Source organism: Gymnoscopelus braueri (genome assembly GCF_963280865.1).
Source record: "Gymnoscopelus braueri genome assembly, chromosome: 24".
In the NCBI taxonomy this organism is placed as follows: Eukaryota; Metazoa; Chordata; class Actinopteri; order Myctophiformes; family Myctophidae; genus Gymnoscopelus; species Gymnoscopelus braueri.
In genome coordinates this window covers 1269032-1329979 of record NC_137626.1, presented here as the reverse complement: position 1 = coordinate 1329979, position 60948 = coordinate 1269032, and the positions used below count along the sequence as shown (strand labels likewise).

Sequence of the window (60948 nt, the reverse complement as noted above, 5' to 3'; positions counted from 1 at the left end):
GTAGCCTATGTCAAACCAGCTTGGAGCATGTAGCCTATGTCAAACCAGCTTGTAGCATGTAGCCTATGTCAAACCAGCTTGTAGCATGTAGCTTATGTCAAACCAGCTTGTAGCATGTAGCTTATGTCAAACCAGCTTGTAGCATGTAGCTTATGTCAAACCAGCTTGTAGCATGTAGCTTATGTCAAACCAGCTTGGAGCATGTAGCCTATGTCAAACCAGCTTGTAGCATGTAGCTTATGTCAAACCAGCTTGTAGCATGTAGCCTATGTCAAACCAGCTTGTAGCCTATGTCAAACCAGCTTGCAATGACTGCACAAACACACGGTTATGGCGGAAAATGGCAAAGAAAGCTTAAGTTGATGTTCAGACTTTCCAGCCCTCATGGGAAGAAAATATGGTTCTGTTTAAACTTTATGTCTTGAAAATGTCTTTCAAAGATCAATAAGAAGGGGTGAGAGTCAATGATAATTACATATAAATGTCCTGATTGTTTTATAATGTTATTACAGCATAATTATGTATTCTATATGAGCAATCAATTTGAATTATTATTTTGATTTTTTATTTTGATGTGGCGTCATACTTATGCTTAATGTTGAGATGGCACATAGACGATCAAGAGAAAAAAACACATGACATTTGATGTGAAAAAGGCTGCCAACCCCTGCATTAGATCTATAGACCTCCGGTCATTATGCTGCCAACCCCTGCATTAGATCTATAGACCTCCTGTCATTATGTTGATGAACTGAACATTGTTGATCATTTTTTTCATAATTTCAACATATAAATATCTGCTTGGATCAGATTTCGGGCAGCGATGCTGTTCACAACACCGGGGGTCCCCCGGGGGTCCCTGGCTCACATGCGTGTGATGGAGAAGGGGGCTGCGTCTCTCCTCTTTCTGGCCCCCTGCGCTGCACTCTCGTTGGGGTGAGGTCTGGGAGTCAGCCTGGCGATGCCGTTCCTGATCCATGGGATGTACTTGGATACCTACAATTATAATATACCTACAATTATAATATACCTACAATTATAATATACCTACAATTATAATATACCTACAATTATAATATACCTACAAACAATTATAATATACCTACAAACAATTATAATATACCTACAATTATAATATACCTACAATTATAATATACCTACAATTATAATATACCTACAATTATAATATACCTACAATTATAATATACCTACAAACAATTATAATATACCTACAAACAATTATAATATACCTACAATTATAATATACCTACAATTATAATATACCTACAATTATAATAACAAATAAGACGCGCGAACGCGGGAAGCGAACGCAAAAAAATTAAAAAAAATATGAAAAAAAAGATATGTAAAAAAGTAACCAATAAAAAAATACAAAAAAAATACAAAAAAAATCTGCGTTAAAAGGAGCATCTTAGAAAAATACAAATTCCCCCCCAAAAAACTTGGAATGTTTTTGAACAATTCAACAAAGTGTTTGAAGTGCCTGTTTCACCCACTTCCGGGGGGCGGAGCCAAAATCCGAGCCCGAAGTATTTGTTCGTACACCCCCACTTAGGGGGGGTAGAAAAAGTTTCGGAGCGATTCGGGCACTTTTCATTTAACATGGGGTTTCAATGGGGAGTTTTTAGGAGCCTTCTCCGGGGCGTGGCTTCCGGGGGAAGGGGCGGGCTTAAACGCAACCTTGACAGGTGTGTTCAGTTTTCAAAGACCTTTCATTTGATGTATGGTACGTCTAAATTGGACATTTACTTATCTCAGAGGAGCTGCAGGCAGGCAGTGCACACAGACACACACACACACACACACACTCACAAGCCGAGCACGGTTTCATAGTAAGCTCCACTTGCGCGGCGCGCCTCCTTCCGCTGCGTTCGCAATAATAGTAATAATAATAACAGTAATAATAGTAATAATAAAATAAAAATAACTAGACAGGTCTCCGCCAGGTCAGGTAGGTTATTGTGGCCTCCTGGTGGCGCTATAACAGGCCAATGTGAAAATGGTGCCATTACTTTCTCGGCCTAGTGGGAATGTGCGTGCACATTTTCACGGAAATCGCAAGCTGTATTCATGATTTGAGACATTTTGTTCAAAACGGACCAATCCTTTAAACTTTGGAACCAACCTTAGCCAATCAGGATGGAATATGAAATATCGGACAGATCCGTCTTGATCACATGACTATAGAGATACTGTGTACCGATTTGCGTGATGTTTGGATAAAATCTGTAGGAGTAATATCCAAAAATGGGTTTTGCGCAAATTGGCCTCCTGGTGGCGCTATAACAGGCCCATGTGAAAAAGTTGGGGCAGAGGTTCTGAATTGGCATCCAGAGTGTGTGTGCACAGTTTCGCAGCGACCGGGCCAACGGTGCCGGAGATTAGCTGCTCGCAGACAGATGGACACACGGACGGACACTCTGACGGACGGACGGACCGCGGGTAAAACATACTCTCTCGGCATGCCTTACGGCCTGGCGGAGACAATCATTATAATAGTAATAATAATAATGATAATAATATTTATTGTGAAGCTCTCTAAAGTTTAGAGATATTATGTGTAAGTGTGCGATTGGATTGGAACTCCATCTTCCGGGGTAGACTTTTCTTCTTTTGTTTTGTCCGTATGGTGAGTCACACATTGAGGCCTTAGTTTTTTTGTTTTTTTTCATCAAAACGTGACATTGATATCTTTAGATGTCCTTTAAAGCCGTGAAGTGACTCACTTCATACGCAAAAAGAATAGAAAGAAACCCTGACAGAGGGAGTTACAAGTCTGCACGTGCATGTGTCCTGTATCATGCTTAGGGCCCCTGTGGAGTCTAAAGCGGCACTGCCTGCTGGTAGTTTCTACACACAGAGTGTAAACATATGGACATCGTCATGGCCCTGGTTTCTACACACAGAGAGTAAACATATGGACATCGTCATGGCCCTGGTTTCTACAGACCGTAAATGAAGCCTATTTTTCAGAGATTTCAAATCCGCCATCCTTCTATATCCGGTCCGAAAAATTTACTCGGAAATGAATGCTATTGGTTGGGACCAGCCCCTCCCACAGCATACCCTACTTTATCATACATTTTTAAATAAATGGGAGCATAATTGACCAAAACGCACGTCATGGTGACTGAAAGAAGACTTTAAACCAGCGACTGGAAGCATATAGTATTTATGACAATGTTTGTTAAAGGAGTAGTTCCCCCAAAAAATGACTTATTTTCCATCAATTACACACCCCATGAAGCATTGAATTCTTGGAGATTTTTAGTTTTTGTCAAATTCCTAGGCCAATAATTTGATGATAATAATAATGTATCTGGTAGGCGACACAAAGGAGGCTCTTTGAGTCTCCTACCAGAGAGACCAGCGGTTATCATAATCATTGGCTTAGGAATGTGATAAAAACAAAAAAATCTCCATGAATTCAATGCTTCATGGGGTGTGTAATTCAGTGTATATCAACCCTGGCAAACGTCCCAATTTTGGGCCGGGGCTACTGCTGAGGTGTGCCGCGCCGTTTGAAGAAGGTTTGAAAAAATATCATTGAAATTTTTTTTTTTTTTTACAATAATAATTATCAGGTGTGCAAACAGCTCCGAGGTGAAAAGGGTGACAACATGCTGTTTTTTTTTCGGGTCAGGTGTCACACTATTGCCCTATTTGGATTCAAAACGGCTAGTGGAAGCTGAAAAGCTACAAGTTTGCATGTCTGAATAATGCAAAAACAGAAATATTTGTTTGCATTTGCTTTTTTTCTCCCCCATATGATTTCATAATAAAAAAGTGCGTATCGTATCGAAGTTGTGTGCCCAATATCGTATCGTATTGTTTCATGAAATTAGTGTATCGGCACACCCCTTAGGGGCGGCCATAGCTGAGTGGTTAGTGAGCCCGCCTAGGGAACCAGAGGCCCTGGTTGCCCCAGGTTCGATTCCAGGCTATCCCAGCATATGCGCCGATGATATGAAATTTGTCCCTGAGCAAGACTCTTAACCCCAATTGCTCACAGGTTCTCATTGGAAACAAGACCGCAAGGACTTTCATGAACGACCTGTTAAAAGGAATTATCCTTATTATCCTTATCCCTAGTGTGTGTGTGTGTATATATATATACATATAATTATATATATATATATACCGTATATCTAGGTGTGCCCTGGGATCTTTTGGCTATGCCAGGTGTGCCTTGGCACAAAAAAGGTTGATATACACTGGTGTAATTGATAGAAAATAAGTAATTTTGGGGGTGAACTACTCCTTTAAGGTGTCTGTGTCGTTGCCGTCCTCTTACCTGTGTGTAAACGCCGTATTTGCCCTCTCGGGCGCAGCCCTCCCCCCAGCTCACCACGCCCGTCACAAAGTAGGTGTCCTTGTAGCGGGTGACGTGCGGCCCGCCGCTGTCGCCCTGGCACGCGTCTTTCTTCAGGTCCTTGTAGCCGGCGCAGAACATGCGCGAGGAGATGCGGAACTTGCTGGACTCCATGCAGACGGCCCGGTCCACGTAGGGCATGGTGAGGCGCTGCAGGATGGGCGACGGAGCCCGGCCCTCCCCGATGCGACCGAAGCCGCTCACCAGGCCGTCCGGCTCGCGCATCAACACCTGCAATGTGAGGACAACGTCAACACCTGCAATGTGAGGACAACGTCAACACCTGCAATGTGAGGACAACGTCAACACCTGCAATGTGAGGACAACGTCAACACCTGCAATGTGAGGACAACATCAACACCTGCAATGTGAGGACAACATCAACACCTGCAATGTGAGGACAACATCAACACCTGCAATGTGAGGACAACCCGCGTTCACAGCAAATTCTGATTTAGTTTCAGTCATTAGTCTTTTGAATACTGCCTCCCCCTGGTCAGCCGGGGCGCCTGATGGAGGGGAAAGGAACTGGTTGGAATAACGTGTTCCTCCCTTCCACGCACTACGTCCTACCGGGGAAACTCCCCCCTGTCAGGTGATAAGAAGCTACGTCCTACCGGAGAAACTCCCCCCGGTCAGGTGATAAGAAGCTACGTCCTACCGGAGAAACTCCCCCCGGTCAGGTGATAAGAAGCTACATCCTACCGGGGAAACTCCCCCTGTCAGGTGATAAGAAGCTACGTCCTACCGGGGGAAACTCCCCCCTGTCAGGTGATAAGAAGCTACGTCCTACCGGGGGAAACTCCCCCCCTGTCAGGTGATAAGAAGCTACGTCCTACCGGGGACACTCCCCCCTGTCAGGTGATAAGAAGCCACGTCCTACCGGGGAAACTCCCCCCGGTCAGGTGATAAGAAGCTACGTCCTACCGGGGAAACTCCCCCCTGTCAGGTGAAAAGAAGCTACGTCCTACCGGAGAAACTCCCCCCGGTCAGGTGATAAGAAGCTACGTCCTACCGGAGAAACTCCCCGAGGTCAGGTGATAAGAAGCTACATCCTACCGGGGAAACTCCCCCTGTCAGGTGATAAGAAGCTACGTCCTACCGGGGAAACTCCTCCCTGTCAGGTGATAAGAAGCTACGTCCTACCAGGGAAACTCCCCCCTGTCAGGTGATAAGAAGCTACGTCCTACCGGGGAAACTCCCCCCTGTCAGGTGATAAGAAGCTACGTCCTACCGGGGAAACTCCCCCCTGTCAGGTGATAAGAAGCTACGTCCTACCGGGGAAACTCCCCCCTGTCAGGTGATAGGAAGCTACGTCCTACCGGGGAAACTCCTCCCTGTCAGGTGATAAGAAGCTACGTCCTACCGGGGACACTCCCCCCTGTCAGGTGATAAGAAGCTACGTCCTACCGGGGACACTCCCCCCTGTCAGGTGATAAGAAGCTACGTCCTACCGGGGACACTCCCCCCTGTCAGGTGATAAGAAGCTACGTCCTACCGGGGAAACTCCTCCCTGTCAGGTGATAAGAAGCTACGTCCTACCGGGGACACTCCCCCCTGTCAGGTGATAAGAAGCTACGTCCTACCGGGGACACTCCCCCCTGTCAGGTGATAAGAAGCTACGTCCTACCGGGGAAACTCCCCCCTGTCAGGTGATAAGAAGCTACGTCCTACCGGGGAAACTCCCCCCTGTCAGGTGATAAGAAGCTACGTCCTACCGGAGAAACTCCCCCCGGTCAGGTGATAAGAAGCTACGTCCTACCGGAGAAACTCCCCCCGGTCAGGTGATAAGAAGCTACATCCTACCGGGGAAACTCCCCCTGTCAGGTGATAAGAAGCTACGTCCTACCGGGGGAAACTCCCCCCTGTCAGGTGATAAGAAGCTACGTCCTACCGGGGGAAACTCCCCCCCTGTCAGGTGATAAGAAGCTACGTCCTACCGGGGACACTCCCCCCTGTCAGGTGATAAGAAGCCACGTCCTACCGGGGAAACTCCCCCCGGTCAGGTGATAAGAAGCTACGTCCTACCGGGGAAACTCCCCCCTGTCAGGTGAAAAGAAGCTACGTCCTACCGGGGAAACTCCTCCCTGTCAGGTGATAAGAAGCTACGTCCTACCGGGGACACTCCCCCCTGTCAGGTGATAAGAAGCTACGTCCTACCGGGGACACTCCCCCCTGTCAGGTGATAAGAAGCTACGTCCTACCGGGGACACTCCCCCCTGTCAGGTGATAAGAAGCTACGTCCTACCGGGGAAACTCCTCCCTGTCAGGTGATAAGAAGCTACGTCCTACCGGGGACACTCCCCCCTGTCAGGTGATAAGAAGCTACGTCCTACCGGGGACACTCCCCCCTGTCAGGTGATAAGAAGCCACGTCCTACCGGGGAAACTCCCCCCGGTCAGGTGATAAGAAGCTACGTCCTACCGGGGAAACTCCCCCCTGTCAGGTGAAAAGAAGCTACGTCCTACCGGGGAAACTCCTCCCTGTCAGGTGATAAGAAGCTACGTCCTACCGGGGACACTCCCCCCTGTCAGGTGATAAGAAGCTACGTCCTACCGGGGACACTCCCCCCTGTCAGGTGATAAGAAGCTACGTCCTACCGGGGAAACTCCTCCCTGTCAGGTGATAAGAAGCTACGTCCTACCGGGGACACTCCCCCCTGTCAGGTGATAAGAAGCTACGTCCTACCGGGGAAACTCCCCCCTGTCAGGTGATAAGAAGCTACGTCCTACCGGGGAAACTCCCCCCTGTCAGGTGATAAGAAGCTACGTCCTACCGGGGAAACTCCCCCCTGTCAGGTGATAAGAAGCTACGTCCTACCGGGGAAACTCCCCCCTGTCAGGTGATAGGAAGCTACATCCTACCGGGGACACTCCCCCCTGTCAGGTGATAAGAAGCTACGTCCTACCGGGGAAACTCCCCCCTGTCAGGTGATAAGAAGCTACGTCCTACCGGGGAAACTCCCCCCTGTCAGGTGATAAGAAGCTACGTCCTACCGGGGAAACTCCCCCCTGTCAGGTGATAAGAAGCTACGTCCTACCGGGGAAACTCCCCCCTGTCAGGTGATAGGAAGCTACGTCCTACCGGGGAAACTCCCCCCTGTCAGGTGATAAGAAGCTACGTCCTACCGGGGAAACTCCCCCCTGTCAGGTGATAGGAAGCTACATCCTACCGGGGAAACTCCCCCCTGTCAGGTGATAGGAAGCTACGTCCTACCGGGGAAACTCCCCCCTGTCAGGTGATAAGAAGCTACGTCCTACCGGGGAAACTCCCCCCTGTCAGGTGATAGGAAGCTACGTCCTACCGGGGAAACTCCCCCCTGTCAGGTGATAAGAAGCTACGTCCTACCGGGGAAACTCCCCCCTGTCAGGTGATAAGAAGCTACGTCCTACCGGGGACACTCCCCCCTGTCAGGTGATAAGAAGCTACGTCCTACCGGGGACACTCCCCCCTGTCAGGTGATAAGAAGCTACGTCCTACCGGGGAAACTCCCCCCTGTCAGGTGATAAGAAGCTACGTCCTACCGGGGACACTCCTCCCTGTCAGGTGATAAGAAGCTACGTCCTACCGGGGACACTCCCCCCTGTCAGGTGATAAGAAGCTACGTCCTACCGGGGACACTCCCCCCTGTCAGGTGATAAGAAGCTACGTCCTACCGGGGACACTCCCCCCTGTCAGGTGATAAGAAGCTACGTCCTACCGGGGAAACTCCTCCCTGTCAGGTGATAAGAAGCTACGTCCTACCGGGGACACTCCCCCCTGTCAGGTGATAAGAAGCTACGTCCTACCGGGGACACTCCCCCCTGTCAGGTGATAAGAAGCTACGTCCTACTGGGGAAACTCCTCCCTGTCAGGTGATAAGAAGCTACGTCCTACCGGGGACACTCCCCCCTGTCAGGTGATAAGAAGCCACGTCCTACCGGGGAAACTCCCCCCGGTCAGGTGATAAGAAGCTACGTCCTACCGGGGAAACTCCCCCCTGTCAGGTGAAAAGAAGCTACGTCCTACCGGGGAAACTCCTCCCTGTCAGGTGATAAGAAGCTACGTCCTACCGGGGACACTCCCCCCTGTCAGGTGATAAGAAGCTACGTCCTACCGGGGACACTCCCCCCTGTCAGGTGATAAGAAGCTACGTCCTACCGGGGAAACTCCTCCCTGTCAGGTGATAAGAAGCTACGTCCTACCGGGGACACTCCCCCCTGTCAGGTGATAAGAAGCTACGTCCTACCGGGGAAACTCCCCCCTGTGAGGTGATAAGAAGCTACGTCCTACCGGGGAAACTCCCCCCATTCAGGTGATAAGAAGCTACGTCCTACCGGGGAAACTCCCCCCTGTCAGGTGATAAGAAGCTACGTCCTACCGGGGAAACTCCCCCCTGTCAGGTGATAGGAAGCTACATCCTACCGGGGACACTCCCCCCTGTCAGGTGATAAGAAGCTACGTCCTACCGGGGAAACTCCCCCCTGTCAGGTGATAAGAAGCTACGTCCTACCGGGGAAACTCCCCCCTGTCAGGTGATAAGAAGCTACGTCCTACCGGGGAAACTCCCCCCTGTCAGGTGATAAGAAGCTACGTCCTACCGGGGAAACTCCCCCCTGTCAGGTGATAGGAAGCTACGTCCTACCGGGGAAACTCCCCCCTGTCAGGTGATAAGAAGCTACGTCCTACCGGGGAAACTCCCCCCTGTCAGGTGATAGGAAGCTACATCCTACCGGGGAAACTCCCCCCTGTCAGGTGATAGGAAGCTACGTCCTACCGGGGAAACTCCCCCCTGTCAGGTGATAAGAAGCTACGTCCTACCGGGGAAACTCCCCCCTGTCAGGTGATAGGAAGCTACGTCCTACCGGGGAAACTCCCCCCTGTCAGGTGATAAGAAGCTACGTCCTACCGGGGAAACTCCCCCCTGTCAGGTGATAAGAAGCTACGTCCTACCGGGGAAACTCCCCCCTGTCAGGTGATAAGAAGCTACGTCCTACCGGGGACACTCCCCCCTGTCAGGTGATAAGAAGCTACGTCCTACCGGGGAAACTCCCCCCTGTCAGGTGATAAGAAGCTACGTCCTACCGGGGAAACTCCCCCCTGTCAGGTGAAAAGAAGCTACGTCCTACCGGGGAAACTCCTCCCTGTCAGGTGATAAGAAGCTACGTCCTACCGGGGACACTCCCCCCTGTCAGGTGATAAGAAGCTACGTCCTACCGGGGACACTCCCCCCTGTCAGGTGATAAGAAGCTACGTCCTACCGGGGAAACTCCCCCCTGTCAGGTGATAAGAAGCTACGTCCTACCGGGGACACTCCTCCCTGTCAGGTGATAAGAAGCTACGTCCTACCGGGGACACTCCCCCCTGTCAGGTGATAAGAAGCTACGTCCTACCGGGGACACTCCCCCCTGTCAGGTGATAAGAAGCTACGTCCTACCGGGGACACTCCCCCCTGTCAGGTGATAAGAAGCTACGTCCTACCGGGGAAACTCCTCCCTGTCAGGTGATAAGAAGCTACGTCCTACCGGGGACACTCCCCCCTGTCAGATGATAAGAAGCTGCGTCCTACCGGAGAAACTCCCCCCGGTCAGGTGATAAGAAGCTACATCCTACCGGGGAAACTCCCCCTGTCAGGTGATAAGAAGCTACGTCCTACCGGGGGAAACTCCCCCCTGTCAGGTGATAAGAAGCTACGTCCTACCGGGGGAAACTCCCCCCCTGTCAGGTGATAAGAAGCTACGTCCTACCGGGGACACTCCCCCCTGTCAGGTGATAAGAAGCCACGTCCTACCGGGGAAACTCCCCCCTGTCAGATGATAAGAAGCTGCGTCCTACCGGGGAAACTCCTCCCTGTCAGATGATAAGAAGCTACGTCCTACCGGGGAAACTCCCCCCTGTCAGATGATAAGAAGCTGCGTCCTACTGGGGAAACTCCTCCCTGTCAGGTGATAAGAAGCTACGTCCTACTGGGGAAACTCCCCCCTGTAGCGCCCAAGATTACAAGCTTAGGCAATTGGTACTGGGTGAAAAATGGGTTACAAAATCGTGGGATAAATTTAAAAAAGAAAAAAAGTCTTTTGAATACAATTCCATTTAGTTTTAGTCATATTTTTTTGTCATCTGAAATGTTTTATTTTTAGTCGCTCTAAATCTACAGATTTAGACTACTAACGTTTATTTTGGCGGTGCCTTGATGGCGTCGTAATGCTTTGATTTATCCTTGGCTGTGTGCTGAAAATAGCCGATCTACAAGCTCACAATGCGTTTTTCGGAGCGTGACAACCCACGCACAACCAAGCATAAAACGACTTGTCCTCAGATCTCTTCTCCACTAGTCAAGAACGACAGGAGGGGAGCGCTGGCTGACCTTCTCGGCGAAGTCCTTCTCGGGCAGACAGGCGGGGATGATGTACTTGGAGAAGCTGACAGGCGTGGTGAGCTTGATGAGAGCGATGTCGTTGTGGAAGGTGTCTGGTCGGTACTGTCTGTGCATCAGGACCCTCTCTACGTGGTGCATGGACTCATGACCTTCCTTCACCTCAATGTCAAACTCACCTACAACAGTTTGGTTCAGAAAACAGAAGAAAAATAACTTAAATGATATCTCTTAATACATTGACTGCCTGAGATTAAAACATTTGTTTTTCATCCCCATGTACCTTATGTTGACAATCTTTGGAGAGCTGCGGGAGCCGCGACGTGCACACGGAAGTAAACAAAGGGTGTCTGGGGGGAGGGGGGGAGGGTCTCCTCTATCCACAGGAACAAGCTTTTTTTTTACCGCGATCGGCCATCTTGTTGCTATCGCCCGTCGAATATGGCTCGTTTTCACAAAAAAGAGGAGAAATCCGAGCTAGAGGTGTTTTTCTACAATCCTAACATAGGAGTGGACGGAAGTGATTATTTTTGGTATGATGTGATGTCACATCCATCCTTCTCTCAGAGTCGAGGGATCATTCCTAAGTTGTGTTAGAGTTGTGTTCATTTTTTTTGTTGCCTTGGCAGGCAATGTGTTCATCATTTCACCTAAAAAGTTTATAACATATATGACTATTGACATGCAAATAACGCTGTCTGTCAGTTATGAAACATAAGAGGATTAAATGACTTAGATTTTACCAGAGGTGGCCAGTGTCATTAGGAGCTGTTTTAGGAAAAAATATCCTAAAATATCCAAAAAACACGACATAGGTCATTATTTTAGGAAGGTGAACAAACACGGAACATTAACGTGTAATTGACGTTCCTGCATGGTGTAGCAGATCACATTTATGTTATGATATGTTATGATATGATTTTTCCAACATAATATGTTGGAAAGATTCACCTCATTCCAAATAGAAATCGCTTTGCTTTATCTGCAATTTTTTGTTGTGCAACAAACTAAGTATAAATGCAACTTAAATGGATGGAGATGAGGTTGAAAGATGGGCGGAGTTAATTATAGCTTTAAGGTTATGTCCCCCTCATGGCCGGCAGTGATTGGCCGGTTGGTCTCACCGAGGACGACGTAGATGTATCGTGATTGGTTGATGCAGTGGGCGGCGGTCAGGATGATGTAATCAGTCAGGATGGTTCCTCCACAGAACCCCCGCTTCTCCTCGTTCATCAGCAGAGCCTGGAGGAGAGAGAGAGAGAGACAGAGAGACACACACACACACACACACACACACACACACACACACACACACACACACACACACACACACACACACACACACACACACACACACACACACACACACACACACACACACACACACACACACACACACACACACACACACACACACACGAGCCCCATAGAAAGTCTCAATGGGATTTGAAGAAGGTCGTTGCAGAATGCAAACCCAAGGATATTAGTGAGTAGGGGTGGGACGATATACTTCCTCCCGCGATAAATAATCGATATACTGCCAAAAATATTGATATATAAAAAATAAAAAAAAAATGTTTTTATTTTATACGTTTTTTTCCGACTCTGCATTTGAGTGATGATGATTTTGAACTGTTTGGTGCTATTTTATGTGTTCATGAATTGAATACAAGGACTATCGTGATATATCTAATGCAATATATCGTGATATCGCAATATATCGAATACCGTGATGTTATTGTTATCGAGGGCCTAATATCGCCACAGATATCGTATCGACCCCTATTAGTGAGCTGGAGGCAACTACACATGAGTAATGGGCTAAAATGCCAGAGGAACGCTGCCAGAAGCTGGTTCCTGGCTCTGCATCACGTTTACAACAGGTCATAATAGCAAAAGTGTGCTGTACCAAGAATTAAAGACACCTGACATGAGTCATTTTGACACAGCAATAGTTATTAAAAGTGTCAATTTGTGTTGAATTTGGAGAAACCACTCATAATATTAGTTGTGTTGAGCTATGTACATTGTTCCATTTGTTTATTTCATACAGTTGCCGCTACGTGGCCCTCGCGTCTAGAAGTGATGTCATCAGTATATGCCCATATATGGAGCTGAGTGATTTGTTTGCGCCTGATGCCATGACGACTCATTGAGGTTAGACAAAACACTCCATATTTGGGCGTAGCTGGATTGGGAAGTCCTTATATGGTTATGGCTGAGTCATGGTGACATGGGCGTGACTTCAGAGGTCCGGCCGGCCAGTCCTCCCTTCAGCCAATTGTAATATAAGGATAAACCAGATGTGCAGTGGGATTTGGGGGACGTTACATATAGGTGTGTGTGTACCTGCCAAGGACAGTGTCTGGGGGGACACTACATATCGTTGCTGTCCGGCAGAAACCAGCTAACTCCATTTTGGCGCTTTTGCGTTTTTTTTTCTCCATAAATCAGTGCCATTGAACACCCTTTACGTCTGTGTGTTGGTCAAACAAATATTGAACCAATGAAAAGTATTATAAAGCGCTTCTGACAAAACCGACAAACTCCATTGGATCCTCAAACCTTCTGCTAAACCAGTTAAGTCCACCAAAGGGGGGTGGAGTTAGTTTTGCTGACTCCAGGCTCCACCCCCTTTTGACCTCCAACCTCATTGTGAGCTTGGAGATCCATTCAGCTGTTCTTATCAATGATGAACAAAACCTCCTAACTACACTTTTTTTTTTTTTTTCATTTCCTGAAAAATGAACATTTTGGAGTTGGCCAGTTTCAGCCGGACAGCAGAGATATAGGTGTGCGTACCCACCAGGGACAGTCCCCGGGGGGACATTACATATAGGTGTGCGTACCTGCCAGGGACAGTCCCCGGGGGGACATTACATATAGGTGTGCGTACCTGCCAGGGACAGTCCCCGGGGGGACATTACATATAGGTGTGCGTACCTGCCAGGGACAGTCCCCGGGGGGACATTACATATAGGTGTGCGTACCTGCCAGGGACAGTCCCCGGGGGGACATTACATATAGGTGTGCGTACCTGCCAGGGACAGTCCCCGGGGGGACATTACATATAGGTGTGCGTACCTGCCAGGGACAGTCCCTGGGGGGACATTACATATAGGTGTGCGTACCTGCCAGGGACAGTCCCCGGGGGGACATTACATATAGGTGTGTGTACCTGCCAGGGACAGTCCCCGGGGGGACATTACATATAGGTGTGCGTACCTGCCAGGGACAGTCCCCGGGGGGACAGTTCTCTCCGCCGACCATGCGCGTGAACTCCGTCACGCTGGCGTGGTGGGGCGCCTCCGCCACCGCGTCGTCCATGTAGTCGTCGCCCTCCGCTGGCCAGGAGGACAGGTTGCCGAAGGGCTCGGTGAACTGCGACACGTCGAAGGCCGTGCCGTCGGCGCCGTCCGCCGTGACGTTTGGCCGCTCGTACTGGAACACGGTGCGCGTGCCCTTAGCGAACACCACGCCGCACTTATACGTCTCTGTGGGAGAGGGTGAAAAAGATTAGATTTAAACACCGGGAACGCGTCTTTGGCTATTAAAAATGTGCAGATATACAAGCTCGTAGCGCGGCACCGAGTGCCACGCTACGAGCTTGTAGATCTGCTATTTTTGTAAAAATCGTGAAAAGGTGTGCAAATCTTTGAATACATATTATTTAAAGCGAACATTTGTAAAATATGTTGTTCCAGGGACCCCAAGAAGCAAAGATTTGAGTAAAACATTTTGCTTAAAAAATATACATTCAAAGATTTGCACACATTTTCACGATTTAAAAGAAATAGCAGATCTACAAGCTCATCGCGCGGCACTCGGTGCTGCGCGATGAGCTTGTAGATCTGCTATTTTTGAATAGCCAAAGTGTAAAATAATGGTTAAAGTGGATACACAGATGCGTTCCCGGTCTTAATGGGTTAAAGGAGTAGTTCACCCAAAAAAAAATCTTATTTTCTATCAATCACACACCCCATGAAGGCTTGAATTTGTGGAGTTTTTTAGTTTTTGTCTCATTCCTGAGACAATAATTTGACCAGCGGACTGTCATCAAATTATTGTCTCAGGAATGCGACAAAAAAACAAACAAAAAAACAACCATGAATTCAAGGCTTCATGGGGTGTACAGTGTAATTGATAGAAAATAAGTAATGTTTTGAGTGAACTACTCCTTTAAAGCCCCTATGGTTGACCGGAGTCCCTCAGGGCTCTATACTAGTGTCTTTTCTGTTTTCTGTTAGCGTGGGGTTAGGCTTTTTGCTGAAAATAGCCGATCGACAAGCTCAAGATGTGAGCATTTCAGGGGCTGTATTAGGGGTGTGACGGTACATTCACATCGGTACGCACTATGAAGCGTATAATGGTACTGTCTATTTTTTGTTTGCTTTGTTTTTTCCAACATGGCAACCCAAACTAACCCAACATGGCAACACAAACAAAGCAACAGTTTAATGAATAAACCCTGGTTCTTATCTGTGAATTCCCCAGTGGTGGAAAAAGTACTAAAACATGTTTACTTAAAGGGATATTTCACTTTCAAAAAAACTTTTGGTCATTTTAACGTCTATTCAGGCCTTTGTGAGCCCCCCAGACCGTTTTTAAGTTGCTTGATTCCGTATTTAGATATTTGATATTCATTTTATCAGACACGCCCCTTTCCTATACAAACCCATTATAACTTCAAACTCCATTTTTAACATGTTAGATTCGTCAAAAACACCCGTCCTTGGTTCTGGTGACTCACCCTGCCCTCCTAATACGCGAGGGGGCCGTGTATTTTCGATTTTTAATTTATTTTTTGGAAAATGAAAACAATTAAATACATTAAAAAATAATAATAAAATACATGAAAAAAGTAATCGAAAAAACACGGCCCCCTCACGTATTAGGAGGGCAGGGTGAGTCAGCAGAACCAAGGACGGGTGGTTTTGATGAATCTAACAGGTTAAAAATGGAGTTTGAAGTTATAATGGGTTTGTATAGGAAGGGGGCGTGTCTGATAAAATGATTATCAAATATCTAAATACTAAATCAAGCAACTTAAAGATGGTCTGGGGGGCTCACAAAAGCCTGAGTAGACGATAAAATGACCAACATTTTTTTTGAAAGTGAAATATCCCTTTAAGTAGAAGTATCAATGCTGCACTATAGAAATCCTCTGTTACAAGTAAAAGTCCGGAATTCAAAATGTACAAAAGTATTGGCATCAAAATGTACTTAAAGTACCAAAAGTAAAAGTACTCATTATGCAGAATGTCCCATGTCATGTTTTAAAATGCATAAAAATCATTTGAAAATAGCAGATCATTGCGACGCATTGTGAGCTTGTAGATCTGCTATTTTCAAATGGCCGAAACGTATATAGGGCTGAAGTGGTTAATGTGTGTTTTGCAATAATAATGCAAATCTACAAAGAAACTCAAACAGTTTTCCAATAATTGTAGTGGAGTAAAAGTATGATATTTGGATACGAGATGTAGTGGAGTAGAAGTAAATTCCAAGTATTGGAAATTGGGAAATACTCAATTACTAAATGTACTTAGTTACTTTCCACCACTGGAATTCACCAGTACTAGGGTTGGGATCCAACTTCGAGGACCGGAATCGGTTCCATCCCATTTGGAAACGTTTCCGGAACCGTTTGAACCGATGCCAGAGGTTCAACCATAGCTCTGAGAGGGAGAGTGTAACCAAATGGACCCGTTTGGTTCCACTGGACACCAAACACTCTGTAGTGTGGTGCGGTGCGGTGCGGTGTGTGTGTGTGTATGTGTGTGTGTGTGTGTGTCTGTGTGTGTCTGTGTGTGTGTGTGTCTCTCTCACGGTTGGAGTTGCAGGACTTGTCGTCGGCCTCCAGGTGATACCCGTCAGCACACGAACACCTGACGTTCCCACCGATGACATCACAGAAGTGGTTACACCCCCCGTTCTTATTCTCACAGAGTTCAGGGATCACTGTGACGCGAGCACGCACGCACGCGCGCACACACACACACACACACACACACACACACACACACACACGCGCGCACACGCACGCAGCCACGCACACGCACACGCACATGCACACACACACACGCGCACACACACACACACACACACACACACACACACACACACACACACACACACACACGCACACACACACACACACACGCACGCACACACACACGTACGACCACTTAACACAGCAAAATGTAATTTAATCTGCAACACAATTTAGTGGGGGTCCCTGCTTCATGTCTCATCTATACAATTATGTAGTGGGGGTCCCTGCTTCATCTCTCATCTATACAATTATGTAGTGGGGGTCCCTGCTTCATCTCTCTCTCAGCTAAGGGGTCCTTGGCTGTTCACACATGTTTGACCAGCGGTAAACAGCTCGTTCCATGAAACATTCGTTCCATTTCATCTTATTATCTGTTCAAAATACGCTGTCCTCTTACTTTGAGAGTGTATGTACATGTCTATAACTAATTAATTACTATAACATTGTCATATAACCTCTATTAATCACTCTAAATATACTGACATTCACGATATTGATCTGTCTGTGTTGACTTAATGATCCATTTGTATGCTTTACATGTTCTGTTGTTTCTCCTGTCTATCTGTCTGTTTGTTCTGTTGTGTCATCTGTCTTGTTTACTTGTTTTGTCATTTCTGATATTGTTTTTTTTGTGTGAAAATGTCTATACAGTGTATCATGTACCTAGGATCCCCTCTAAAACGAGATGCTACAACTCAAGGGGCTATTCCTAATAAAGAATGTCAATATAAACAGCTCTCAGCAACGTACCGATCTCACAGTTGTAACCTTGGTAACCGGTGGGGCAGAAGCAGGTGTACTGACCAATCCCGTCCTTACACACTCCACTATGAGCACACGGGTTCGACTCACACGCATCCCCGTCTGCCAGGAAAAAACACACACACACACACACACACACACACACACACACACACACACACACACACACACACACACACACACACACACACACACACACACACACACACACACACACACACACACACACTTATGGAGAAATAAAAACTACACACACCTCTGGAAGAAACACTGACCAAAAAAAAGATCATCAAACACTGGACCCGAGTTGGCTCAGTCTGTACTTTGACCGCTTTCCCCCCCGTTACCACCAAGTCTCTTCGCCAAAAATAGCAATCTACAAGCTCACAGTGAGCTTGTAGATCTGCTATTTTGATTATTGCGATAATATTGTTAATTGCAATCCTTTTTGGCCACAATAATTGTGACATTAAATTGTCATGTGGTGCATGATTTACAGGTCTGTAACTCTGAGAGTGTACACATGGAACCAAATGGACCCTTACAGGTCTGTAACTCTGAGAGTGAACACATGGAACCAAATGGACCCTTACAGGTCTGTAACTCTGAGAGTGAACACATGGAACCAAATGGACCCTTACAGGTCTGTAACTCTGAGAGTGTACACATGGAACCAAATGGACCCTTACAGGTCTGTAACTCTGAGAGTGAACACATGGAACCAAATGGACCCTTACAGGTCTGTAACTCTGAGAGTGTACACATGGAACCAAATGGACCCTTACAGGTCCATTTCGTTCCATGTGTACACTCTCAGAGTTATGGGGGTCTTTGGAATGGTCTTTGAATATAACAGGTTTGAGAACCACCGTCCTAGACTCCTCCCTTATGTCATCCAGTCATAACACTGTAACATCTGTGACACATTACAGTAGGGTTAGCCACTTACCATAATATTTATTCCAGAACTCATTCTACAGAGAGAGAGAGAGAGAGAGACATAAATGTGCAACCTAGCAACAGACAGACAGACAGACAGACAGACAGACAGAGGAGGTGACAGACAGAGGAGGTGACAGACAGACAGACAGACAGACAGACAGACAGACAGACAGACAGACAGACAGACAGAGGAGGTGACAGACAGACAGACAGAGGAGGTGACAGACAGACAGACAGACAGACAGACAGACAGACAGACAGACAGACAGACAGACAGACAGACAGACAGACAGACAGACAGACAGACAGACAGAGGAGGTGACAGACAGACAGACAGACAGACAGACAGACAGACAGAGGAGGTGACAGACAGACAGACAGACAGACAGACAGACAGACAGACAGACAGACAGACAGACAGACAGACAGACAGACAGACAGACAGACAGAGGAGGTGACAGACAGACAGACAGACAGACAGACAGACAGACAGACAGACAGACAGACAGACAGACAGACAGACAGACAGACAGACAGACAGAGGAGGTGACAGACAGACAGACAGACAGACAGACAGACAGACAGACAGACAGACAGACAGACAGACAGACAGACAGACAGACAGACAGACAGACAGACGAGGTGACAGACAGACAGACAGACAGACAGACAGACAGACAGACAGACAGACAGACAGACAGACAGACAGACAGACAGACAGAGGAGGTGACAGAGGAGGTGACAGACAGACAGACATACAGACAGACAGACAGACAGACAGACAGACAGACAGACAGAGGAGGTGACAGACAGACAGACAGACAGACAGACAGACAGACAGACAGACATACTGTGTGTTCTTCGTTCTCAAAGATCTCCCGCGCCTCCTCTCGGTCACACCTCTCCTCCACACACTCTCTCTCCATGTCTCCCTGACGCCACTCCTCAAACGGACTGTTGGCACGCCGACGCCGAGCCAGCAGCTGATTGGCCGACGGACTGTCCAGGAACACTGCAGGACATGGAGGTCAGTATAGGTTACTTTACTTTAGATCAGATCAGGTGTCCGGCTAGGGACCCCCTAGGGACCCCCTAGGGACCCCCTAAAATTGTGTTTCAGATTAAACTTTTTGTTTTTTACTTGGTCTGCTCTTTTTTCCCCTCCACACCTAAAACCTCTTTAAGTTCTCCTCTAAAAAAGGGACGCTAGGGTTCAAGTGGTTAATGTAAAATGAATAATCATATCACACAAAGATTTGGCGGCCCCCCTGTAGTAACTCTGAGGACCCCCTAGGGGTCCCGGACCCCATGTTTAGGACCCCTGCGTTAGATCGTTGGTTCCAGTGTTCATTTCAGCGACTAAAACCATTATGTTGACAAATGTCCGTCGACTACCTTTTCCACTGACCAAAACTAAATAAACACTATAAGCTATGATGACTAAAACAAGACTAAACATGTTGACAGTTCAGACGTATAGGACGGCAGTGAGAGCAGCCATGCTGTGGCACTGATGACAGAGACAGTTTAGACGTATAGGACGGTAGTGAGAGCAGCCATGCTGTGGCACTGATGACAGAGACAGTTTAGACGTATAGGACGCAGTGAGAGCAGCCATGCTGTGGCTCTGATGACAGAGACAGTTTAGACGTATAGGACGCAGTGAGAGCAGCCATGCTGTGGCTCTGATGACAGAGACAGTTTAGACGTATAGGACGGCAGTGAGAGCAGCCATGCTGTGGCACTGATGACAGAGACAGTTTAGACGTATAGGACGGCAGTGAGAGCAGCCATGCTGTGGCTCTGATGACAGAGACAGTTTAGACGTATAGGACGGCAGTGAGAGCAGCCATGCTGTGGCTCTGATGACAGAGACAGTTTAGACGTATAGGACGGCAGTGAGAGCAGCCATGCTGTGGCTCTGATGACAGAGACAGTTCAGACGTATAGGACGGTAGTGAGAGCAGCCATGCTGTGGCACTGATGACAGAGACATGAGGCGGAGCTGGAGGTGACAGGATTAAGGATGGTACGATCAGTGGTGGAAAAAGTACTACAATTCTTTACTTAAGTAAAAGTACCAATACTGCGATATAAAAATACTCTGTTACAAGTAAGAGTCCGGAATAAGTCTTGAGTCTTGAGTAAAAGTACAAAAGTTTTGGTATCAAAATGTACTTAAAGTAGCAAAAGTAAAAGTACTAAATATTTGAAAATAGCCGATCTACAAGCCCACAACGCGTCGCGTTGTGGGCTTGTAGATCGGCTATTTTCAAATAGCCATATGTATAAAATAGGGCTAAAGTGGTTAATGTATGTTTCATTATATCATAATTTATATCTGAAAAGTAACTAGTAACTAAAGTTTTCAAGTAAATGTAGTGGAGTAAAAGTACAATATTTGCCTCTGAGATGTAGTGGAGTAGAAGTAAAAGTATTGGAAATTGGAAATACTCAAGAAAGTACAAATACCTTTAGCGATCACACTAATGTTATCTTCACTAGTTATTGTTATTATTATTCCGCCCGTTTTTGTATTGGTCAAGCTTCACGTGACATCACAATATGTCACATAAATAGGTAAGACAGAATTAATCAGGAACAGTACTTTCTAGTGTGATACTATCAACATTCATCCTTAGCGATCCCACACTGTTTCTTCAGGAACAGTACTTTCTAGTTAAATAATTGTTATTGTGATCAACGTTTCCCTGTCATCTCTCCTATGGAACCAACATCAATACAGCATGGATGGAATTGTGGACAAAATCCTATCCAACGATAACAAAATATTCTACCTTTTGGGTCTGAGAGTCTAAACCTCATCAAACGGTGGTTCTGTGGCTCAAATGACCAATACATGATGGACCTTGATATGAAAAGGGTTAAAAATCTCTGCTTTAGAGCATCAGCCCAGGTTAGAAGGTTTGGGGAAACTAAAGAGGTGAGGTTGAGATGGTTTGGACATGTGAAAAGGTGAGGTTGAGATGGTTTGGACATGTGAAAAGGAGAGGTTGAGATGGTTTGGACATGTGAAAAGGTGAGGTTGAGATGGTTTGGACCTGTCATCTCTCCTATGGAACCAACATCAATACAGCATGGATGGAATTGTGGACAAAATCCTATCCAACGATAACAAAATATTCTACCTTTTGGGTCTGAGAGTCTAAACCTCATCAAACGGTGGTTCTGTGGCTCAAATGACCAATACATGATGGACCTTGATATGAAAAGGGTTAAAAATCTCTGCTTTAGAGCATCAGCCCAGGTTAGAAGGTTTGGGGAAACTAAAGAGGTGAGGTTGAGATGGTTTGGACATGTGAAAAGGTGAGGTTGAGATGGTTTGGACATGTGAAAAGGAGAGGTTGAGATGGTTTGGACATGTGAAAAGGTGAGGTTGAGATGGTTTGGACATGTGAAAAGGTGAGGTTGAGATGGTTTGGACATGTGAAAAGGAGAGATGAGGACGGAGTACACTGTGAGAAGGATGCTGAAGATGGAGCTGCCAGGTAAGAGGAGAAGAGGAGAGGCCAAAGAGGAGGTTTATGGATGTGGTGAGAGAGGACATGCATGCAGGTGGCTGGAGTCACAGAGGCACAGAGACACAGAGAACAGACACAGAGAACAGACACAGAGAACAGACACAGAGAACAGAACCAACAACAGAGAACAGACACAGAGAACAGAACCAACAACAGAGAACAGACACAGAGAACAGAACCAACAACAGAGAACAGACACAGAGAACAGACACAGAGAACAGACACAGAGAACAGACACAGAGAACAGACACAGAGAACAGACACAGAGAACAGAACCAGGTGGAAACACATGATCTGCTGTGAATGAATTAGACGAAAATAATCTGGCTGAAGGAAAACATGGGGCTGTGTCTTAATGTGCTTTGTTCTGTTATCTCCTCGATGCTCACTGCTACAAGGTTATATGAAGAAGGAAAGGACATCTACAGGCATATGATGGTAGATGTGTTTACAAAATGATACAGCATGTAGATTTGAACCTGTGACGTGTAATCCACACACGCATGTAATCACAATTTGAAGTCACATAAAGAACATCCACACATGTAGATGGACAGGAGCAACAAGCATTGTTTATTCTTTGTGACTTCATGAAACCCATATGTTTTAGTGCAAACGATAATGTGTACTCGTGTGTAGATCACATGTTACGAGTGGCTCAGATCAGATCTACAAGCTATCAAATTTGCAAAACATCTGACTTCATGTCCTGTAGATGCAGTGGTGGGAAAAGTACTCAAATGTTTTACTTAAGTAGAAGTATCAATACTGCAATGTACTCTGTTACAAGTAAAAGTCTGGTATAAGAAATGTATTCGAGTAAAAGTACAAAAGTATTAGTATCAAAATGTACTTAAAGAACCAAAAGTAAAAGTATTAAAATGTTTGAAAATAGCAGATCTACAAGCTCAGTGAGCTTGTAGATCTGCTATTTTCAAATAGTATAAAATAGGACTATATTCAATTCAATTCAATCTTTATTTCAGACTCAGGGTCCATATAGCAAAACATGACAATCACACAGTAAAAGCAATAAAAACATAAAATAAAATAAAAAGAAATAAAAGAAAAACCACATAAAAACAGTCCAACTACAGTATTTCAAAGTCCGTAGAGGCTGTTACGCCAATGTCTCCATATCGTGGAAGAGTACCGAGTAGAACTTTTGACAGGGTTAATTAAAATCTTAATAACATGATTGTCAGACTTTTCAAGACGGAATTTGTACATTAAATTTCTTAACAGGGCTTGACATGTAGGTACCCCCAGGTTTACAAACAGCTGGCTGGCACTGTGCCATCTTGGTACCCTCACCAGCAACCGTAGAGCATCATTATATGCTACTTTTAGTTTTCGCATGCTGCTAGCTTTGTAGTTACTCCATAAGTGAGCCGTATACAATGGTGTACAGAATGCTTTAAAGAGTGAAACCTTGACATGTACAGAGCATTTGTGAAATTTCCGCATTAGTATGTTTGCCTGGGCATACAATTTGCATCTTTGTCTATGGATGTCTTTGTCATCAGAGAGATCATCGGATATACAGTGTCCTAGGTACTTAATCTCACTGCACACAAGTAGTATGTTGCTACTGAGAATAAAATTAGGAAATACTGCCTTTTTATCATCTTTACTTCGCACAATCATGATGCTACTCTTCTTGGCATTATATTTAATATTAAAATCAATGCCATACTGGGAGCAAACCCTGAGAAGCTGTTGTAAGCCTGCACTGTACGGGGAATAGATAATCAAATCATCTGCATACATAAGGTGATTGACTACAGAGTCACCTATGACACATCCAGTTTTACACTGGTTCAGTTTCCTAGAGAGCCCATCCATGTATAAATTAAATAATAGAGGAGACAAAATCCCCCCTTGCTTAACACCATTACCAACATAGAAATGTTCGGACACAGTATTTCCCCACTTCACCTGCATAGTCTGATGTGCATACCAAAAGGCTAGTATCCTTATAATGTACTTGGGTACCCCTCTTTGGCACATTTTGTCAAATAACTTGAAATGATTCAACCGGTCAAATGCCCTAGAAGCATCAATAAAACACAGAAACATGGTGGAATTCTGACTTCTATATTTTGCAATAATGTCCTTTAAAGCAAAAATACACATATCAGTGCCATGTTTCCTTTTAAAACCAAACTGGTTGTCAGCTGTGGTAATATACCTATCCAGTCTGTCCAACAGGATTTTCTCCAATACTTTGGAGAGTATACTAGCTAAAGCAATGGGTCTGTAATTATCAATGCTATTTATTTTCCCAGCTTTGTCCTTAATAACTGGCACAAGTAGTACCGCTAACATGGAATCTGGTAAGATACCATGGTTAAGGAAACCAGTAATACATAGAGCAAGCATAGGAGCAAGCTTCAGACTGGCATTTTTTAAGTGTTCAGCTGAGATGTGATCCGGGCCACAAGCTTTGTTATTTTCTAGCTTCATTATAGTGTTATAGACTTCCTCAGCTCTAACTGTCACATTTTCAGTGGGGTCAACCTTCTCCACCAGAAAAGAGTCACTCTTAACACAGTTGAACAGCTCATAATAGTGTTGCCGCCACAGTTCTGCAATGTTGCCAGACCCACACACACCTTCAATGGATGACGGTAAGGGAGTTTTACTACTGTTTAAGGTTTTGACCTCTTGCCAGAAATCAAAACAGCTGTTGTTGCGCAGCTTTTTGGCAAGTGAGTCAGCCCTCATTGTGTCCTCATTTTTTTTGATGAATCGGACAGCATACTAGTATTTGGCGTTAGTGGCCTGTTTCTGTTCAAACACAGACCCCTGTCTTGGCCTACCTGATTCTGACCATACTTTAAAAGCATCTCTAGCAGCAGTGTGTAGCTCAGTCACATATTCATTCCAACCTGGTTTTATACTGAACTCCTTTTTCTTATCCTTGTAAAGACCCTTACTTGAGGCATTTAAAATGCTAATGATAACATCATAGGTAGAACATAAATCTCTACAATGATGCACATTTTTACAGTTGATGTCACTGCACTGCATGGCTTCTCTAGGAAGTCTAACAGAGTCTAATGATTTGTCTGTGAGTGAGGTATAGTGATTAATATCCTTCTCACTTAGCTTAGTCCAATCCAGCCTCCCTGTGTATGTTTTACTGTTATCCACAGCTATAGCTGGGATATTTTCAACATTTAGGGTCATTATAATCGGGATATGATCTGTGGTGGCCAGATCATAGCAGATAGTTATAGTTATCTACCAATGATATAGACACTGGTTGTGGCATTGTCCTTGATGAATGCATTAATAAATGCCAATCTATTGCGATATTCGTCTTCATTTTGATATGATTCATAAGGTGTGTATATATTTACAATAATAAATGACCTATTTTCATACTTGATCTCTATACCAATGGCCCAGTTTACCTCTAGTCTAATCACTGTAACCAGAGGATCATATTTACTGTTCCAGAGAATCGCCACACCACCTGGTATTCTACCATGAGCTATTCTATCACAGAGGTCAGTAGTAGACTCTCCAACTCCATGAAAGTTAGCATGCAGTGAATTCAGCTTTTCTAGGTCTTGTTTAGGTAGCCATGTCTCTTGTAAGCACAGAATGTCACATTCCTCCAATAGTTTGTCCACAACCAGCCGCCTCGCTTTGTCACCAGCACTGTGCCCCACACGTAGGCCCCGTGTGTTATAAGACACCACCCGCATCATACTGTTTATGTGCTACGGGCATTTTCATCCGTAGATGACTGGTCCCCGTGTTGTACAGGAGCGATCACTTTATTTATATTATTCGTTGTAGTGTTTACACCTATAAGCGACCCACTGGTAGCTGGCCGTCTTGGCTCAAAATATCGTCTCACATAGATGCCTGCTGGCCACAGTTCTGGGTCGTACATTTCAGCCACTTCATTACATTCAGCAGTGATGTGAAATGAGCTGAATCTACTCTGATAATGCGACTCAATCTTTCGACAAGTAACTGTTCGGTTAAGTTTCTCTTTCAGATACACAGCTAGCATGTTAGCTTCCAATTGTGGGGCGAACTTAGTGGCAAACACACTCACCATCTTCGTGTTTATGACATGTATGTCAGAACTCACAGGTATGCTACATATAGTGGTTAATGTATGTTTTATAATGTAATCATTTATATCGGCAAAGTAACTAGTAATATAAGTTAGTAATAATTGTAGTGGAGTAAAACTACAATATTTGCCTCTGAGATGTAATGGAGTAGAAGTAAAAGTACTTAAAATTGGAAACACACACAATAAAGTAAAAGTGCCGCAAAATTGTACTTAAGTACAGTACTTGAGTAAATGTACTCAGTTACTTTACACCACTGTGTAGAGGCACTTTATTTCTTTATGTAGCACAATAGCACGATAAGGACCTGTGTGTTTAGTGACCTCTGACCTCGGCCTGACAGACTTGCTGCCATGTGTTCTTGTCAACAGATTAGCTGTTTTTTTTTCTTGTTCCTCATACATACTCATATAGTTTGTGTTTAATAGAGACTCATACATATAGTTTGTGTTTAATAGAGACTCATACATATAGTTTGTGTTTAATAGAGACTCATACATATAGTTTGTGTTTAATAGAGACTCATACATATAGTTTGTGTTTAATAGAGACTCATACATATGGTTTGTGTTTAATAGAGACTCATATATATAGTTTGTGTTTAATAGAGACTCAAACATATAGTTTGTGTTTAATAGAGACTCATACATATAGTTTGTGTTTAATAGAGACTCATATATATAGTTTGTGTTTAATAGAGACTCATATATATAGTTTGTGTTTAATAGAGACTCATACATACACATACAGTTTGTGTTTAATAGAGACTCATACATATAGTTTGTGTTTAATAGAGACTCATACATATAGTTTGTGTTTAATAGAGACTCATATATATAGTTTGTGTTTAATAGAGACTCATACATATAGTTTGTGTTTAATAGAGACTCATACATATAGTTTGTGTTTAATAGAGACTCATATATATAGTTTGTGTTTAATAGAGACTCATACATACAGTTTGTGTTTAATAGAGACTCATACATATAGTTTGTGTTTAATAGAGACTCATACATATAGTTTGTGTTTAATAGAGACTCATATATATAGTTTGTGTTTAATAGAGACTCATACATACAGTTTGTGTTTAATAGAGACTCATACATACAGTTTGTGTTTAATAGAGACTCATACATATAGTTTGTGTTTAATAGAGACTCATACATATAGTTTGTGTTTAATAGAGACTCATATATATAGTTTGTGTTTAATAGAGACTCATACATACAGTTTGTGTTTAATAGAGACTCATACATACAGTTTGTGTTTAATAGAGACTCATACATATAGTTTGTGTTTAATAGAGACTCATACATACAGTTTGTGTTTAATAGAGACTCAAACATATAGTTTGTGTTTAATAGAGACTCATACATACAGTTTGTGTTTAATAGAGACTCATACATATAGTTTGTGTTTTCACTTCTGTGACGAAAGCATTGACGTCAAGGACGTTGTCTGGAGTTAGTGAGGCTGATCAGAGTCACAGTTACTTAAGTAAAAGTATCAATACTGACTGCAAAGTACTCTGTTACAAGTAAAAGTCACGGCCTTCAAAATTCACTCGAGTAAAAGTACAAAAGTCTTGGTATCAACATGTACCAAAAGTAAAAGAAAATAGCAGATCTACAAGCTCAGAGTCAGACTGCTTTGAGTCAGGCAGGGTGCGCGCTCTCAGAGTTATAAGCGTCATTAGACATAAATGTGTGAGATCCTGTGTTAATGCTGTTGCCTAAGACTAAAAGACTAAGATTGTTATATTTAGTCAACTAAGACTAGACTAAGACTAAACCCTTTCAGATGACTAAAATAGGACTAAAACTAAATGGTGTGTTATTCTAAAGACGTAGGCCTCTGTAAATCCGGGCCTGGACCTGGAATTTGCTGTCAAAATGAACCGCTACAGATATGCAGAGCGCAAGAAAACACACATTCATGGGTAAGCCTCAAAACACAGTATCCATGCAAAGCAAAAACGGTAAAGCAAAAAACACTTCATACAAAGAAAGAGAAGAGATGAAACAAACTAAAAACACTTCATACAAAGAAAGAGAAGAGATGAAACAAACTAAAAACACATCATACAAAGAAAGAGAACAGATGAAACAAACTAAAAACACTTCATACAAAGAAAGAGAACAGATGAAACAAACTAAAAACACATCATACAAAGAAAGAGAACAGATGAAACAAACTCAATAAACATCAAACAGTGTGATTGATGTTTTTGGGGGGAAGAGGGTCTAGAGAGTGGCTGGTGGAGTTTGAACCTTGACCTCTCAGTCTCACAGCCAACACTGTGACCACAAGGCCACTGATCTGCTGTTAGCATTTAAACTATTATTATTTACTATGAGTACAATGTATGACACACACACACACACACACACACACACACACACACACACACACACACACACACACACACACACACACACACACACACACACACACACACACACACACACACACACACACACACACACACACACACACACACACACACACACACACACACACACACACACACACACACACAAAAAAACACCCCTATCTCTACTTGTCTCCGTCTCTCTTTCTTGGAGTCTGTCTGTCTGTCTGTCTGTCTGTCTGTCTGTCTGTCTGTCTGTCTGCCTGGTTGCTCTATATATCCGTCTACCTGCCTGTCCGTCTGTCTGCCTACCTGCCTGTCTGTCTACCTGCCTGTCTGTCTGTCATAGCAGTGTTGTACGTACCGTCACAGGAGACATGCTGGAGGACACACAGACACACACAGGCGAGGACAGACAGACGACACATCATGGCCGACGTCTCAGGACGAGAAGCCTCCATTACTGCTGCCCTGACGTTACTGGACTGAACACTACCACACAACCACTACCACACTACTACACAACTACTACACACTGCAGAGGAACACAGGCCAATGACCCTGAGAGAGAGAGAGAGGGAGGGAGGGAGGGAGGGCGGGAGGGAGGGATGATAGGGTTACAGTAGCCCTGGTCCAGAGTGTTAGTGACTTCTCTCTAACGCTCTGCCAGCCGCTGGGCTCTGCTCATAGACAAGGAATTCCACTGCCCTGCGAGGGCTCCAACTGTAGTAAAAATAAACAAAACCACGTCGCTACTCACCGAAACAAAGGCTGTTTTGTGTTGTTGAAAGTCTGTTCTCGGAGGTGGGAACCCTCTCAGCACCCCACCTTCTCTGTATAATACACTTTTTGTCTAGAAAATAAAATATTTCACCGTAAGGAAAAATCTGGTCAATAGAAAAATTCCATTGACAAGATCTGTAGAGGGCGCAGTGGAGCAACCAAAAACATATTTTCTTTCTGGTGAAATATTTTATTTTCTGGCCAAAAAGTGTATTATACAGAGAAGGTGGGGTGCTGAGAGGGTTCCCACCTCCGAGAACAGACTTTCAACAACACAAAACAGCCTTTGTTTCGGTGAGTAGTGAAGTGGTTTTGTTTATTTTTACTACAGTTGGAGCCCTCACAGGGCAGTGGAATTCCTTGTCTATGAGCAGAGCCCAGCGGCTGGCAGAGCGTTAGAGAGAAGTCACTAACGCCCTGGACCAGGGCTAGGGCTACAGAAGCCTGTGCAATACCACATTTGGCCAAAGGTGGTGTACCGCACAGGCTTCTGTAGCCTGACAAGGTTCCATACAAGAGAACAAAGTCCTACATTACATTCTTTTGGCATCGCCACTAGATGGCGCAGCGGTAGCGCTGCCCCGCCATATTTCGAGTGACCAACTTTTTTTTACTCACATAAAAAAAATGATATTCACCAACAACATTTTACCAACACGTAATCCATAATTTTCCAACCCACAAAATATAAACCAACAGCTTTTCAAAATAAACCTACCAAAATAAACCTACTATCCGTACATAGCAATGAGTACTATAGAGACACACAGGAACTACAAATTTCTCACCCACAATTGAGACAGTGCACCCACACGAGGTCCGTTGTACTACTGAACGATGTACTGCAGCTGTCACTGCAATTCCAATGAGAGGAATATGAGTTAGTCTACTTTTAAAATGATCCTACATGAACTGGAGACGATAGAGTTGAATAAAAATATGTTTCTAAATGTATAGAGTGTCTTTATCAACATATCTTCTTGTTTCCTTAATAGTTGATGTGTTTTACATTTAATTTGCCACTTTAATGGGTTACCCATAATGTTAACACAGCAGAGGGGAGACGACAGACAGACAGACAGACAAGTAGTCCCATTTCAGTGACATCACTGTCTTTACGAGCGCCGTCTTTGAATTCTCATCCCAATCCAGACTGACTTTTATTTGTTCATGTCTATATTTTGAACATCTCATAGGCTTACATTAATTTTCTACCTACCACGGAGCTCCGACGGTACATGAAAAATTCAAACGTGTGGGTTTACCGTTGTTGTATTAACTTGCCTGAATGTAAGTTGGGGAAATAACCCAACTAAATGGAGGAGTGACATATCCCGACATTTTCAACTACTTAGTGAATTCTCCAGGATAGAATTAATATACAAATAGTCTTGCAAGATGCTGTTTGGATAATTGTCCAAAATAAATAGCCTATAGGCCTAAAAAATGATACATGAGAGACACAAACATATCTGGGTATTGAAAACCTCAAGGGATGCGTCTGTGACGTACAGTATATACCATGCGACCACAACCTTAGATTTCAGATGCTAGAACTTTTGAGACACTGATAGAGTATATTATAGTATATTGTGGGTTGTATATTGAGATGGCAGGTATGTCACATTAAAAAGGACAAATAAAAAAAATGGGACACTTTATTAGAACACAAAAAAAATGCTACAACATGATGTTCTTGTTCTTGATCTTGTTCTTGTTCTCCTGACAAGAAATTAAACTTTTAAATGAAAAATGTAGATAGTCTTGATTAAAATGTAGCAGCGCCGTCATGTGATTAGTGTGAGCCCCCCCCCCCCCAACAACCAAAAAGTGACCCTTTGGTACCTACCAAAAAGATACAATTTGGTACATTCCAAAACGTGACCTTTCAGATGACCAGGTCCAGACCTGGATTTACACAGTCACCCCCCCACCCAACAAGAACAAAAGTGATCTTTTGGTACCTACCAAAAAGTGACCTTTTGGGACCTACCAAAAAGTGACCTTTTGGGACCTACCAAAAAGTTACCTATCAAATGACCAGGTCCAGGCCCGGATTTACAGAGGCCTATGTCTAAAAAATATATTGAATGCAACACACACACACACACACACACACACACACACACACACACACACACACACACACACACACACACACACACACACACACACACACACACACACACACACACACACACACACACACACACACACACACACACACACACACACACACACACACAATAACAGCCACAACACTACGAACATAGTCGTACTACAACCTGAAAAAAACAACCTCGTAGATTCAACCTGAAAACAGAAACTACACTAGTACCAACATAGTGGTAGATTCAACGTCGGCCTTCAAACCTGAAAAAACAGCAACATCTTTAACCACATCGCCACACATACGACCACACATACGACCACACATACGACCACACATACGACACAATCAGCATCCATCCAACACCAACAATATACACCACAAGCAACATCCAACACAAACTGCAGCATGAAGCAACTGCAGCATCCAGCAAAGGAAAAGGAAACATTAGGACCGTCACAATTATTACATAATCACAAGTATTTGAGATCGCAATACTTTTTGGGGATAATAGTCATAATAGTCATAATAGTTTCCATGTTGAAAAATATTTTCAAACATTTTCAAAAACATGTGGAAATAGCCGAACTACAAGCTCAAAACGCATCACAACGTGATGCGTTTTGAGCTTTAGTTTGGCTTTTGTTTACGAAGCCTAAAAAGGCCAGACAAAGTTGTATTCATAATGTTAGTACGACGCAATTAAATGGTTGATCGTAATTATTTGAGCGACAATGAATGGTCAAGTTAAAGGTCATAATGGTGACAGTCCTAAAGAGGTTCCTTACTTTGAGCCGTCTTCAGAGGAAACCCCCGGAGGACCGAGGTCTTCGGCGGAGACCACCGGCGGAGACCACCGAAGACACATACTGACACACCATGTGTACGCACGTGGAAAAACACGTGGAATTCTGCGTCAAGCAGCTATCGATCCACCGCGGAGACCACCGAAAACCAGGGCCATCGCGGAGGAATCCCCCCCCCATGCAGACACATCCATGGATAGAGAGAGATCTCCATCTCTAAGGGCATCCTCGGGTTCTACTGTAGGTGAGAACCTCAGTCTCCTGGTGTCTGGGAGGGTGTTCTACTGTAGGTGAGAACCTCAGTCTCCTGGTGTCTGGGAGGGTGTTCTACTGTAGGTGAGAACCTCAGTCTCCTGGTGTCTGGGAGGGTGTTCTACTGTAGGTGAGAACCTCAGTCTCCTGGTGTCTGGGAGGGTGTTCTACTATAGGTGAGAACCTCAGTCTCCTGGTGTCTGGGAGGGTGTTCTACTGTAGGTGAGAACCTCAGTCTCCTGGTGTCTGGGAGGGTGTTCTACTGTAGGTGAGAACCTCAGTCTCCTGGTGTCTGGGAGGGTGTTCTACAGTAGGAGAGAACCTCAGTCTCCTGGTGTCTGGGAGGGTGTTCTACTGTAGGTGAGAACCTCAGTCTCCTGGTGTCTGGGAGGGTGTTCTACTGTAGGTGAGAACCTCAGTCTCCTGGTGTCTGGGAGGGTGTTCTACTGTAGGTGAGAACATCAGTCTTCTGGTGTCTGGGAGGGTGTTCTACTGTAAGTGAGAACATCAGTCTCCTGGTGTCTGGGAGGGTGTTCTACTGTAAGTGAGAACCTCAGTCTCCTGGTGTCTGGGAGGGTGTTCTACTGTAGGTGAGAACCTCAGTCTCCTGGTGTCTGGGAGGGTGTTCTACTGTAGGTGAGAACATCAGTCTCCTGGTGTCTGGGAGGGTGTTCTACTGTAAGTGAGAACATCAGTCTTCTGGGCATTTATGGCACAAGAACAACGTCGGCACAGACTGTCTCCACTCTGAGAGAAAGAAAGAGAGAAAGAGAGAAAGAGAGAGAAAAAGAAAACAAACAAACATTAATTCAAGTGAGATATATAATAGGCTTGGTTTGTTTACTGTTGAGTGAGAAAACAATGTTGCACATTAAGCTAATCATCTGGGGACCACCCACGCCCCCCCAAATAATTTGGGGACCCCCAGACCCCTAGTTTGGGAACCACTGCTTTACAACACACAGACTAAACACTTAACCACGACCGACCGGCAGACACTCTTGTGTGTGTAAAGTCATTTATTTATTATGCCCATTCTCAAATGCTTTACTTGAGTAAACGTTCCAGATTCAGCAATTTAGAAATACTCTGTTACAAGTAAAAGTGTGGTATTAAAAATGTATTTGAGTAAAAGTACAATATTGGCATCAAAATATACTTTAAAGGGATAGTTCACCCCCAAAATTATTATTTTTTCTATCTATTAGTCACTCCATGGAGACTTGAATTCATGGATATTGTTTAGTTTTTGTCTCATTCCTAAGACAATAATTTGATGACCGGCAGCGGTTCCGGTAGGAGACACAAAGAGTCTCCTTTGTGTCTCCTACCGGATACATTAGCCGGTAGGAGACCGTAATCAAATTATTGTCTCAGTAATGAGACAAACACGAAACAATCTCCAAGGCTTCATGTAGTGTGTAATTGATAGAAAATAGGTAATATTTTGATAACAGCTGATCTACAAGCTCACAACGCGTCGATGCGACGCATTGTGAGCTTGTAGATCTGCCATTTTCAAATAGCCAAACTATGTACATAGGGCTGAAGTGGTTAATGTATGTTTTGCAATAATAATCCAAATCTACAAAGTAACTCAAGTTTTCAAATAATTGTAGTGGAGTAAAAGTATAATATTTGCCTCTGAGATGTAGTGGAGAAGAAGTAAAAGAAATTGGAAATTGGAAATACGCAAGTAAAGTACAAAGACCTCAAAAATGTTCTTAAGTAGAGTATTTAAGTAAATATACTTTCCACCACTGCAAACATCTCAATACAACACATATATTCACTTCACATCACACGACAGTGCTTCAAAGACATTCACAGGTGTTTCCAATGATACTAATGAAGGCTCTGTTCCATTTAGTGTAGCACAGTGGTTCTAATGAAGGCTCTGTTCCATTTAGTGTAACACAGTGGTTCTAATGAAGGCTCTGTTCCATTTAGTGTAACACAGTGGTTCTAATGAAGGCTCTGTTCCATTTAGTGTAGCACAGTGGTTCTAATGAAGGCTCTGTTCCATTTAGTGTAACACAGTGGTTCTAATGAAGGCTCTGTTCCATTTAGTGTAGCACAGTGGTTCTAATGAAGGCTCTGTTCCATTTAGTGTAGCACAGTGGTTCTAATAAAGGCTCTGTTCCATTTAGTGTAACACAGTGGTTCTAATGAAGGCTCTGTTCCATTTAGTGTAGCACTGTGGTTCTAATGAAATCTCTGTTCCATTTAGTGTAGCACTGTGGTTCTAATGAAGGCTCTGTTCCATTTAGTGTAACACAGTGGTTCTAATGAAGGCTCTATTCCATTTAGTGTAACACAGTGGTTCTAACGAAGGCTCGGTTCCATTTAGTGTAGCACAGTGGTTCTAATGAAGGCTCTGTTCCATTTAGTGTAGCACAGTGGTTCTAATGAAGGCTCTATTCCATTTAGTGTAACACAGTGGTTCTAACGAAGGCTCTGTTCCATTTAGTGTAGCACAGTGGTTCTAATGAAGGCTCTGTTCCATTTAGTGTAACACAGTGGTTCTAATGAAGGCTCTGTTCCATTTAGTGTAGAACAGTGGTTCTAATGAAGGCTCTATTCCATTTAGTGTAACAGTGGTTCTAATGAAGGCTCTGTTCCATTTAGTGTAGCACAGTGGTTCTAATGAAGGCTCTGTTCCATTTAATGTAACACAGTGGTTCTAACGAAGGCTCTGTTCCATATAGTGTAACACAGTGGTTCTGATGAAGGCTCTGTTCCATTTAGTGTAACACAGTGGTTCTAATGAAGGCTCTGTTCCATTTAGTGTAGCACAGTGGTTCTAACGAAGACTCTGTTCCATTTAGTGTAACACAGTGGTTCTAATGAAGGCTCTGTTCCATTTAGTGTAGCACAGTGGTTCTAATGAAGGCTCTGTTCCATTTAATGTAACACAGTGGTTCTAATGAAGACTCTGTTCCATTTAGTGTAACACAGTGGTTCTAACGAAGACTCTGTTCCATTTAGTGTAACACAGTGGTTCTAATGAAGACTTTGTTCCATTTAGTGTAACACAGTGGTTCTAATGAAGGCTCTGTTCCATTTAGTGTAGCACAGTGGTTCTAATGAAGGCTCTGTTCCATTTAATGTAACACAGTGGTTCTAACGAAGACTCTGTTCCATTTAGTGTAACACAGTGGTTCTAATGAAGACTTTGTTCCATTTAGTGTAACACAGTGGTTCTAATGAAGGCTCTGTTCCATTTAGTGTAACACAGTGGTTCTAATGAAGGCTCTGTTCCATTTAATGTAACACAGTGGTTCTAACGAAGGCTCCGTTCCATTTAGTGTAACACAGTGGTTCTAATGAAGGCTCTGTTCCATTTAGTGTAACACATGGTTCTAATGAAGGCTTTGTTCCATTTAGTGTAACACAGTGGTTCTAATGAAGGCTCTGTTCCATTTAGTGTAACAGTGGTTCTAATGAAGGCTCTGTTCCATTTAGTGTAACACAGTGGTTCTAACGAAGGCTCTGTTCCATATAGTGTAACACAGTGGTTCTGATGAAGGCTCTGTTCCATTTAGTGTAACACAGTGGTTCTAATGAAGGCTCTGTTCCATTTAGTGTAACACAGTGGTTCTAATGAAGGCTCTGTTCCATTTAGTGTAACACAGTGGTTCTAATGAAGGCTCTGTTCCATTTAGTGTAACAGTGGTTCTAATGAAGGCTCTATTCCATTTAGTGTAACACAGTGGTTCTAACGAAGGCTCTGTTCCATATAGTGTAACACAGTGGTTCTGATGAAGGCTCTGTTCCATTTAGTGTAACACAGTGGTTCTAATGAAGGCTCTGTTCCATTTAGTGTAGCACAGTGGTTCTAATGAAGGCTCTGTTCCATTTAGTGTAACACAGTGGTTCTAATGAAGGCTCTGTTTCATTTAGTGTAGCACAGTGGTTCTAACGAAGGCTCTGTTCCATTTAGTGTAGCACAGTGGTTCTAACGAAGGCTCTGTTCCATTTAGTGTAGCAGAGTGGTTCTAACGAAGGCTCTGTTCCATTTAGTGTAGCACAGTGGTTCTAATGAAGGCTCTGTTCCATTTAGTGTAACACAGTGGTTCTAACGAAGGCTCTGTTCCATTTAGTGTAACACAGTGGTTCTAATGAAGGCTCTGTTCCATTTAGTGTAACACAGTGGTTCTAATGAAGGCTCTGTTCCATTTAGTGTAGCATAGTGGTTCTAATGAAGGCTCTGTTCCATTTAGTGTAACACAGTGGTTCTAACGAAGGCTCTGTTCCATTTAGTGTAGCACAGTGGTTCTAATGAAGGCTCTGTTCCATTTAGTGTAACACAGTGGTTCTAATGAAGGCTCTGTTTCATTTAGTGTAGCACAGTGGTTCTAACGAAGGCTCTGTTCCATTTAGTGTAGCACAGTGGTTCTAATGAAGGCTCTGTTCCATTTAGTGTAGCAGAGTGGTTCTAACGAAGGCTCTGTTCCATTTAGTGTAGCACAGTGGTTCTAATGAAGGCTCTGTTCCATTTAGTGTAACACAGTGGTTCTAATGAAGGCTCTGTTCCATTTAGTGTAACACAGTGGTTCTAATGAAGGCTCTGTTCCATTTAGTGTAGCACAGTGGTTCTAATGAAGGCTCTGTTCCATTTAGTGTAACACAGTGGTTCTAATGAAGGCTCTGTTTCATTTAGTGTAGCACAGTGGTTCTAACGAAGGCTCTGTTCCATTTAGTGTAGCACAGTGGTTCTAACGAAGGCTCTGTTCCATTTAGTGTAGCAGAGTGGTTCTAACGAAGGCTCTGTTCCATTTAGTGTAGCACAGTGGTTCTAATGAAGGCTCTGTTCCATTTAGTGTAACACAGTGGTTCTAACGAAGGCTCTGTTCCATTTAGTGTAACACAGTGGTTCTAATGAAGGCTCTGTTCCATTTAGTGTAACACAGTGGTTCTAATGAAGGCTCTGTTCCATTTAGTGTAGCATAGTGGTTCTAATGAAGGCTCTGTTCCATTTAGTGTAACACAGTGGTTCTAACGAAGGCTCTGTTCCATTTAGTGTAGCACAGTGGTTCTAATGAAGGCTCTGTTCCATTTAGTGTAACACAGTGGTTCTAATGAAGGCTCTGTTTCATTTAGTGTAGCACAGTGGTTCTAACGAAGGCTCTGTTCCATTTAGTGTAACACAGTGGTTCTAATGAAGGCTCTGTTCCATTTAGTGTAGCACAGTGGTTCTAACGAAGGCTCTGTTTCATTTAGTGTAGCAGAGTGGTTCTAACGAAGGCTCTGTTCCATTTAGTGTAGCACAGTGGTTCTAATGAAGGCTCTGTTCCATTTAGTGTAACACAGTGGTTCTAACGAAGGCTCTGTTTCATTTAGTGTAGCAGAGTGGTTCTAACGAAGGCTCTGTTCCATTTAGTGTAGCACAGTGGTTCTAACGAAGGCTCTGTTCCATTTAGTGTAGCACAGTGGTTCTAACGAAGGCTCTGTTCCATTTAGTGTAGCACAGTGGTTCTAATGAAGGCTCTGTTTCATTTAGTGTAGCACAGTGGTTCTAACGAAGGCTCTGTTCCATTTAGTGTAACACAGTGGTTCTAATGAAGGCTCTGTTCCATTTAGTGTAGCACAGTGGTTCTAATGAAGGCTCTGTTCCATTTAGTGTAACACAGTGGTTCTCAGACTTTTCAATTTCCACGACCCCCATAACTCTCAGAGTGTACAAATGGAACCAAATGGACCCATACGGGTCCATTAGGTTCCATGTGTACACTCTCAGAGTTACAGACCTGTAAGGGTCCATTTGGTTCCATTTGTAAACTCTCAGAGTTACACACCCGTAAGGGAGCCATTTGGAAACTCTTCAAGGAACCATGAGGGTCCCTGGACCCACATTTTAGACCCACAGGTGTAGCAGAGTGTTTCCAGTGAGCCAACAATGGGCTGTTTGACCAGAATGGAACAGAGCCTTCATTAGTATCATTGGTAACAACCTGTGAATGTCTTCACAATATGGCAGCCGTGCATAGAGCCTATTCCTTAATGCTAAGCAGCTAATTAAGCTAAGCTAACACACCTGTAGAAACTCACCTGTATGGAGATCATTCTCTCTGTTTCCACAGCCTGGTAAACACTGATAGAACTCTACTCAGCCTCCATGTGGAGTAATGTTACATAATCACTTGTCTTTTTACTTTTTTACCAAACAAATCAGAGTTTGTAACACACAGTGTGTTTGCTACTGTGTGTGTGTGAGTGTGTGTGTGTGTGAGGGGGAGGGGGAGGGGCGCGACAATCAGAAGACTAAAATAGCCACACCCCTCCCTGCTTCCCTAGTCAGTGGTCCTCAACCTGTGGGTCTGGACCCCCAGAGGGGACCCCGGCCCGCACATGATTTTTTTTTTTGGGGGGGGGGGTCCCAGACGACAGTTAAGTGACAATGTAAGGACTTTTAAGAGCTTTTTAACCTATTCAAACTGAGAACGCATCTCTGTCATTTTAGATTCATTTGGCTATTCAAAAAAATAGCAGATATACAAGCTCACAGTGCGGCACCGAGTGCTGCACTATGAGCTTGTAGATCTGCTATTTTTGAAAAAATCGTGAGAATTTGTGCAAATCTTTTGAATATAAATATATATATATATATATATATATATATATATATATATATATATAGGCTATTATTATTTTTTTAACATTTTTTAAACACCCCCCCCACAAGCAAAGATTAGAACAACTTTTCACTATTTTTCAAAAACAGCAGATCTACAAAGTGCCGCGCTATGAGCTTGTAGATCTGCTATTTTTGAATAGCCAAAGAAATAAAAAAAATGTCACAGATGCTATCCCCGGTCTTAATGGGTTAACTCTTTGACTGCGGACGACGCGATAACGCGTCAAGTGCTACTTTGTCCAGTTGGCCGTCGACGCGTTCGGCGCGTTCATTGTTTAATCTCTGATTGCGCTATGCTGCTTAATATTCAATGTTATTCTCGAGTTCCACTTACTTCACGGACATCTGCATCCGGTTTCATGACCTGGATTCCGTTTCCGGTTTTTGATTTTTTTCCCCAGTCATTTTCGTCCAAAATAGGTAAATAAACGGGTTTTCACACGGTATAACGGACAGGTTCTCTTCTATAATCTATGGTCTGGGTGACGATCAGTCATCGCCGTCGTGTATCACATCGTAATTTTCGCCGATCAAAACAATCTGGGACGACGTCACATCCGTTTTCATGTTTTTCCTTGTCTAATCTATCAAGAAGGGTGAGAGAGACCCAACGACATGACCAAGCTGTCATGTGCTGCTCTCTAGTGGTGGATTTGTGCTGGGTCTTTAAATTATGTGTCCTTAAATTATTTTCATGAGAAAAATTCAAAATATAAAAATAAAAAAACACGAAAATTGCTGGCACTGGGGGAGTACTTTATGAAAATACTCTGGCAGTCAAAGAGTTAATACCTCAAGAAAAAAGAAAAAGAACCATCACTGCATCAAGTAATCAACAAACTATACTTAACAAACTAAAAAAATTGTCAAACATTAGACAAATATAAGAAAGAGGCAACAATTGTGAAAATAGCAGATCTACAAGCTCACAACGGCTCGCTTTGAGAGCCGTTGTGAGCTTGTAGATCTGCTATTTTCACAATCTTTGTCTATGGAACCTAAAATGTAATGCCTCAACTCAACGTCTGGGCGTACGTTAATTTTGTTGGAAATAATAATATTAATATCCGGTAGTTGGCAACCCTAGGTGGAATAAATGCTCATATTTTTTTTTCTCGTCCTTGATATGAAAAGGTTTGAGCACTATTGAACCAAAACTAAACAAGTCAAAGCGTCATTGTGCTTTAATAAGACCTGGAACGCATCTGTGTCACTTTTAGATTTGAGCTAAAATAAAAGCATTATTTCACACTTTGGCTATTGAAAAATACCAGAAATACAAGCTTGAGGCGCGGCACCAAGTGCCGCGCCTCAAGCTTGTGGATCTGTTATTTTTGAAAAATTGTGAAAATGTGTGCAAATCTTTGAATATGTATTCTTATAAAGCAAACATTTTTAACTCAAGGTCCCTGGAACAACATATTTTGAGATGGAGGTCGCCGGCCAAATACATATAATGTTGGGGGTCCTTGACATGAAAAAGTTTGAGCACCACTGATATAGAAACATACGTTTTTTTTCAGAATACAGTTGGGATTTAGAAGACATTTGTAGAATCGGCTTCAGGTCTTAATGGAAAAACTTCAAGTTGACCCACACACAACGTTGATCCATTAAATGTGTTTATTTCAGAACAAAACCATACAGACCAGAACTTTCATTAGAGTCTCGTCAACGTTATTTTATCCTTGGAAAACGCTGGCCTGTTTTGACCCATATGTTGTTTTGACCCATATGTTGTTTTGACCCATATGTTGTTTTGACCCATATGTTGTTTTGACCCATATGTTGTTTTGACCCATATGTTGTCAAACAAAACAAAACAAGACAATTCAAAGCTAGCAGAACTACGAGGTCACACATTATCATGACAACAATAGGTTGAAAGTGATGAGACAAATGGGGACACATCAGCTGCATAATTACAGATAACAATCAAATTAATCAAATGAAGGCTGATCTATCGTTCCGACAGATGTAGATATTATCAGTCTGTGACACGTTTCATGGTGGCTTCCACCCTGTTGATGAGGTCAATCACCATGTTAACGTATTTACATAGACATTAACCCAGTGGTTCTCAAAGTGGGGTCCAGGGAACCCCAGGGGTCCTGTAACTCTGAGAATACAAATAGAACCAAATGGACCCTTACAGGTCTGTAACTCTGAGAGTGAACTAATGGAACCAAATGGACCCTTACAGGTCTGTAACTCTGAGAGTGAACTAATGGAACCAAATGGACCCTTACAGGTCTGTAACTCTGAGAGTGTACAATTGGAACCAAATGTACCCTTACAGGTCTGTAACTCTGAGAGTGTACACATGGAACCAAATGGACCCTTACAGGTCTGTAACTCTGAGAGTGTACAAATGGAACCAAATGGACCCTTACAGGTCTGTAACTCTGAGTGTACACATGGAACCAAATGGACCCTTACAGGTCTGTAACTCTGAGAGTGTACAAATGGAACCAAATGGACCCTTACAGGTCTGTAACTCTGAGAGTGTACACATGGAACCAAATGGACCCTTACAGGTCTGTAACTCTGAGAGTGTACACATGGAACCAAATGGACCCTTACAGGTCTGTAACTCTGAGAGTGTACACATGGAACCAAATGGACCCTTACAGGTCAATTTGGTTCCATTAGTACACTCTCAGAGTTAAATTATAACACTGCTGATACTACAGTGTAGATTAAGGGGTTCCAGAGATAAACATGGTATGAAATAGGGGTCCGTGGTTTATTGCATATCAGACTGGGGGGGGTCCTTGAAATTAAAAAGGTTGAGAATCACTGCTAGCTGTAAACAAGTCTGCTCATATGGGGGTCCCTGGTATGTTTTTTTCAAATGGGGGTCCGTGGGCTAACATGTGTCAATGTAGGGGTCCTTGCCATGAAAGAGTTTGAGAACCACTGCATTAAACAATTAAACTAATTAACCAATACAAAACAAATGCTGCCGCCTCATTGGTTAAGCACCGTATTGGGCGGGACTTTCATGGTGGCTTCCACCCAATCCATGAAGTACGTCGCCTTACCAGTGGTGGAAAGTAACTAAGTACATTTACTTAAGTACTGTACTTAAGTATAATGTTGAGGTATTTGTACTTTACTTGAGTATTTCCAGTTTCCAATAGGCCTACTTTTACTTCTACTAATTACTTTTCAGATATAAATGATGATATTATGAAGCCCACTTAAGCCCTATTTCATACCTAGGCTATTTGAAAATAGCAGATCTACAAGCTCGCGACCCGTTGTGAGCTTGTAGATCTGCTATTTTCAAACATTTTAGTACTTTTACTTTTGGTACTTTAAGTACATTTTGATGCCAATACTTTTGTACTTTTACTCAAGTAAATTTTGAATTCTGGACTTTTACTTGTAACAGAGTATTTCTATAGTGCAGTATTGGTACTTTTACTTAAGTAAAGAATTTGAGTACTTTTTCCACCACTGATCATCTAACACACATGAACCAATTAGACCAAATAACCCAAAAACGTTTTTTAAATGCTGGCGCCTCATTGGTTAGCCGTGCCACTCTTCATGGTGGCCGCCACCCAATCGATGAAGTGCGCCATGTCGGCGTACACCCCGTAATACCCAGGGTGCGGGCAGCCACGCCCCCAGCCCACCACGCCCATCAGGAAGTGGGTGGAGCCGTACAGGGTGACCAATGGGCTTCCGTCGTCTCCGCGGCACGCCTCCTGTTCTCCCTCCAGGTAGCCGGCGCAAAGCATGCCTTCTGTGAAGTTAAACCTGTTAAATACATATAAATATACATTAAATATTATGTCTGTGAAGTTAAACCTGTTAAATACATAAATATATACATTAAATATTATGTCTGTGAAGTTAAACCTGTTAAATACATAAATATATACTTTAAATATTATGTCTGTGAAGTTAAACCTGTTAAATACATATAAATATACATTAAATATTATGTCTGTGAAGTTAAACCTGTTAAATACATATAAATATACTTTAAATATTATGTCTGTGAAGTTAAACCTGTTAAATACATATAAATATACTTTAAATATTATGTCTGTGAAGTTAAACCTGTTAAATACATAAATATATACTTTAAATATTATGTCTGTGAAGTTAAACCTGTTAAATACATATAAATATACATTAAATATTATGTCTGTGAAGTTAAACCTGTTAAATACATAGAAATATACATTAAATATTATGTCTGTGAAGTTAAACCTGTTAAATACATAAATATATACTTTAAATATTATGTCTGTGAAGTTAAACCTGTTAAATACATGAATATATACTTTAAATATTATGTCTGTGAAGTTAAACCTGTTAAATACATATAAATATACATTAAATATTATGTCTGTGAAGTTAAACCTGTTAAATACATAGAAATATACATAAATATTATGTCTGTGAAGTTAAACCTGTTAAATACATACAAATATACTTTAAATATTATGTCTGTGAAGTTAAACCTGTTAAATACATGAATATATACTTTAAATATTATGTCTGTGAAGTTAAACCTGTTAAATACATAAATATATACTTTAAATATTATGTCTGTGAAGTTAAACCTGTTAAATACATATAAATATACATTAAATATTATGTCTGTGAAGTTAAACCTGTTAAATACATAGTTGATCTATAATCCGGAGTAACCACTTTCACTGTAACGGATACGGAAATAACCATCCATCCATCTTCAACCGCTTATCCGGAGTCGGGTCGCGGGGGCAACAGTTCCAGCAGAGAGCTCCAGACCTTCCTCTCCTGAGCAACATTAGCAACTTCCTCCTGGGGGATCCCGAGGCGTTCCCAGGCCAGTGTGGAGATGTAATCCGCCCATCTGGTCCTTGGTCTGCCCCGGGGTCTCCTCCCAGTGGGACGTGCAGCGAGGACCTCCCTAGGGAGACGCTCGGGAGGCATCCGTACTAGATGCCCGAACCACCTAAGCTGGCTCCTTTCCAAGCGAAGGAGCAGCGACTCTACTCCGAGTCTCTCCCGGGTGACCGAACTTCTCACCCTATCTCTAAGGGAGATGCCAGCCACCCGTCTGAGAAAACTCATTTCGGCCGCTTGTACCCGCGACCTTATTCTTTCGGTCATGACCCACACTTCATGACCATAGGTGAGAGTAGGAACGAAGATTGCTCGGAAGACCGAGAGCTTTGCCTTCTGGCTCAGCTCTCTTTTCGTCACCACAGTGCGGTACAGCGACTGCAATACCGCTCCTGCTGCTCCGATTCTCCGGCTGATCTCCTGCTCCGTCCTCCCCTCACTCGTGAACAAGACCCCGAGATACTTAAACTCCTTCACCTGGGGCAAAGCCTCATTCCCTACCCGGACTGCACAATCCACCGGTTTCCTGCTGAGAACCATGGCCTCAGATTTGGAGATGCTGATTTTCATCCCAGCCGACGCACACTCGACTGCGAACCGATCCAGTGAGAGCTGAAGGTCCCGGACCGATGGTGCCATCAGGACCACATCATCCGCAAAAAGCAGTGACGCAACCCTTAGCTCACCGAACCGTATACCCTCTCCGCCACGACTTCGCCTCGAGATCCTGTCCATGAAAATCACAAACAGGATAGGTGACAAGGCGCAGCCCTGTCTGAGACCAACCCCCACTGGAAAATAATCCGACTTACTGCCGAGCACACGGACACAGCTCTCACTTTGGGCGTACAGAGATTGGATGGCCCTCAACAAGGTCCCCCTCACCCCATATTCCCGCAGCACCTCCCACAGAAACTCCCGGGGGACCCGGTCATATGCCTTCTCCAAATCCACAAAACACATGTAGACCGGATATGCATACTCCCAGGCCCTCTCCAGGATCCCTGCCAGAGTAAAGAGTTGGTCAGTTGTTCCACGACCAGGACGGAAACCACATTGCTCCTCTTGAATCTGAGGTTCGACTATCGGCCGGACCCTCCTTTCCAGTACCTTGGCATAAACTTTCCCAGGGAGGCTGAGTAATGTGATACCTCTGTAATTGGCACACAACCTCTGGTCCCCCTTTTTGAAAAGTGGGACCACCACCCCAGTCTGCCACTCCCTCGGTACTGTCCCAGACTTCCACGCGATGTTGCAAAGACGTATCAACCAAGACAGCCCCTCAACACCCAGAGCCTTCAGCATTTCTGGACGAATCTCATCAACCCCCGGAGCTTTGCCACTGTGGAGTTGTTTAACTACCTCAGTGACTTCCTTCCGGGAGATTGACGCCGATCCCCCATCATCCTCAGGCTCTGCTCCTGTCAGGGAGGGTGGGTCTGATGTCATTGGGTTTAGGAGTTCCTCAAAGTGTTCCTTCCACCTCCCTACGACTTCCTCACTTGAAGTCAGCAGAGCCCCATCCTTGCTGTATACAGCTTGGATGGTTCCCCGCTTTCCCCTCCTGAGGTGCCGTATGGTCGTCCAGAACAACTTTGGTGCCGCCCGAAAGTCCTTCTCCATGGATTCCCCGAACTCCTCCCACACCCGCTGCTTAGCCTCCGTCACAGCTGTGGCTGCCGCCCTTCGGGCCTGTCGGTACCTTGCAACTGCCTCTGGAGTCCCCTGGGATATCATACCCCGATAGGCCTCCTTCTTCAGTCGGACGGCTTCCCTGACCACCGCTGTCCACCAGGGTGTTCGAGGGTTACCGCCCCTTGAGGCACCTAAGACCTTCTGACCACAGCTCACAGCCGCAGCTTTAGCAATAGAGGCTTTGAACATTGCCCATTCCTGTTCAATGCCCCCAACCTCCACAGGGATGCCAGAGAAGTCCCGCCGGAGGTGGGAGTTAAATTCCTTCCGAACAGAGGTCTCCTCCAAACGTTCCCAGTTCACCCGCACTACACGCTTGGGTTTGCCAGGTCTGTCCAGAGGCTTCCCCCGCCATCTGAACCAACTCACCACCAGATGGTGATCAGTTGACAGTTCCGCCCCTCTCTTCACCCGAGTGTCCAGAACATGCGGCCTCAGATCAGCTGATACGATTACAAAATCGATCATTGATCTTTGGCCTAGGGTACTCTGGTACCAAGTACACTTATGAGCATCCTTATGTTTGAACATGGTGTTTGTTATTGTCAGTCCATGACTAGCACAGAAATCCAATAACAAGCCACCACTCAGGTTCAGATCAGGGAGACCGTTCCTCCCAATCACGCCAGTCCAAGTATCCCCGTCATTGCCCACGTGTGCGTTGAAGTCCCCCAGCAAGACTATGGAATCCCCCACCGGAGCCCCATGCAGGACCCCATGCAGGGTATCCAAAAAGGCCGAATACTCTGAACTCTTGTTTGGCGCGTACGCACAGACAACAGTCAGAGTTTTCCCCCCATCAACCCTTAGGCGGAGGGAGGCGACTCTCTTGTCCACCGGGGTGAACCCCAACGTGATGGCACTCAACCGGGGGCTTGTGAGTATCCCCACACCCGCCTGAGACCTCACACCCTGAGCAACTCCAGAATAAAACAAGGTCCACCCCTTGTCCAGGAGTTTGGTTCCAGAGTCCTTGCTATGTGTGGAGGCAAGCCCCACCAGGTCTAACCGGTAGCGCTCTGCCTCCCGCACCAGCTCAGGCTCCTTCCCCACCAGCGTAGTTACGTTCCACGTCCCAAAAGTCAGCCTCTGCTGCCCCTGATTGGTCCGTCTGGAACCTCTGCTGTCACTGCCACCCATCTGATAGTGCACCCGACCCCACTGGTTCCGATCGCGGGTGGTGGGCCCACGTGGCGGCGAAGATCTGCCCACGTTCCTTCTTCGGGCTGTGCCCGGCCGGGCTCCGTGGTTAGCCCGGCCACCAGGCGCTCGCTGACGAGCCCTTCCTCCGGGCCTGGCTCCAGAGGAGGGCCCCGGGCTTCCTCCGGGCCGGGTCGCATCACTTCGTCTTGAATTGTCCATGAAGTGTTTGGTGAACCATTCTTAGTCTGGCCCCTCCCCCGAGACCACTTTGCCATGGGAGACCCTACCAGGAGCGCTAGGCTCCCGACAACACAGCTCCCAGGTTCATTGGGGCACACAAACCTCTCCACCACGGTAAGGTGATGATTCATTGGTGATGATTCATTGGATATATATATAATATATATATATATATATATATTTTCGGAAATAACCGTCATCCGAAAATGTCCTCCTCCGTCCACTCTCTGTCTATTGGTTTCCTGCAAATGCATCGAGTTATTTGTTTTGCCCTGGTTTCGACGAGGCAGTGTTTTCAATGGGCTCTGGCTAAGAGAGCGACAGTTCCGGTTTAACATTTTGTTCTCTGGACGACGATCAGTGTTCCCCTTTGTGTTTACCAACCGTCTGACAAGTGATCATAATGTATATAAATGTACTGTGGCCAGTTGGGGAGGTGGGAAAGACGTGCGTTTTTTTGACAAAAGATGCTATTTTCAGCGTGCCTGCGGCAAAAAAAGTTAGCCTGGTAAACCCCCTCCCTCCGGAAATCTCATTTGCATTTGATTTCAGGGAGGTCTGGGATTGCGCAGGGAGTAGAGATGCCCGAACACTGCGTGTTAGAACCAATCAGCGGCTGCTAGGGGCGGGATCATCCAATCACCTGCCTAGTAGCTTGAAAAAAAGAAAAACTGTCTGTCATCGATTCTGCGACCGGAGTCTCAGATGGGAAGTAGGCTGTGAAACAAATGTGTGTCGCAAGCTTCTTCCATTTGACGGTGTCAGGTTAAAAAAAAGTTACCTCACGGGTGAAATTCTTTTCGACTGGGGAGAGAATACACGGTGGATCGATGGATCATTATGGATCTACATTTTCTGTGACCAGTTGAAAAGGTTATAAAACACGAACATCTCTGTCAGTGGGTGAGTTTATTAATGTATAAACTCTGGCAGTGAGTTTATTAAACTCTGGCAGTGGTAAAAAATGATATATCTTGAAAACACATATTTTCTAATGGGGGGTACATAGTCTATTAATTGGGGGGGGGGGGTCCTTGACTGACACAGATAACGTTCACGTACCCGCTGGTCTGGGAGCAGTCCTGATTGGACAGGATGGGGACGGACAGCCGCCTCATCAGCGGCGAGGTGGGCGAGTCTGGTTTGGCGTTGCCCCCGGCGGTGCGGCGGCCCCAGCCGCTGACGGTGTGGAATCGAACCGGCGACAGCTCGCGCCGGACGAAGCCGGCGTCCCTGGGCAGGCAGACGGGCAGGGCGTGGCGGCCCAGCGTAACGGGCCGGGCCAGACGCAGCACGGCCAGGTCGCCCTCGCCCGTCTCCTGGGAGTAGAGGTCGTAGGGCGTGGCCGTCGCCACGGCGACCGTCTGCTCCGTCCCCTCGTCCACGTCCAGGTCGTGTTCCCCTGGAAACCAAACCAATCAGCTTAAAGGAACACTTCACCCATTTACAACCGCATCTTCATTTAATTGGTCACACGCACACACACACACACACACACACACACACACACACACACACACACACACACACACAGGCGCGCGCACACACACACACACACACTCAGGCACACACACACACACACACACACACACACACACACACACACACACACAGGCTAGTTACCTGCCACCACAGTGATGTTGTCGGGGTGGTTGTCATGGATACAGTGAGCAGCGGTGACGACCCACTCTGAGCCCACCAGAACTCCCCCACAATGCACTGCTCCATGGAGCTTCACCACAACCTACACACGTAACACACAACCATACAATGAAATACACAACCTACACACATAACACACAACAATACAATGAAATACACAACCTACACACAACACACAACAATACAATGAAATACACAACCTACACACATAACACACAACAATACAATGAAATACACAACCTACACACATAACACACAACAATACAATGAAATACACAACACCACAACCTACACACATAACACACAACAATAATAAATAATATCGTTTATTGTCCCCAAAGGGAAAATTGTCTTCACAGGTCTGTTCGTTACAACAAAAACAACAAAACAAACATAACACAAAGACAAAGACATGAGGTCCCCACTGTACACAGAAAACCCTCTTATGGACGGGGCAGTTTGTTTAATGCCGCGATGGCTGAGGGGACAAAATACAATGAAATACACAACACCACAACCTACACACATAACACACAACAATACAATGAAATACACAACACCACAACCTACACACATAACACACAACAATACAATGAAATACACAACACCACAACCTACACACATAACACACAACAATACAATGAAATACACAACACCACAACCTACACACATAACACACAACAATACAATGAAATACACAACACCACAACCTACACACATAACACACAACAATACAATGAAATACACAACACCACAACCTACACACATAACACACAACAATACAATGAAATACAAAACCTACACACGTAACACACAACCATACAATGAAATACACAACACCACAACCTACACACATAACACACAACAATACAATGAAATACACAACACCACAACCTACACACATAACACACAACAATACAATGAAATACAAAACCTACACACGTAACACACAACCATACAATGAAATACACAACACCACAACCTACACACATAACACACAACAATACAATGAAATACACAACACCACAACCTACACACATAACACACAACAATACAATGAAATACAAAACCTACACACGTAACACACAACCATACAATGAAATACACAACACACAACAATACAATGAAATACACAACACCACAACCTACACACATAACACACAACAATACAATGAAATACAAAACCTACACACGTAACACACAACCATACAATGAAATACACAACACCACAACCTACACACATAACACACAACAATACAATGAATACAATGAAACACACAAGCAATACACAACGCCAGGATAGGATGAAAACCAGCTGCCTGTGTCCATTAATACATTTCCAATTCCGTTGTATGAGTGGGACAGTACAGGGTTGGTCCAAAGACAGATAACCCTCAGTAATCAATAAAGCTCTGATAAAAAAAATCTGAAATTCCAGCATCATCTTTTTACCTCGGTAAAGGTGAGTGAGCAATGTTCAGTAGAAAGGGCTTCTATAATATCCATTCCAAGTTTTATTAGTCTTTGTTTGTGAGGTTAAACTGTAAACAAACTTCTTATTCTCTTCATTACACGTGAGAGTCGGCTATTCACTTTATTAACCTTTAATCGTGTGGTGTGAGGGACTCGCTTGAGCTGATCAACAAGTTGTCATGCAGTCGCGCCGCCTTGTCAGCTTGTAGATCTGTCCCTTAACACATTGACCGCCGGGCCCGTAGTTCTACGGGCCATTAAATCCAACGGTAAAGCGCCGATCCCGTAGCCTACGGGCTGTGGTGCTTTTTCCTTTTTTTAAAAAAAAAAAAAACTTTTTTCAATTTTCTAGTACGGCACATTTCATTGTAACACCACCGGAAACAGAATTATTTGGGATCCGGTTTTGACGATCACGCCGGCTCCCATTCTAAAGCGCACACTGAGACGCCATTTTCTTCGATTGTAGTTTTTCTCCTCGCTGATCACTGTTTAACATAAACCGTTCTAACTCAAACATGGATGCCCCGTTTGACACGTGGTTTGGACTGGTACACGCAGGGAGATGTCCGCGATGTTTACAAACAGTGCACAGATCAATCTTAAGGATTTTAACGAGGTCTATGGCGACGTGAAAAAAACAAAAAACAACAATAAAACGTTGGCACTGGTGAGTACATTATGAGATTAACCTCTGGCTGTCAATGTGTTAAGAGCGATGACGTATTTTGACAGTTTCCGGGTTGCCTTTTAAGGTCTTAAATGGGGCGTGGAGCAATGCAAATGATTCTACACGTGAACGCGCCTCTGACTGTGAGGAAGACCGGCGACATATCAGAGATTTACACACCGGTTGGTGAATCAGGTGCCATTGTCTTACCTGCCATGGACATTGTCCTTTAGGACACTGGCGTCCTCCCACCAGTCTGGTGTGTGTCTGGACAGACTGGCTCTGCTCATCCGGAGGGATCTGACCACATGGGAACTGGACTACAATGGATTACATCAACAGCATGGTAAAACATTACATACAGTAAATACATTCTGGTTGATGGAAAGAGTATCGGCTTATTTATGCCTCTCCTTTATATGAGTCATTCTGTTTAACAGAGAGAAGCTGTAATCATCAGATCACATCGGATTACATTTGATTACATTAGACCAGGGGTCTTCAACAGGGGGTCCGGGACCCCTAGGGGGTCCTCGGAGCTACTATAGGGCGTCCGTCAAATCTTTGTGTGATATGATTTTTTTTTCTTTACCTTAACCACTTGAACCCTAGCATCACTTTTCTGAGGGGAACATTAGCCGAAAATAGCAGATCTACAAGCTCTCAACGCCTCACGCTGCGAGGCGTTGAGAGCTTGTAGATCTGCTATTTTTGGCAAAGAGGCTATAGGTGTAGAGGGGAAAAAAGAGCAGAGTAAGTAAAAAAAAAACTTTAATCTGAAACACAATTGTATTCAATATAGAGGGGGTCCCTGCTTCATCTCTCTCTCAGCTAGGGGGTCCTTGGCCTGAAAACGTTGAAGACCCCTGATGTAGAGCACAGATCGGATTAGATCTAATCAGTTCAGATTAGATATGATATTAGATCATTTTAGATCAGATTATATTAGATCAGGTTAGATTAGATCAGGTTATATTAAACATATGATCTGATTAGATTAGATTACGTCAGATCAGACAAATCAGATTAGATCAAATCTGATTATATGAGATCAGATCATATTCTATTAACCCATTAAAACCTGGGACTTATCTGTGTCATTTTTAGATTTGAGCTAAAAAGCCATATTTTACACTTTTGGCTATTCAAAAATAGCAGATCTACAAGCTCATAGCGCGGCACCGAGTGCCGTGCTACGAGCTTGTAGATCTGCATTTTTTTTTTTTATCGTGAAAATGTTTGCAAATCTTTGAATATATATTGTTTTAAAGCAAACATTTTTAACTCAAATCTTTGCTTCTGGGGGTCCCTGGAACAACATACTTTGAGATGGGGGTCGGCGGCCAAATACATATAATGTTGGGGGTCCTTGACATGAAAAAGTTTTAGCACCACTGATATAGAAACATAAGTTTTTTTCAGAATACTGTTGGGATTTAGAAGACATTTGTAGAATCGGCTTCAGGTCTTAATGGGTTGAATCAGATTAGATCAGATCAGATCAGATCAGATCAGATCAGATTAGATTAGATTAGATTAGATTAGACAGGTAGACGTTCTCACCCTGTGCGACACACTCTCGTCCGCCCTCCCCCAGGGCGAAGCCGTCGGCACAGGAACACTTCCTGCGAGCTCCAGAACCGTCGCAGAAGTGTTGACATCCTCCATTCAGGTACAGACACTTCAGAGTGTCCTCAAACACTGAAACACAGCAAAACACCTGCAACTGTTACACTGAAACATAGCAAAACACCTGCAACTGCTACACTGAAACATAGCAAAACACCTGCAACTGCTACACTGAAATGCAGCAAAACACCTGCAACTGTTACACTGAAACATAGCAAAACACCTGCAACTGCTACACTGAAATGCAGCAAAACACCTGCAACTGTTACACTGAAACATAGCAAAACACCTGCAACTGCTACACTGAAACGCAGCAAAACACCTGCAACTGTTATAATAACTTGCAACTACAACCGCTGCAAAAATGTAAGTAATACTGTATGCATGAATGAATTTGTGGTTGGCCGAAATTATATCGATTTTATTTTATGTAGGAATCATTAAAGGGAACCGTTAAGGTATTTAACTGTTAAGAGGGAATTGTCAATAAACCGGAATCGTTAAAATTCTACATTGCTTGATGAGAGCTCAAATATTTTCAACTTAAGGGAATATAGGCACCTTGGCGTTTTCAGCTGAGGAAAAAAATCCTCGGTTGACACTCAGTTGAGTGTCTCATCTCTGAGGCTGGATTTGGTAAAATAGTGTCTCATCTCACTTAGAATGGTAGATATTTTCATAAAGCCCTCGACCAATAAGAACGCAGAGGAGGCTTGGCCTCTGATAACCCATATGGTTGCATATGGTTGTATGTAAATACCTCCAGTTCCCACTGTCCTATAGGTCCCAAACTCGGTGGGTAGTCTTAGGGGGCCAATGGGAACGGACTGCCACAGGTGGCTACGTTTTCCTCTGTATTCTTATTGGTTTTATGTAAATATTTCCTGTCCTAAGCGAGATTAGACACTCAACCACCTCTAATGATGTGTAACAAAACCTGCAACAGCCTCAGACATAAGACACACAAACCACTTGTGAGCTGGTAGATCAGCTATTTTCAATCCCATAGCCTGGATGTTCGTAACCCATAGCTTATTATGGTGATGGTGAGGTCATCTATCCCATAGCCTGGGTGGGCCAATATGTATCCCATAGCCCAGAAGGACAGATATGTATGCCATAGCCCAGATGGATGGATATGTATCCCATAGCCCAGAAGTACAGATATGTTCCTCTGGGTATTTATTACCTGAGGACCAAATGTTTCCACTCGTATAGTAGAATTTAAGAAATAGACATTGGTGAGGACAATGTACCTGGTCCTCTGTCCTCACAAGAGAAAGTGTTGTTTTATAGTTTACAACTAGGAACAGATTGAGGTTGGGGTTGGGTTTAGCATTAGACATATAGAGGCTAGGTTCATGGATTAGAATTAGACTTAATACCTGATTCACACTTAGTTGTGCGCTGGTGTCGTGCACCCAAATATAGCCGATCTACAAACTCACAGCGCGTTGTTGAAGATCTTGTTGTAGAGCTTGTAGATCGGCCATTTTCCGGCTTTGTGTGTGTATTGTGTTGTACCTGTTTGACAGTACTTCCCCTCGTAGCCCTCCAGACATTGTGTGTGTGTGTGTGTGTGTGTGTGTGTGTGTGTGTGTGTGTGTGTGTGTGTGTGTGTGTGTGCGTGTGCGTGTGTGTGTGTGTGCGTGTGCGTGTGTGTGTGTGTTGTACCTGTTTGACAGTACTTCCCCTCGTAGCCCTCCAGACATTGTGTGTGTGTGTGTGTGTGTGTGTGTGTGTGTGTGTGTGTGTGTGTGTGTGTGTGTGTGTGTGTGTGTGTGTGTGTGTGTGTGTGTGTGTGTGTGTTGTACCTGTTTGACAGTACTTCCCCTCGTAGCCCTCCAGACATTGACAGGTGTAGACATGGTCAGTGTAGATGCAGGTTCCATTGTTGAGACAGGGATTCACCAGGCACGGCTCACGAGCTGCACGTGAAAAACACTGTTCATTCAGACGACTAAAACTATGAGCTGTGCGTTGACCCCCTCCTCCTGTCACTGAGGAAAACTAAACAAAAACTAAATAATAAACTAAACTAAAACTATGACTAAATATAATATATGACTAAATAGTGTTCCAGTAGAACTAAGACAAATCAGTTCATGCTTGGACGAGCATGGGTGTCACGCTCCGAAAATAGTCGATCTACAAACTCACAAACGTGTCCCTCTGTGACGCATTGTGAGCTTGTAGATCGGCTATATTTCAGCACACAGCTAGGTATAGATCAGGCATTACGACGCCATCATAAGGCCGGCCAAGATGCATTTTAGTCTAAAAAACTAGACTACAACTAAAACATGTCAGATGAAATGACAAAAAACTAAATGGATTTTATTCAAAAGACTATGACTATAGTATCAGACAAAACTGCCGGTTTCATTTATTAGGCCTATATGCACACATTAGTTTCAAACAACTTAAATGTAGTATATTTGACAGAAAAATATTTTTTTCCCCCCAGCTTCTACATCTAAATATAAATATTCCAAACATCTTATGCATTTGTATATATATATATTTGAAGCTTCTAAACTCATAAAACACTAAATAAATAGGCCACTATAAATATTAAATACCAGCCAATACTCATTATGTTGATATCGGTTCAATAATGATATTTAATTTAAGGCCGAAATGACCTATACCGATATGATGACTGATACACCGTGCACACAGTGCATGTGTGTTTATTTTCTGTTTGGATTTGGTCAAAAAAAAAATCTTATTGATAATACATAATCAAATCTCTCACCGTGGTACGTCTTCCAAAACTGCAACTGTAAAACAAAGTTTAGTTAGAGATTTACACAAATGTAATATTGTATATTTTCAATTATGTGTCACACATTTGTTTACAAAAATTTCCCCAAAAAATAAACAGACATTATTTTTAAATATATTGTTTCAATAATAAAGTAATTATACATTACTAATATATTTACTAAATAATATTAATAATAATAATAATAATAATAATAATAATAATAACAATACTAACTGTTTGGTCGTCGTTTTCAAACACTTCTCGGGCCTCCTCATAGTCACAGATCTCCTCGATGCATTCTCTCTCCAGGTTGCCAGGCTTCAGCTCCTCCAGGAAGCCTGTGTTAGCACGCCTGGTCCTGTGTAGCATCCTGTTAGCATCATGCTGCTGTAAAAACACTGTACACATTACACACAGTGTGTTAGCATCACTGTGTTAGCATCACTGTGTTAGCATCATGCTTCTGTAGAAAGGCGTATACGCCTAAGGCGTATACGCCTAAGGCGTATGCTCGTGTCCTTTTTGCAGACTTCAGTTCTGCTTTTGATACTGTAAGCCCTTTGTTACTTATCAAAACGCTAAATAACATGAATGTAAATCCATTCATCATTAGATGGTTCTATTCCATGTTAACAAACAGATCTCAACAGGTAAAGGTGAACTCAGTACTCTCAAGCTCTAAATTGTGTAGCACAGGTGTGCCACAAGGGGGGGTGAGTTCGCCATTTCTTTTCACTGCCTACACAAACGACTGCAGAAGCAGTCAGCCAAACAACTTCATCTTGAAATTTTCTGATGACACTGTTATAGTCAGCCTGTTGAGGGGTGTTGAACACCCTGTGGGTTATATCAGTGAGATCAATAACTTCAAAGACTGGTGTGATAATAGCCACCTTATGTTAAACACCACAAAAACCAAAGAGATGATCTTCGATCCAAAAGGTGTCCATATCCATGACCCAGTGGTCATGGGGGGCACGCAAATTGAGCAGGTTGTATCATATAAGTACCTGGGGATCCAAATGGACAACCAGCTCAAATGGAACGTCCATGTGGACTATCTGTGTGCCAAATTGGCACAACGCTTGCACTTTCTCCGCAGGCTCAGGCTCTTTGGTGTGAGCAAGGGAGTTATGTCAACCTTCCATGATGCAGTGCTAGGTAGCATTATTAGATATGGCATGTCAGCTTGGTTTGGGACACTCTCTGTTCAGCTCAAATCTAGAATAGCCAAAATGGAAAAAACAGCTATGAAGGTAATTGGTAGGAAAGATTCTCCATCTCTTCAGATAATCTTTGAGAAAACGGTGCTCAGTCTGTCAAAGAGAGTGTTGTCTGACCCTTCACATTTATTATTTTCAGAGTATGAGCTGTTACCCTCTGGTAGACGCTACAGAGCGTGTCATTGCAAGAGCAACCGCTTCAAACTTTATTTTCTTCCCACTTCAATTGTCCTACTAAATAACCACCATGTAGTTCATAGTTCTTAGTGGGAAGGGGACTTATTGACCTCTTCAGTTTTTATTTCATTTATACCTGTGATACTATAAACTGTAAATCCTCTAGTACTTGTATTTATATACTTCCACTGATTGCATTTTTGCACTGATCTCTTGTGATACTCTGATACTGTACTTGTACATTGTTGCTATTTGTGTATTGACTTTGTGTATTGTTCTGTCTGTTTTAAAAAAGCGTTATGTACTATTGCACTTTTGCCCAAGACAAATTTCCCCTTGTGGGAGAATAAAGTATATCTCATCTCATCATCATCTCATCTCATCTCATCAGAAACACTGTACACATTACACACAGTGTGTTAGCATCACTGTGTTAGCATCACTGTGTTAGCATCATGCTGCTGTAAAAACACTGTACACATTACACACAGTGTGTTAGCATCACTGTGTTAGCATCATGCTGCTGTAAAAACACTGTACACATTACACACAGTGTGTTAGCAGCACTGTGAGCTTGTAGATCTGCTATTTTCAAACATTTTAGTACTTTTACTTTGGGTACTTTAAGTACATTTTTATACCAATAATTTTGGTCTAAGGGGTTAAGCTTAAGTGATATTGATACATTCCAAACATCATCAAAGCATTCTGAGGCACTCCTGGACCCCTGGACTGCCGTCACGGCACCCTACTTTGAGAAACCACTGCCAGAGATCCACACGGTTACTGCCAGGGTTCACATGGTTAAACACGGCTGGACAGTGTAAACAGAAAAAAAGGGCAATTAACCCATTTAATTCGGGAACGCATAATTACTGTGTTCAATTTAGATCTTTAGTTATAACCATTATTTTATACTTTGGCTATTTTAAATCTTGAAAATGTGTGGAAATCTTTGAAAATATATATATTTTTAACATTTTAACTTAAATCTTTGCATCTGGGTATTCTACAAATGTCTTTTAAATCCTAACAGTTTTTTGGAAACAATGTTGCTATAATATCAGTGGTTCTCAAACTTTTGTCATGTCAAGGACCCCCAAAATGATATGTATTTGGCCGTGGACCCCATCTCAAAATATTTTGTTCCAGGGACCCCCCAGAAGCAAAGATTTGAGTTAAACATGTATAGATAGATACATTCAAAGATTTGCACACATTTGCATTTTTTCAAAAAATAACGCTCATAGCTATATGAGCTTGTATATCTGCTATTTTTGAATATCCCAAAGAAATCTTAAAGTGACAGCGATGCGTTCCCGGTCTTAATGGGTTAAATAAGAACATACCTTCTGCAGAAAGCAGATGGATGAAGGAGCAGAGAACGAAGGCAGGTTTCAGCAGCATGGTGACTCTCTGTAGGTTAGAGCTAAAACAGTTGATGTGAAACACCTCACCCAGCAGCTCTGTCTAACTAACTGCACTCCGGACCGGGGTCAAAGGTCAAACCAAACCAAGCCGAGGCTAACAGAAATGTACAGGATGAACATGTTGTTGGAATCAACTGAACTTTGTCACTGATTGACTTCATTGATTCTGCACTCAGGATGTGAAGGCACACACACACACACACACACACACACACACACACACACACACACACACACACACACACGTATGGAGGGCTGAAAAAATGAGTGTTTTCAGCTTGTAGATCTGCTACTTTTGCGCTACTTTTTGGAGAGTGCATTCCACAGGGTTTGGGCAGCAAAAGCAAAAGCGCGGTCACCCCAGGTATACGGTGGTCTTGGGGACCTCAAGGAGGTTTGCGTCACCAGAGGAGGCTAGAGAGCGGGAAGGGCTGATGTCTCTCCAGAGGAGAGGGGTCTGTCTGCAGACTGCAGACTAGGGGCGTATCCTATTGGGGCGTATCCTATTGGGGCGTTTCGTATTGTAGGGGGGCGTTTCGTATTCCTCGGGACCGTACTCCTAGGAGAGCGGGGAATATAGGACCTAACCTAAACCTAACCCTAACCATAACCTTAGTGGGGCAATGGGATACGCCCCCTTTCTGAAACGCCCACAATGAGATACACCCCCTAGTCTCACAATGAGATACACCCCCTAGTCTGCAGTCTGCAGATAGACACTGTTGCTCCAGAGGGAGGGAGCAGGAAGGGCTGATGTCTCACCAGAGGGAGGGAGCGGGAAGAGCTGATGTCTCCAGAGGGAGGGAGCGGGAAGGGCTGATGTCTCCAGAGGGAGGGAGCGGGAAGGGCTGATGACTCGCCAATAAATGTGTCACAAAATGTTGGTTGACAAAAATGATGAAACTTGTTTTATTTATTCTACACATTTTTACAATATTGGAAAACGTAAGAAGGTCCGTGTCATGTTTGGCCTACTTACAGCAACGATAAAATTAAATTGTGAAAAACAAATAAACATTGTTAATTTCCATAACATATCTTTTGTAACGCTACAGGGTGCTACCACAGGGATGTGGCTAGCTGGTCAGGTTGTTAAGCAGAGCCAGCGTGTCGTTGTGAGCGACCGGTTCCGTTTGGTTGTGTGGTTCCTCCACCGGTTCGGTTCTGTCGGGCGTCATCAGCGGTTCTGTTCTGTTGTGGATCCATTCTAAGTAGTTGGACACGCGGGTGTAGATGCCGTAGTTCCCCGGTCGCGCGCAGCCTTTACCCCAGCTGACGATGCCGAGCAGGAAGGTGGTCTTCTTGTACTGGAAGACAAGACATGACAAGATAAGACGTTATTCAATTATTTGTGTTGAATTTTTCTTTTTTTTGTTGCAATTCTTTATTTAGGAAGTGTGTACATCCTACCACATAGTTTCATCTTAATACTGAACATTACAGAGAAACCTTGGTAAAGGATGAACATCTTAAAAATATTATTTCTGTGCGCTCGCTTCCCACTGGAAACAAACCGAAACTCATTTAACAATAGCGTCCTCGGAGCCGACAAAACCACGGAAAGTTAGTAACATTTGAACTCGCTCTTTCGTCAGAGAAACAAGTGGGCCTATAACCAAAACCATCCATGTTCTTTGGGAGAAATGGTGTTAGTGTTCCGTGGAGAAATGGTGTTAGTGGGAATGAAAACATAGGCGCACCACCGGTGCAGGCCTTCTCCTGGTCAGCCGGGGCGCCTGATGGAGGGGAAAGGAACTGGTTGGAATAACGTGTTCCTTCCACGCGCTACGTCCTACCAGGGAAACTCTCCCCTGTCAGGTGACAAGAAGGTCAGTTGGCTCTCATGCATTGAAGGAGGCATGAGCTCGGCCCTGGCCTCCCTAGGTTGGCAGAGGGAAGGTAGTGCCCAGGATTACATAGACAATTGGCACTGGGTGTAAAAAAATAGGGGTTACAAAATCGTGGGATAAAAATGTAATACAAAAAATAAAAAAGGCCCACCACCGGAAGTGGAGGGCTGAAGGCAGACCAAAACCCTGGTTTCCAGTCAGCATAGGTCTAGTTAATCACCCCCCCCCAGAGTCAAATGCAAAAGTGAAAAACGCTGGGGGCGCTGTTTTTCCTTTTTATTTGACGATGCGTTCACAGATTGTTACCTGGGTGACTATAGACGAATCCACAGACGCGCTGCCTGTAGCTGCCTGTAGGCGGCCATTGCTGCGGTGTCGCGTCCGCGGAGCATTGACACCGCAGCAATGGCTGCGCGCAGGGCAGCGCTCCGTGGATTCGTGTATAGCGGACCCCCGCTAGTCACCCTTACAGGAGTCTATAGTCATTACCTGTGTGACTAGAGGACCTCCACTGTCTCCCTTACAGGAGTCTTGTCGTCCCTCTATGTATCCCGCACAGAACATGTTGTGGGTCAGAACCACACCGCTCTCCTCCACACACTCCTGGGTTCGGATCCTGGGAACCTGTACCAGCGAAGGAAGAAGAGTTATGAATAAAGTATGTTTGCTTGTAACAGAGTATTTCGACATTGTGGTATTAAAATGTTTTTCTTAAAGGGTAAGTGTCTAATAGTACTCATTGCTATTGCTATTTAACACTTATCTATTTAACACTTATCTATTCAACACTTATCTATTCAACACTTATCTATTCAACACTTATCTATTCAACACTTATCTATTTAACACTTATCTATTTAACACTTATCTATTTAACACTTATCTATTCAACACTTATCTATTCAACACTTATCTATTCAACACTTATCTATTCAACACTTATCTATTCAACACTTATCTATTCAACACTTATCTATTCAACACTTATCTATTCAACACTTATCTATTCAACACTTATCTATTCAACACT

At 43.9% G+C, this 60948-nt stretch overlaps 3 protein-coding genes across 4 annotated transcripts in view; all 3 read right to left on the bottom strand.

Annotated features, from left to right (window-relative positions):
• Positions 1-864: 864 nt before the first annotated feature.
• Positions 865-32278, bottom strand: f10 (coagulation factor X; the record flags this gene model as incomplete). The annotated part of the gene is made up of 11 exons (XM_080421992.1): positions 865-996; positions 4316-4624; positions 10740-10927; positions 11873-11990; positions 13974-14242; positions 16578-16709; positions 17554-17667; positions 18515-18539; positions 19359-19519; positions 28882-29009; positions 32199-32278. 11 exons carry the CDS (start codon positions 32276-32278, stop codon positions 865-867), a joined length of 1656 nt encoding a protein of 551 aa, XP_080278118.1.
• A 10357-nt stretch (positions 32279-42635) lies between these two features.
• On the bottom strand, positions 42636-58045 carry f7i (coagulation factor VIIi; the record flags this gene model as incomplete). The annotated part of the gene is made up of 9 exons (XM_080421991.1): positions 42636-42873; positions 48097-48436; positions 48658-48778; positions 51050-51159; positions 52403-52540; positions 54283-54396; positions 55227-55251; positions 55473-55636; positions 57988-58045. The coding sequence occupies 9 exons, from the start codon at positions 58043-58045 to the stop codon at positions 42636-42638; spliced, it is 1308 nt and encodes a 435-aa protein (XP_080278117.1).
• A 997-nt stretch (positions 58046-59042) lies between these two features.
• The window catches only part of LOC308080949 (protein NLRC3-like), an 80519-nt gene continuing 78613 nt past the window's right edge, over positions 59043-60948 (bottom strand). For both annotated transcript variants that reach the window (XM_080423073.1, XM_080423074.1), the window contains 2 exons: positions 60408-60542; positions 59043-59375 (listed from right to left, as the gene is read on the bottom strand). In XM_080423073.1, the coding sequence (XP_080279199.1) occupies positions 59145-59375; positions 60408-60542 (366 nt within the window). In that variant the 3' untranslated portion in view covers positions 59043-59144. The remainder of the gene's footprint in view (positions 59376-60407; positions 60543-60948) is intronic.